The 69594-nt window shown below is 41.3% G+C and overlaps 5 protein-coding genes across 12 annotated transcripts in view; 3 read left to right on the top strand and 2 right to left on the bottom strand.

The window, feature by feature from the left end:
- ndufs7 (NADH:ubiquinone oxidoreductase core subunit S7) overlaps positions 1 to 6001 on the top strand; it is a 7187-nt gene extending 1186 nt beyond the window's left edge. Inside the window, exons 3-8 of the mRNA XM_082505201.1 lie at positions 1942 to 2013; positions 2112 to 2232; positions 3248 to 3427; positions 3741 to 3787; positions 4854 to 4942; positions 5616 to 6001. Coding sequence (XP_082361327.1) covers positions 1942 to 2013; positions 2112 to 2232; positions 3248 to 3427; positions 3741 to 3787; positions 4854 to 4942; positions 5616 to 5713 — 607 coding nt within the window. The 3' untranslated portion in view covers positions 5714 to 6001. The remainder of the gene's footprint in view (positions 1 to 1941; positions 2014 to 2111; positions 2233 to 3247; positions 3428 to 3740; positions 3788 to 4853; positions 4943 to 5615) is intronic.
- Positions 6002 to 11063: 5062 nt separating this feature from the next.
- On the bottom strand, positions 11064 to 15422 carry gamt (guanidinoacetate N-methyltransferase). Its single transcript, XM_082505013.1, has 6 exons — positions 13789 to 15422; positions 12387 to 12532; positions 12219 to 12282; positions 12028 to 12095; positions 11685 to 11795; positions 11064 to 11219 (listed from the first exon to the last, which is right to left on the bottom strand). Exons 1-6 carry the CDS (start codon positions 13964 to 13966, stop codon positions 11079 to 11081), a joined length of 708 nt encoding a protein of 235 aa, XP_082361139.1. The 5' UTR covers positions 13967 to 15422; the 3' UTR covers positions 11064 to 11078.
- A 7625-nt stretch (positions 15423 to 23047) lies between these two features.
- dazap1 (DAZ associated protein 1) lies at positions 23048 to 41118 on the top strand. 4 transcript variants are annotated; one of them, XM_082505010.1, is made up of 14 exons: positions 23048 to 23254; positions 24375 to 24415; positions 26086 to 26252; positions 26657 to 26722; positions 27866 to 27973; positions 28205 to 28253; positions 31976 to 32058; positions 34861 to 35008; positions 35195 to 35227; positions 35762 to 35911; positions 36395 to 36559; positions 38702 to 38794; positions 39247 to 39294; positions 40225 to 41118. In XM_082505010.1, exons 1-14 carry the CDS (start codon positions 23223 to 23225, stop codon positions 40395 to 40397), a joined length of 1356 nt encoding a protein of 451 aa, XP_082361136.1. In that variant the 5' UTR covers positions 23048 to 23222; the 3' UTR covers positions 40398 to 41118. The 4 variants fall into 4 exon arrangements, with proteins under 4 accessions (XP_082361136.1, XP_082361137.1, XP_082361138.1 ...); XM_082505011.1 differs by lacking the exon at positions 39247 to 39294 and having other exon boundaries at positions 23186 to 23254; XM_082505009.1 differs by lacking the exon at positions 23048 to 23254 and having other exon boundaries at positions 24340 to 24415; positions 27869 to 27973.
- A 321-nt stretch (positions 41119 to 41439) lies between these two features.
- Positions 41440 to 56203, top strand: LOC309688923 (dipeptidyl peptidase 9-like). 4 transcript variants are annotated; one of them, XM_082505005.1, is made up of 21 exons: positions 41440 to 41612; positions 43866 to 43956; positions 44990 to 45234; positions 46809 to 46921; positions 48087 to 48260; positions 48865 to 49033; positions 49399 to 49509; positions 49698 to 49826; positions 49979 to 50040; positions 50133 to 50233; positions 50343 to 50520; positions 50697 to 50856; positions 51058 to 51137; positions 52182 to 52352; positions 52705 to 52840; positions 52994 to 53139; positions 53417 to 53563; positions 53721 to 53873; positions 54315 to 54457; positions 54704 to 54815; positions 54936 to 56203. In XM_082505005.1, exons 2-21 carry the CDS (start codon positions 43901 to 43903, stop codon positions 55026 to 55028), a joined length of 2679 nt encoding a protein of 892 aa, XP_082361131.1. In that variant the 5' UTR covers positions 41440 to 41612; positions 43866 to 43900; the 3' UTR covers positions 55029 to 56203. The 4 variants fall into 4 exon arrangements, with proteins under 4 accessions (XP_082361131.1, XP_082361132.1, XP_082361133.1 ...); XM_082505006.1 differs by lacking the exon at positions 41440 to 41612 and adding an exon at positions 41632 to 41767; XM_082505007.1 differs by lacking the exon at positions 41440 to 41612 and having other exon boundaries at positions 43866 to 43951.
- Positions 56204 to 58194: 1991 nt separating this feature from the next.
- LOC309689373 (angiopoietin-related protein 4-like) lies at positions 58195 to 62150 on the bottom strand. Of its 2 annotated transcripts, XM_082505745.1 has the most exons (5): positions 61443 to 62150; positions 59620 to 60157; positions 59279 to 59386; positions 59098 to 59185; positions 58195 to 58702 (listed from the first exon to the last, which is right to left on the bottom strand). In XM_082505745.1, exons 2-5 carry the CDS (start codon positions 60058 to 60060, stop codon positions 58524 to 58526), a joined length of 816 nt encoding a protein of 271 aa, XP_082361871.1. In that variant the 5' UTR covers positions 60061 to 60157; positions 61443 to 62150; the 3' UTR covers positions 58195 to 58523. The 2 variants fall into 2 exon arrangements, with proteins under 2 accessions (XP_082361871.1, XP_082361872.1); XM_082505746.1 differs by lacking the exon at positions 61443 to 62150 and having other exon boundaries at positions 59620 to 60218.
- Between the last annotated feature and the right edge of the window lie 7444 nt (positions 62151 to 69594).

The following is a 69594-nucleotide window of genomic DNA, read 5'->3' as shown; positions in this document are numbered from 1 at the left end:
GGCAGGGCTGTGTTGATCTGAGACTGTAGACATTAAAAAGTCCATAGGAGAGATGGTAGCTGATTAAACAAGTGTCATGAGATAATAACAAAATGCAAAGATTGGTGACAGCACTTGGAACCATAAGGCAACAAAAAAACTGTGAGAAATAATTTAGGCTCTGCCTGTGAATCACTCTTTGCTTCTCTTCTTCCTTCCATCCCATCATTTCATATATCACTCTCCACTTGCTGTCTATCTGAGAACAAGGCACAACTTGCTATTGCAATAAACTATAATTTAATTATCCACACCTAACAACTCTTGCACTTAATCTATAATAAAATGATGACAGAAAAATGTTATAGCCCTGCCTTTAGTAGCCTCACACAGCTCCTGCTGTTTCCTCCTCATGTCCTTACCAGGCATGTCTGGACAATGTTATATCATGAGTAATAATTTAAAATAATCCATATACATAAAACACACACATGCACGCACACACAGTGACATTTTAGACCTTCTTCAGAATACTGTATATACTATGGGCATCACGGTGCTGATCCAGAATCCTTACATTATTATTTATTACTAGAGCTACAATAATAAAGCAATGAGGAGGGGGAAGTAATAAATATGAAGTAATGTATTTATGACGATTCCATTTGTTTCACTATCCACTCTGTGCAGGGGCAAAGCTTATTACATTTTTAAACTGTAAAGATACAATAATTTTACTGCTGTAAAATCCAAATTTTGTCTTATTTAAAATATAAATCTAATTTAATCTGCTTCTTAATGTATGTTTTTTAAAATACAGCGTGTGTTTTTTAATATATTATAATTATAATAATGCATAATTATGTGGACATGCATATTAGATCGTTTTTTAGTGAAATATAATCCCTCCAGAAAGGCAGGAAAAGCCCGGAAACTTACTTTAAAACTAAATATGTTCCCTAAAACGGTGACAGAGCTACAGACCCATGACAGCCTTACACAGGTAGCCAGCAGCTATGACCAGCACTACTTGTGCAGTTAATAAAAGGACAGGTAATGTTTGTCGCGCTGTTGCACACACAGCACGCTCGTTTGTTTCAGTTCGTCAGTTGCAACAAGACAGCTTACCAACGTGTACGTAATAAGCTGATACTCCTGGGTGCTACACACTACAGTGTACGCTGTACACCTACTTACTGGTTTTGTTGCATCAGTCTGTGTCTCTGAGTAAACTTGTGTTTCTCCTACAGCTCCGGACAACAAAAAATGCGCGTGTTCTTTATGAGCTCGTTCCCGGCTCATAACCAGCGCGTTCTGCCGTCAAGGGCGATCATTGGTTAAATGTGATCATGTGACTGATGCAAGCCAGATCCTTTTACGTATTTAGCAAAACTGTGATTAATAGTTAAATATTATTGTTGAGGGGCACAGACAGGAGTCCGCACGCACACACACATTAAAAATAAATAAATAAAATTTTAGTTGCCTCAACAAAAGGGCACTTTGGGCACCCATCAGGAAAGGGGCGGGTGCTCAAGCCCCTCTAGCCCCCCCCCCCCCCCCCTCTGCGCGTGCCTGGAGTAGACCCGATTTTACTTCTCAACGTTCTGAATTTGTTATTGGAGAAAATAACAAGATGAAGCAACCTCCAGAAAAAAACAAAGACTGAAACATTTGCTGTTAGGTTTTATTCCTCCACACTGGCAAGCAGCAGCAGCCAGCCTGCGAGTTAATCCTTTAAAGCACCACCAGGTTTTGAAGGCTCAGGCAAAATTGCCATCGCATCGCCCTCAAAGAAATCCCCCCCATCTGTCCGTCACCCGGTACCATCAAATGATGATAGCATTTCAAATGTTGTCTTTTTGTGAAGCTGAGAGCTTTTGTGGTGCATTATTTTATTGTTAGGAGTGGCTTTAACATTTAACATCCCGCTATGTCTAACTGTTACTTCTGTCCCCGCAGGCCCATTTCAGTTTTTGCTCTTCAGCACAAGAGCCTGCACAGCACTGCTAAAAATGATAACAACAGCACAAGGTGAGTTTATGAGAGAGATTCTGTGGTAACAGATACATTCAAACTAATGCGCATGGTAAAACTCTACTCTCTCTCATTCCCTCCTCCTGCTGCTGCAGCGTGGTGCCGGCTAGAGAGAAAAGCACGGCGGTGGCTGCAGCCAAACCGACGTCTGCAGCCAGCAGCAAGGGCGAGTATGTGATCACCAAGCTGGACGACCTGGTTAACTGGGCTCGCAGGGTGAGTAGATGAGAAACCGTGAGCTGTGTTAACATGCTCATGAGTATGTGCGCTGTGTTTTCATTACATGCCAAATGGAGAACAAAGCAGTCTGATATAAAGTACACATCTAGAAATAAAACCAAGTTCTCTGTCAGCATGTGATGTGACCCCACCATCAGCTGAAGAACGTTGTAAATGTGACACTGTAACTGGGGTATTATGGATCTTAACCCCCTGGGGTCGACTACTTCTGATTTTCTGTTTATATTTCACCTTTAAAAACTATTGAGCTTGTCTTGTTTGATATCATTCGTCTCAGTACAACCTCGGTTTTCTCTGTTCAGTTATTTTCTTATTTTCAGTGACCTTATTGTTTTGCCACACAAAATCAAACAAATGACTAGAATACTACACACTAACCATTCACTCCAAACACACTCAAAACTCACTATCAATATTGCTCTTGCTTTCTGCCGTCACTCCCCAAACTTTCCCCTCTTTCTAAGCAACCGAATGCCACGTGTTGTCATATAATTTAGTTTGGTTGATGTGGTGCATTTTCCCACCAATAGGAAAGGGGGTGTCCTTTTTTTTTTTTCTTTTGTCTTTGTTCGAGGGCTGTCCTTTTTTCTTGATGCAACATCTGTTACAACAGTATTCAGGAGAAAGTATGGTGCAAGTTGTTTATCATAACTCTGTTGTTTTTTTTCTGGCTTATCAACAGAGTTTAAAAACTAGTATACAGTTTGAAGTCCAGGCTTTCAAAACGAGTTGAAACAGAGACTCAGCGAGGCTGCATCTTGCTGCTATTTCATCTTAAATCAGTTACGTGATTTAGACACTACAGCGTGACTATGGGGGTTAAAGGGCCAAAAGTAACTTGCAGACTTGTTGCTGTCACGTTAACATAATGCACATACAGAGCTAAGTACAGATTGAGACAGTAAACGTCCTCAAAAACTTGATAACCCTGTGAACGTTGCGGCCTATTGCCCAGAAACTGCACAAACGATAACTGCTGTTTCCTCCTCAGAGCTCTCTGTGGCCCATGACCTTTGGCCTGGCTTGCTGTGCGGTGGAAATGATGCACATGGCGGCTCCCCGTTACGACATGGACCGTTTTGGAGTCGTATTCAGAGCCAGTCCCCGGCAGGCAGATGTCATGATCGTGGCAGGAACGTTGACCAATAAGATGGCTCCAGCCCTGCGCAAGGTGAGAAAAGGGCCTCCACTAATCATCATCATCATCACTTTCACCTAACTGCAGTTTAACTGTTTAGCTGAAGTGTGAGGTTTGACTTGGGTTTGGGAATTGAAGGAGAAACAAAAAATGTGTTTTCACTCACAGCTTGTAGACATAGTCAGTGCTGTCTGTCTGCAGGATAGCTGAGCAAACGCTGGCTGGATTATGAGCAGCCTGCCGGTGGATTGAGTGACTGGCATGAAGCCGCCTCCAGCTGAATCTACAGATTAGACTTAGTTAGACATTATATAAGAGTGTCTGAACCGCTTCTTCTTCCCAACAGGTGTATGACCAGATGCCTGAGCCCAGATATGTCATTTCCATGGGAAGGTAAGTCCTGAAGAGATCTCCTCTAATCTTTTTATTCCAACCACTGATCAAGTCGTTCCTTTTTTTTTTTTTTTTTTTTTTTTTTGGTGGGGGGTGGGGGGGGGCAGTTAAAGAAATATTAGGCTTCTGTGATAAAGAGACAGGATCAAAGTGCTGAAGCTGCTCGTTCCAACCTATGAAATTTTGAGTTGCAATTTATTCACTTTTGATTTAACGATAAACGATGTTTAGAAGCTGGTGTGTGCACCCATCTTTTCAGTCTTACAAAGACAAATAATCTGGCACGTTTGTAATTTTTACTCTTGCACACTCTTAAATTGTGATGTCGTAGAGTCAGACCCTCACTGCAACACTAGCAGGCTGAGGTGGGTGGGGGGAAAAAAGATTTGAGGATCCCGACATCTTCGGATCATCACAATGAGCTTTTTAATGATCAGCTCTGCTAGGAATGAGAGAAGAAGCATAAAAGCAGCTGTCTTTGCAGAGGTTTTATTTTAATTGCAAAGAAAGAGGCAAAAAAGTTGCAGCAAAATCAGAGTAAAGGAAGTCAAAAGACTAATAAAGCACTAAAGAACTGAAGAAGTGATTGAAAAGAAATAAAATTAACCACCTAACAACACTTTGTCAACCAGGTAAAACTAAGCCTGTCCCAGGTAGTGAAATGAGTACTTCGTGTAAGTACAAACACTAATTACAACAACAGGATTATCGCTATAATCAAAGGAGAGAGATGATTTATGTAAATAAAGCAAACATGAGTATGGTGGAAAAGCTGGAGTGGGCTTGTCTCCACTCAGTGTTCAGACAGCAGCTGGGAAGCAGACTGAGCTGCATTCTGAGGCTCAGCCAATCACACAATCAGAGATTGCAGAGGAAAAGGTCGAGCACAATCAAAGCAACGCTGGGTTTTAGGACACAACACATCTGTGTCATTAGGAACCCATAATTTGGCTGAACGTGAAACTCGGCAGTGTCTTTATTACTGCTGTGACGTTGACGTGAAATGTTGCTGCTGTGGTGTAACGTTTAAAGAGAGCTGATTGGATTTTTTTCTTTTCTTTTCCAGCTGTGCTAACGGAGGAGGCTACTACCACTATTCTTACGCTGTCGTCAGAGGCTGTGACCGAATTGTACCGGTGGACATTTATGTTCCAGGTAGAGTTTATTACAGAGAAAGGATAAAATTTGCACATTTTCTTATTAATGAAAGTGGAAAATGTAGTCTAGACACCCAGTTAGTGGAGAGATATTTGTGGATTGCCATTTCTGTAGTCTGGTTATTAAGAATTACCAAATTAAGGGTTTCTGCTACCATATTGCAAGCCTCTTCAATCTGTGACCTTTTCCATCTTCATATATTTTCTGCTGGAGTGGAGCTGAACTGGCAATCAGTTAGATTTGAGCCAATAAACCAAGTCAACCTTTATGAAAACGCCTGTAGGCCTCCAGTGGCTGACCTCACTCGTGCTTCTGCTGCTGAATGATAGATTAAGATTTTGCAAAGAGATGTTGTTCTCACATTTGTTGGTGTGTTCAGTCTGTGGTCTTGTGTTCCCCATCCACACTAGTCCAGATCAACATCTTTTTCATAGTAATAATTTATAAACACGGCAGCCTGGAGTCTGCTGGCTGGGGAAGGGGAGAGAAGCACTCGTACTTGATCTGTAGCTGCAGTATGAAAACTAGTAATTGTGTCATCAGCAGTAATCAAATATAGATGTTTGATTGTTTTAAATAGGAGATGACTGCGCAGTGCTAATGTCATTGTGCAGTAATGTGGCCTCGTGTTTCTGTTGAAATATGCATTATCAGTACCTTTGCCTTGCAGGTTGCCCGCCCACTGCAGAGGCTCTTCTCTACGGGACTTTACAGCTGCAGAAGAAAATCAAGCGTGAGAAGAAATTAAAGATCTGGTACAGGAAGTGAACAATCTGTATATGTGTGTGCGTCTGTTTGTAAACACTGTATTCTGGTTGCATTTGGAGCGCTGCTCCTCCTCAATGTAGAGCTGCAGGAACGAACTTCATTAAAGTCTTTGTTGTAATTTACAGACGGCACACGCTGTGTATTTAAATTACAGCTTTAAATTGAATTCATGTCTTCAAGTAGCCATCAGAAAAACTATATATCTCATCAGTCATTCATGAAAATAGAATATGAGTGGCATATTTCAGAATCTTAAGTGTTATTTTCAATAAACTGAGCTTACGTGAAGTCCCATGCCAGCTGTTGTCATTTCTGATGCTGTGAACGCCAGAGCCGAGTCTCGGCCACCAGGGGGCTCCTGTGATCGCCAGCCCTGACCTTCACTGGTGTTTGTGGACGTTCTGCAGTGGTTGGAATCAAAATGCACTTTTATTGTGTGCTGATTGTTTCGCTCTGAGTTTGGTCTTTTAAAACACACACAAAGGAGTAAAAAGGTTAGTGTATGTTTGCATGTACTGCTAAAATGGAATAGGCTGACATTAACGCTAGAGCACTAATTTGCAGTTTTGTAACACTATCACTAATATCAGGTATATTTGAACCCTTATAACCCTTTTAACCCTTATGTGCATTAAATATTTTAATGTATATATTAAAATACATGTCTAGCTGAATTACTCTTATTTTATTTTGCCTCTACAACATCTCATAAACTGAAGAAAGGTAACCTATAAAATGGCTCTAAAGCTAAAACAAAGAGAATTACGTGGGTGAAAATCGCCTATCATAGGTGTCCTAAAATTTTTCCTAAAAATTCAAACATGAATTCACTTTATGGTTATCTACCGTGCAGCCATGACAGCCAAGTGTGAGTCACAATATAACCTGAAATGCATGTTTTTAAACTCTGGGAGGAAACCCAACAACCTGGTTGTTGAGACCGCTCTACCACTGTGCAATCAAAACACAAGTATGCAGACATTCTTTACTGTGACTTCAGGATCTTTGTTTTATGTTCTTCTGTTAATCTGATTGTTTCAATTCCACAAAAGTAAAATAAAACAGGTTACATGTTTATGAGCAGTGTTTTTTTTGTTTTTTTTTGTGTGTGTATCTATATAACGTATACCAAAATAATGAAGCTCAATAAAAGGCAGCAGGATGCTCAACCATTTAAAAACATTTCTGCAGGTTGTGTTGTTTAGTCTCACTGAGCTGAAACACGTTGTAGTCCACGGGTTCATCTGATATTTAGTTATTAAGTCATCAACAGTTACAGCAGCACAAAACAAAACTAAAATTTCAGGAAGCTCTGAAATAAATATCCTCAACAGTTGAATTGCTATACTAGCCTTGATATATTACAGGGGGTGATCATGTGTAAAGCTCTTGAGCAGGTTACTTATTTTGCTGCCAGGGAGCCAGACTTTTTGTCATTTTTAAAGTGGTCTTGAGCAATAGCTCTCCAAAGGTTTCCAAAGGTCTTTTAAAGATTTTCTTTGGACTTTGGCTTTTTTATTCATCTCCAGTTCAGTCCTTGTAGACAACTCTTTTGAGGAATGTTTTTTGTTATCGATTAAGCCTCTTAACACTGACCTATGAATCATTCAAACATAAAAAAGGCACCTAACTCGAGGGATGAACCCACATTGTGTCTAAACAAAACAGCAAAGAAATGATTTTAAATTAAATTGTGTTTTTGTAAGGTGACCTTGAGGGTCTGAAAGGCGCCTATAAATAAAATGTATTATTATTATTATTAAATCTTGAAACACCTATCCTACAGATTTTGCAAAAATGCATAGACTCCATTAGATGTTGGATGGCTGGAAACTTTCATCAACTAAATGAGGAGAAGACTGAAGTTCTTGTTTGTGCTCCTAAAAATGTTGTTATGGAAAACTTGGGTCCACTTGCTATATTTGCAAAACTGTCTATCAGGAGCCTTGGTGTTAGTATTGACTCAGCTCTGACTTTGGCTGCCCATGTAAAATCTCTGGTTCGCTCCTGTTTTTATCACTTGAGAAACATTGCTAAGCTGAGTCCCATTGTATCGCGCTCCGAATTACAAATTGTCATTCATGCATTTGCTTCATCTCGTCTGGACTATTGTAATTCTTTGTTTACTTGTTTATGTAAAGCCTCTTTGGAGAGTCTGCAAGTTGTTCAGAACGCTGCTGCAAAGCTTCTGACCAAGTCCTCCAAGTTTTCCCATGTCACACCCCTGCTGATTCAGCTGCACTGGCTCCCCGTTAAATTCAGAATCCAGTTTAAGGTTTTGACCTTGACTTTCAGGGCTCTGCATGGACAAGCACCAACATATATAAGTGAACTTTTACATCCATACATTCCCAGCAGGTCCCTGAGGTCATGTGACCAGGGCTTGCTTGCTGTCCAACACACGAGGCTGAAAACAAAAGGCGACAAAGCTTTTGTAACTGTGGCCCCCAGATTGTGGAACTCTCTCCCCTTGAGCCTGAGATCTGTGGACTCAGTGGTCGCTTTTAAAAAAACAGCTAAAAACTCATCTTTTTAAACTTGCTTTTGGTTGATTTTGATTTTTAGGTTTTAGCTTCTGTGAAGCACTTTGTGATTTTTATCTTGAAAGGTGCTATATAAATAAAGTTTTACTTACTTACTTGAATATTTTGAGGAAACTGGACGAGTGGAAAATGAAAGAAGTGACGGGCCGAAAAAACTGCATCTGAAAGTCATCTTCTTAAGAAATGGGGTAAAAAATCCAGAAAAGACCTGACACAAGAGCTGAGGGATGCATCTGGACCTTCAGTTGATCCAGCTACTGTTCGATCAAGTCTCTTCAGAAATGGTCTCAGTGGGAGGGTGGCTGTCAGGAAGCTGTTTTTAAGGAAGGGAAAAGGGAGAAAAGGCTGAGACCTGCCGAGTTACACAAGAGTGAAGATCAGTGTCAACACGGCTGATGGAGTGATTAATGTACATTTCAAATATCTGGTTCAATTCCTTCTCACTGCGAGAGGTTAGTTTGGACAGGGTTTTAACCATTTTTATTTTGAATGCAATACCATCTGAAAAGTATCTGATTAGCTACAGCTTCAGTTTTCAACATGCCAAAGATCCCAAACACACTGCCAATGCAATAAAAGCATGCCTGGATAGAAAAATGCACGAAGAACCCAATCAGTCATGGATTGGCTTAAACCTAACCCTGGCCTGGACCTCATCATTACTGAAGCATACTTGGATCATCTTGACAGAGAACAGAACTACGAGCCGCTAACATCCAGAGAAGAGCTTTGAATGTCCTTTGGACTATGGCACATATTTCCCATTTTCCAAACAAAATATAAAGAAAGAAGAGGTGGCTCGAGACTTTTGCACAGCATTGTACCACAAATGCATGCATGTAACTAGCATTTGTTTGCTCCCCTTTAACTACTGGCAACTATAATAAGCAGATTTACTTTAGTGCATGTGCACTGATTCATTTCTTATATATCACTTAAGTTTCAGTCCTCATGTGTAGTTTGTGCCCTCTTGGGTGTAAGGTCTGGTTTTTTTGCTTCTTCATTTTGCACACGAGCACACTTGCAAAAATACAAGTCCTGATTCAGATCTGCCAGCTGCTGTAGTTTCCCACCTGACTGCCGCTTGGTGTTGCATCATCACATCCGTCTAATGATTAATGAGTCTGCGCCAGGTGGTAACTTATTTCCACATGTTCAGATAACGTGCACAGTTATCTGAGACCATAAATGAAAACATAGTGTGCAGTGTACTCTGTGGTAACCTCGATGAACTTTTTGACAGCTGATACCTTGTTTTAAACAATTGTCTTTCATTATGTAGACGGATGTTAACACGTGCAGTTACTAGAAATATGTCACTTTTAAGCAGGTGATTTTTATGGGATTGTCGTTGTTTCAGTCTTTTTGCCTTTTCTTGTGAACATGCATGATATTCAACAACGGGTCGTTTTATTGCTTACATGTTGTTAGTGTCTGGTTGGACTCCTTGCAGAACTGCTTTTATTCTTCGTGGCATAGATTAAACAAGGTCCTGGAAACATCCCTCAGAGATTCTGGTCCATAATGACAAACCAGCATCGCACGGGTGCTGCAGGTGAATCTCCTGTTCTACCACATCCCAAAGGTGCTCTGTTTATTGAGATCTGGTGACTGTGGAAGCCACTTGATTACAGTGAACTTATGTTCAAGAAAGCAGTTTGAGATGATCTGAGTTTGTGACACGGTGTGTTATCTTACTGCAAGCAGCCATCAGACGATTAGTACACTGTGCTGACACAGTCAGCAACAATACTCAGGCAGGCTGTGTTTAAACAATGCTAAGTTGGTACTATGGTGCCCAAAGCGTGCCAAGAACATATCCCCCTCACACCAAAACACCACCAGCAGGCTGAACTGTGGATACGAGGCAAGATGGATTCATGGTTTCATGGACCGTTTACGCCAGGGTCTCACCCTACCATCCAAAAGTCTCAGAGGTGGTCTTGCATATCTTAGTTTGTAACTCATGGTTACTTGATTTACTGTTGTCTTCCTATCAGCTCAAAGCAGTCTGACCTTTCTCCTTTGAGCGCTCACTTCAACAAGGCAACCATAGAGATGGCTGCGTGGGGAAAATCTCAGCAGTTCCTGAAACACTCTGAAACGTTCAGTCACCTTTCTCCCTCATTCTGATGCTCAGTTTGAACTTCAGCATGTTGTCTTGACCATGTCTATATGTCTAAGTGCACCAGAGCAGCTGCCATGTCAGTAGTGATTAGATATCAGCATTTAACGAGCAAGTGACCAGGTGTTCCTAACAAAGTGGCCAATGAGTGCATACATACAGTATAACTTCTGAAATACTACTGGAAACTTTTGCACCGATTTGGCATTATAAAGACAGATTTCACATAAATATAAGTTTACAGACTTTTCATGGTGGACACTTTTGTGAAACTCATTACAAAGCATGTCTTTGAACATGCAGTGATATATTCGCTGGTCTGAAACTGGGCTACGCATGGTGTGAGATGCTGTGTGATTAAAGACCTGAAACAGGTGAGTCTCAGTGGGGTGTAAATGTAACTCTGCCGTTGTCTCACGTTTGTTACGGAAATATATTTGTAGCTAGGTGATTGTGCAGACCCCCAAAACTGGAGCTAAAAACGACGCTGTGCTCCAGAAGTCGTTTGAAATGTTATATTAAAACCAACCAGGGAGACAAACTCATGACAAAGTAATTACAAGGATGTGTAAAGGAGTGGAGTTGGATGGAGTTTATTGAATATATATATATATATATATATATGGCAGAGGTCAGAGGAAAAGGCACGTTAGAGAAAAAAAAAAAAAAAAAAAAGCTACACTGGTGTCTTTATACTTTATTCTTTTACAACAGTGGGAGTGATCATCTTGCGGAAGGAATAGTATTTGCATTCACTGGGTGGTTCAATGTCCATGGTGGTGGTGCTAATCTTCTCCTTCTTGAAGCCTGCTTCGACCAGATGAGGCACCTGGGTCTCCTGGAAATCATTAACGGGAGGGGAGAGAGACGGTCAGCGTGAGGCGTCTCACGGCGTTATCGGCCTCTAAAGAACGCTCCTGTTTATCATTAACCTTCCAGAGATTGCCTCAACCAATCCAGGTGCTGTGCTACACTGACGAATTAATCGAGTCCTAGACTCACAGGCCTGAGACGTGTTTATGAGTGGACCAACCGGTTCAATCTTCAGCTGATGTGCATTTAAAATTAAAATCACATTTTATGAATCAATAATTTATCATTTGTAAATCGTGTTGAAATTACACGCATCTGTTTTTTTATGTGCTCGTCCTCCTTTTGCAACATAGCGCTTGCAGATACTTTGACAGCAACAACGTTCCCGGTTCTGCACTGCTCGTTTTAAGCATATAATGCATTAGAAACTGATAGGCAACGCAATTATATCTCATTAAATGTCAGTATGTCTATTAGCAACTGCACCAACCTCAAACATTTTCTCAATGTTGTCGTATTTAGTCTTGAGCAGCTCGCCCCAGGAGGTCAGGTTGCAGTAGGTGAGGACACCACCGGGTTTCAGCAGCCTGTGAGCATGACCCTATAGAAGACACACACACACACACAAAAAAAAAAAAAAAAAAAAAAAACCCTCAGCCCTTCCTTGTGTGTAAGCATACAAGGCTATATGACCAAAGGCCTCTCCACACTACAGATGAACTGATCTCTTCAAACATAGGTCATTCAAATTGTTCTACTTTCTTTACTTTATTCCTTGTGTGTAACTTACTGTAAGTATTTACAAGTACACACAGGTAGGTTCAACTACCTACCTTGATGAAATCAAACTGGTGAGTGTGCCACGTCTCCTCTGACAGAGGGTATGTGTCATACAGGATACCTGAGAGAGGAGGACAGTGTGTTAGCAGCAGGTCAATCACACTTTTTAATGCATTTTTATCCTTTAACAAAAACAAAATATAACTCTTAAATATGAAAACAGCTTAAGCTTCATCTGTCTCACCATCAAAGTGGTTATCTGGCAGAGTGGGGACAACATTTTCCCAGAGGCCCTTCAGAGGGACGACCTGCAGCAACATTAATCAGCATGTAAGGCCAGGAACAGCTAGTCCTGCATGCAGGTAGATCAGCTGATGTCTTAGTGTCCTATCGATTCATCAGACCTACTGACCTTGTGTGGCTGAGCCTTTGCCCAGTTCTCCAGGCGGCCAAAGACTCCATCGTTGCACTCGATGATCCAGTGCTCCTCAATGGGGAAAGACTCGAGTTTGGTGGCAGCGATGGCCATGCCGAAACCAATCTCCAGCACCCGACCGCCTACCAAAACATTCAAAACAGAAACAAAAGATGTTGCTAAAGATTCAGCAACTTGGCTGTCAAAGTATTTCTGCATAACTGCACAGATGTGCTGTCAAAATGTCTTTTCCAGCTAAGCTAGGTTAGGGGGAAGCCATTATCATATTACCGTTTTTCTTACATGTGGTATCTTTACAGGACACGTCTGTGATAATTCTAGTACTGAAGTTGATTTTCATGATAACACTCAGACTTGTGGCTGAACAGAAAGGCCAAAGGGTTTAATTTCCTTTCAGAGTGGAATATAAATAGATGTGGGCTGAAGCCTTTTAGTTATTGCCTGACCCTTTCATAGGAGATTTTTTTTTGTATTTTTGAAGATCTATCAGAGGAGCTGAGTGTTATTTTCACACTTTTCAATGTATTCGTTTTTGTGTAGTCCCAGAACAATGTGTGCAGATGAGGTAAAAATATCTAAAAAAATATTAATAAAACTTAGTGAAAGTGAATGAAAAGTATCTGGGCTGTGCAAAATAAGATTTTTACTTGTATTGACAGGTGAAAACATAAGAAGCGCTACTGTTCCACGTACAGGTAAAGTCATTTTGTAAAACAAGTGGTAAAGTTACAGTGTAAATGTAAAACAACCCCAGTCTAACAACGCTGTGCAATGTGCAATGGAAGTCACACTGATTAAAGCATGCATTCATTAGAAGAACAATTTGAATCACCTAAACAAATAATAACACTTTCAAGTGTGAGAAAGTTGTGCAATTTTGCAAAATTCTGCAGACTGCTGTGTGCACATGTTGTCTGTGAGGTCATGTGGATCAGTCTATTTTCACATATAGCTAAAAGCGGATGACCCCCCCCCCCCAGACTGATTTCTTGGCTCTGTCCCTGGAGTGAAGTAACAGCTGTTGTAGTACTCACCAGTACTGACCACACTGCCACATGTGCTCACAAGATCAGTAACCGTAAATGAAGAGAAAAGCTCTAATATGTGTGAAAACTCCATTCAAACTAAGTAACATGTATGTATAGTTGAAAAATAATATCAACATACATTTCCCCCTGTTTGGTTTTCTCCCACGTGATGTCATGATTTTTCATTCATCTGACCACAGTTTGTTTTCATATAGTATCCTTTGGATGGCATCTAAGTGTGTACAAATAGTACGTGTGTGCCTTCTGACTCCATTATCGGACAAACCGCATGACGCAGAGTACAGTGTCCGACAAAGGACAAGCCACTTCATACAAGTAACCGCTTTTACCTTTTGAGGCAGCAACAGTGGCCAGGGAGTGCATATACGGCGTCTCCCAGCGCTCCATTACAGGCTTTCCCATGATCTCCAGGTGCGTGTCGGCTTCATTGTAGCCCGCGCTAGCGTCGTGCCAGGTGGCCTTGCAGTCCTCTCCCTTTGAGAATATGGGCTGAGCAGAGGTGGTCATTTTGTTTTGATGCAGTTCGGCTCTGGTGAACGGTTTGACAGGCCGGGTCTCCACACAGAAGGAGGGGAAGGCGGGAGGTCGCGGTTTATATCTGGGTTAAAGTGCTGACTCGACGGGAGTTTGAGAGTTTGGAGTGCGCACACACAAGAGCTCCCAAGATCCTCTGACAACAAGATGTTTCACTCACTGGGAAATAAACCTAAGGCCTGGGGGCCAGAATCGGTCCAACAGGGACTCCCTTTGGCCACCGGCTTTGGAAACTGCAAATGAGGACATATATTTTGGACTTCTTTTTTTTCTTATAACGTTTACAGCTTTTTCTGCTGATCAAGATCCACCAAGGTAGGGGTGTCCAACTCCAGGCCTCCAGGGCCGGTGTCCTGCAGGTTTTAGATCTCACCCTGGGTCTACACCTGAATCATTACCAGGCCTCTGGAGAACTGCAAGACATGTTGAGGAGGTAATTTAGCCATTTGAATCAGCTGTGTTGGATCAAGGACGCATCTAAAAACTGCAGGACACTTGCCCTCGAGGCCTGCAGTTGGGGACACCTGCACCAGGGTATCCATACCACACCAAAGTAATTAAGTCGTAGATAAACAAATGATAGAGATATTTTTTGTTTTTCTTTATCATTTTAGAAATGCATGTTTTTCACAGTGGATCCAAAATGGAAAAAATAGCACTTTATCTTCAAATTAAGAAAACCCTTCTGTTTTACAATTACAGTCAGGACCAAGGGTGTCCAACTCGAGGGCCGGTGTCCTGCAGGTTTTAGATGTCACCCTGGGTCAACACACCTGAATCAAATGGTTAGTTTATTACCAGGCCTCTGTAGAACGCCAAGACATGTTGAGGAGGTTATTTGGCCATTTAAATCAGCTCTGTTGGATCAAGGATACATCAAAAACCTGCAGGACACCGGCCTTTGAGGCCTTGAGTTGGACATCCTGGTCTAGACAATAAGCTAGCAGAAGTTTTTCTGTAATTTGACACATGAATTTCTTAGAATTTAAGTTCAAAGAGCCATGCTGATGGATTTATTTTTTATTTACTACAGCAGCATTGTAGAAAAACTGAGACGTACTACTGAAACTCATCTTTGTTTTCTCATATTAACATGTCTATCTAAATGTGTAGTTAAACTAACCCCTAGAACCGGATTTCCTTTTCTGAAACCTCAGCATGTCTCAGTTTGAATATACAGATTTATTTACACATACTGGAAGCTTTTTGGTTTCAGTTTGTAATTCAAGTAGTACTGAGTAGTGTTTGGGGTTGAACAGGCTTTGTTTGAATGCAAGTTAACAGTCCATGCTGAGGGGAAAAGCACTTGTAGAAATACAATCTCGAAACCTTCCCCCATAATCTGGGGGTTATTTAGTTTGTAGTCACAGTTTTTTTTTCTGTACATGTAAATAATGACTAATACATGAAAGTGCAATCCCTACTCTAAACAGGTTACTATAAATTTTATAGTAATGTAAGTTACCAGAAATTACAGTACGATTGGGGTTTTTTTGTTTACAATAAAATTGACAGCAGCATTGACACGCACCATTTGAGCAAAGGAAACAGAAATAATAAATGTCATAAAACAAGGTTTTGATGCAGCGCTTTTCCACCACACTCAGCCAGGCAGATATTGTGATATTGTTATTCAGCAGCACACACTTAACATTAAATCTAATTTCCAAAAGCAGCGGTAAACCTGTGGGATCCCTTGGATCTAGAATTATCAGCAGAGTGAGAGGTGTTTGTTTTGCTCTGCTCTCTAAATGGACATGCTGAAGTTAACCATTGCCATTTGCTCTTAATCACAAATGCTGCACATTGGCTCCTGTTGCACAACATTGGAACAGTTCAGTCAAAGGGATAAGCAGATTAAAAGCCACTACTCTAAGAAGTAGTTAGGCCTTTACTCCTGCATTGCAAACAGTGTACTATTATAAATGTGAGCTTAATATTTGTTTCGCATCCTTCAAATGATCAAGTAAATACACTTCCCCAGATGTTTTGCCAGCTCTGCTCACAAACTCAAACACTGCAGGAGCTCTTTTTCAAATAGTACTCACATGTTGCCGTTGTGGGGCGATCATGGCTCAAGAGTTGGGAGTTCGCCTTGACCGTTATACATTTGATTGATTTGATTTTTATTGATTAGCATTCAAATATCTCAGTGAAAACAGAACAAAGATCTACCACAAAGCAAGAAAGCATGAGACAAGGCTAATCAAAAGGTATTGGCTGAAGCATTTGCTTATTACGCCAACCATAACACCACCAGTCAGTGCACCACCCTGAGGTGCACTGACAGAGGCGAGGCTGCCGGACACTGGTGCCACCAGGCCCTCTGACCACCACCACCAGTAGGCAACGGGTGAAGTGTCTTGCCCAAGGACACAACGACCAAGACTGTCCAAGTAGGGTCAGTGCACCCCAGGGTGGCTGTGTAGCTTGCCATCACCAGTGTGTGAATGTGTGTGTGAATGGGTGGATGACTGAATGTGTAAAGCGCTTTGGGGTCCTTAGGGACTAGTAAAGCGCTATACAAATACAGACCATTTACCATTCCACTGGAGCTTTGATGTTATGACTGACAGAATATTGTGTCCAAAACACAACTCCATATACGTTATGTATGTGTTATATACATTGTAAATTATATTATAGGAGTACGATGGTGTTATTGAGCTAACTAACAGTGACACATCATGCTGTGAAGGAGTATTACAGTAACAACAATAATAACAGTAATAACAATTTTATTGATAAATGTGGCAATTCAGCAGCTTCATGCAGTTCCTGTAATGTGAGTGTTTTCCATCTGAGTGAGTCTTAATCTTTGGATTTTGCACCTTTGGTCAAACAAAGATGTTTTTGGGGAGTGTGAAGAGCAGAGCAATCAACTGAAGATAGGTTGCAGCTGTAATAGCAATGGATTTATCATAAAACTCCTGATTAGCACAATGGGAATAACTTCAGGATCTTCATTCATTTGTTTCCCACCAAGGACTTCCATTTAACTTCAAGCTTATAAACCCTGTGTTAGCCAGCGTCACTACAGGCAGATGGTCTTCTTTTGGTCAGGCCCCTCTGCCCAGGTTGCTCATCATCCACTTCACTCCCATTAGGTGAGGCAGAGAGGGGCTGGCTCCTCGGTGAGAGTCATCACCACAGCATGTTTTCATCCACCTACCTCTCTTTCTCACACGAGGCACTTGATTTGTTCAGCCTTTGATATGTGAAACAATACAACATTACTCTTATTCTGCAGCACTAAAATGCAGTCATGTCATGGACCCACCAGAGAACTTTTCAGGAGATTTACCTCCAAAATGTCCCACTCTGGTTGGGTGGTGTAGGTACTGAATTGCAGTGAAGAGCGGATGTCAGTTAAGGTTGTTTTAAAACGTCATATTTTCACAGTCAATACAAACACGTTCATATCTTCAGATGAGAAATTTCTAACTGGTCCAGCGTTTTAAAATAGAACCTAAAGGGGAAGGTAGCTCTGATGCTAGGTCAGATTAAATCACAGCTGAAAGTTTAAAAAGCATCTCAAGAATCAGGCTGGTGTTGCTCTTTGTGTAACAAACGTTTATTAACACGTTTCTGTCTTACATCCTTTATTATTCATTAATAAAAACAGAAATCTTATGAAATCTAATCTTATAGGTCTTACTTATAAGATTAAACTTACGTTTTAAACTTTTCTATTAAATCTATTGTTGCTTTAAAAATTGTGCTATAAATTTAAAATCGACATGGAGATAAATTACAGTTTTTCCAACCAAACATATGAAAGCAAAAAGTAGAAATTAACTACAAGATAATATTATTTAAAATGATTATGTGCATTTTAATACTTTTCCAGCTGTAACAAACTGTGGAAACCGCCTCTCTAGTGGCAGTGACAGTTACTGACAGGTATTTGACTATTGGCAGCAGGACTGATCAGAATGTGCCTTATTTTAATAAATGCAAAAATGAATAAATACATTAATTAACAAAATCCTACAAGCTTTGTATTATACTGCTATAGGCTTGGTGTGCTGGGGGACTTTGCATGATGCACTGAGCGTTTCTTATAAACTCACCTGTTTTCTCTCGCCATGTTTTCCAATGTCACTACAGCGTGCCGTTGAAGTTTTTCTACTCTGTCAAGCAGTTTGTGCTTTGTTCCTGTCGAAATAGGGAGATGCTCTGTAAGTTAAAGACTCTACAATATCACAGAGAGAACCCAAACAATCAGGTGACCTCCTGTGAGCAAAATACTTGGAAACAGAGGGAAGGAGAATCTCCCTTTTAACAGGAAGAAACCTGCACCAAAACCAGGCCCAGGGAGGGGCCTGGTTTTGGCCCCCGACTGGTCCTGATCCTGCCCCTCCCTGGGCAGGATCAGGACCAGTTGGAGGTGAGGGGAAGGCGACAGGACAAAAAATAAATAAATAAATGAACATATATATATATATATATATATATATATATATATATATATATATATATATATATATATATGCTTACATCTATCATGATAGTATCTCATAAATAATATCTCCATAGCAACGCTGTAATAACTCATGGTCAACCAGTGTCCCAGTGGCAGCAGTCAAAAGCAGGTTAGAGGCACAACTTCACAGCCAGTGGTAACCAACAAAAGCATTTACCCCTTCTTGCTTTTGCAGCACACAGCAGGAATGACTGTGAATCTTTTGCTTTGTTTTGTCTTGTTTTTTATTGTGAGAAAGAGGCAACAGCAGTGCAGGGCTTTACGGTATTATGGCAACTGTCAGAAATGAATGATGCAAGACTGACTTTCATGACAGCCTTTCCACAAAGACTGCAGTGCTGCAAAGCTGGTTATAGCTACTACTACAGATCAGTATTAACAAAAATGTAGCCACACTACAGACCAGGAAATATTGGACCTTTTAGGATTGAAAGATAAGGGCTGCAGTTACACAAGAGACCACTGACTTTGCATTTTATTGGCACTGCTTTGTGTACAAATAGACTTTTAATTTGTCTAACAAAACTCGTGATGATGACATGATGTGTTGTATTATCATCATTTTCCCCATTTAAGATCCTCTTCAAATGAGAAAAAACACAAACTATTCATAAATGCACGTGCAGAATGTAGCTGAACATTGTTCAAGTCACTCTGAGATTACTGACGACTAATAATTAGTGAGTACAGAGTGAGTATGCTTTCTGCATATCACCATCTCCTGCTCCTGGTCTTTTATAACTCCCTGTTAACATAACAGTACCCATTTCAAGCGAGCCAATTTCTTCTGAGAAACATGATCAGCTGTTTCCCCCCCACATGCAAAGCAATTTGAAAGAAAAATTGGCTTCAGTCCCAGCGGAGAGTGTGTTATAAATCTTGACATGCTGATTTGTAACCTCACTTTGTCCTCCAAAAAGGAAAGAGAGAGAGAGAGAGAGAGGATCTTCCAAGGACTGAGTGAGAAGGTGAATTTCTCTGACATTCACAGTTCCCACAAGAATTTTTAGGAAAGTTCAGGGAACACAACCACATGGGGGTATCTGCACACCTCTGTGTCTCTATTTTCATTGTTAATTAGTTCTTCAATTATTGAATGTTACAAGTTACACAATTTAATGCCTTCAATGAGAGTAAAGGAGGCAGCATGTGTATAAATTATGAGATGTACATGAAGTACTTTTATGTTTTATAGTGAAAGAGCTCGAGTTTTTTCTCTCCTGACAGTTTTTCCATTTAATCCGATATGACTTGGATGCAGATTTTGTTGATCCTTCAGAGAGTGTTAGAATAAATGTGCGATGGGGAGTTATACGATATACAGTCTGGCGTTCTCATAAAGCATATTTTTCTGTAATGATGCCCAGAAAATTAATGAGGTTCAAAATAATACGTTCAACAAAAACCTGATTTGTCTGATTGGTGGTTAATGATTGTAGTGGGAAAATGGTGTTATTACAGCACTGAATAATATCACCATGTCTACATACAACGAGGATATAAATACAGAGAGTTAGTTTATTTACAACCACACACAGGAGCACATAATACATTACTGAGGGTAGAATAAGTCTAATTTGCCAGAGTACTATTGGCAGCATAAGCACACTCTGTTCAGAACACAGAAGACTTCAATCATTAAAAAAAAAAAATTAATGGGCATTGTGCATGTAAAGTGTTATGTAATCACACATCACCCCTGACACTTGGATTTGCATTCCATGTTTAAACTGTCACTGCTGTCACTTGTGTGTGGTTTTATTTAAAGAGCCGTTGTCACGTCACCATCTGGTTATCAGGCACAAATATTGAAGTAAGGTCTGAATTTGCATAAAATTTGTTGTCTGCAAGGAGGAAAGTTGATTTTGGGCCTCTTCTTTGCTGTAACATTGCTGGAGGCTGAGCTTACAGTTTTTAAAAACTAAAGCACTGTATGTACAGTGGGGCAAAAAAGTATTTAGTCAGCCACCGATTGTGCAAGTTCCCCCACCTAAAATGATGACAGAGGTCAGTAATTTGCACCAGAGGTACACTTCAACTGTGAGAGACAGAATGTGAAAAAAAAATCCATGAATCCACATGGTAGGATTTGTAAAGAATTTATTCGTAAATCAGGGTGGAAAATAAGGATTTGGTCAATAACAAAAATACAACTCAATACTTTGTAACATAACCTTTGTTGGCAATAACAGAGGTCAAACGTTTACTATAGGTCTTTACCAGGTTTGCACACACAGTAGCTGGTATTTTGGCCCATTCCTCCATGCAGATCTTCTCGAGAGCAGTGATGTTTTGGGGCTGTCGCCGAGCAACACGGACTTTCAACTCCCGCCACAGATTTTCTATGGGGTCGAGGTCTGGAGACTGGCTAGGCCACTCCAGGACTTTCAAATGCTTCTTACGGAGCCACTCCTTTGTTGCCCGGGCGGTGTGTTTTGGATCATTGTCATGTTGGAAGACCCAGCCTCGTTTCATCTTCAAAGTTCTCACTGATGGAAGGAGGTTTTGGCTCAAAATCTCACGATACATGGCCCCATTCATTCTGTCCTTAACACGGATCAGTCGTCCTGTCCCCTTGGCAGAAAAACAGCCCCATAGCATGATGTTTCCACCCCCATGCTTCACAGTAGGTATGGTGTTCTTGGGATGCAACTCAGTATTCTTCTTCCTCCAAACACGACGAGTTGAGTTTATACCAAAAAGTTCTACTTTGGTTCCATCTGACCACATGACATTCTCCCAATCCTCTGCTGTATCATCCATGTGCTCTCTGGCAAACTTCAGACGGGCCTGGACATGCACTGGCTTCAGCAGCGGAACACGTCTGGCACTGCGGGATTTGATTCCCTGCCGTTGTAGTGTGTTACTGATGGTGACCTTTGTTACTTTGGTCCCAGCTCTCTGCAGGTCATTCACCAGGTCCCCCCGTGTGGTTCTGGGATCTTTGCTCACCGTTCTCATGATCATTTTGACCCCACGGGATGAGATCTTGCGTGGAGCCCCAGATCGTGGGAGATTATCAGTGGTCTTGTATGTCTTCCATTTTCTGATGATTGCTCCCACAGTTGATTTTTTCACACCAAGCTGCTTGCCTATTGTAGATTCACTCTTCCCAGTCTGGTGCAGGTCTACAATACTTTTCCTGGTGTCCTTCGAAAGCTCTTTGGTCTTGGCCATGGCGGAGTTTGGAGTCTGACTGTTTGAGGCTGTGGACAGGTGTCTTTTATACAGATGATGAGTTCAAACAGGTGCCATTCATACAGGTAACGAGTGGGGGACAGAAAAGCTTCTTACAGAAGACGTTACAGGTCTGTGAGAGCCAGAGATTTTCCTTGTTTGAGGTGACCAAATACTTATTTTCCACCCTAATTTACGAATAAATTCTTTACAAATCCTACCATGTGAATTCATGGATTTTTTTTTCACATTCTGTCTCTCACAGTTGAAGTGTACCTCTGGTGCAAATTACTGACCTCTGTCATCATTTTAAGTGGGAGAAATTGCACAATCGGTGGCTGACTAAATACTTTTTTGCCCCACTGTAAATGTCTCGAGCCAACTTCCAAGGAGTCAGACTTTAATGTGGTCATAAGTAATAGGATTTCTGAGGGTTCGAAGTTTTTCTTTGGACATTGGTCACTTTATCACTTATTTCAGTCCAGTTCTCATATCTGACCATTTTTTGAACCACTCAACACTGTTCTATGGATCATTGAAGTGTAATGGGCACTTAACTCAGAGAACTGGTGTTGTGTCTACACATAATAGACAACTATCTTTAGGCACTTGTAATTAGCAACCTATCATAAAAACACAATTTGTTTCAATTGCTTTAGTTAAATCTAGCAAAAAAAAAAAAAAATACATACAGTTTGATGGGCATAAATTTTTTTTGTCTGAGGCTAAGATAATGATTAAAGAACTGGATTGAAAATCAGTAACAACAAGTCTTACGTTTTTGTGTAGGCAGGAGTTCAGGAGGTGATTGTCTATAGCTATCTATAAAACATGGTGGATGCTCTCATGGCTTGAACTGCATTTCAGCCAGTGATGTTGGTGATTTTGTCAAAAGTGATGAAATAATGACGGCATCAGATTTTGATCCAATATGCAATAACATCTGTCTGATTGGCAAATGCTCAATTTTTCAGCATGACAATAGTCACAAACAGACTGCCAATGCCGTAAAAGCATACCTCGATAGAAAAACACTGTCATTCATGGATATTATTATTATTATTATTGTTATTATTATTATTATTATTATTATTATTATTGTTATTGTTATTATTATTATTATTATTACATACGGATCTTTTGGTGGAGCTTTTACATTTGAATGAGCATAAATAAATAAATAAATAAATAAATAAATAAATAAAAGAAAAAACATGGGGTATCAATCGTAAAGTTGACTTTCTGTTTGATTATCATTCGGTGCTGTGTCTTGCTAATGTTGCCCTTATCAGAGCATTTTAAGGCTGAGTAAACTAACTGTGAAATAAGAATCGTTGTTTAAAGCGTTTAGCTGCCCCCTCGGGGCTCATTAGAATTGACGGGTGAGTGGGTGCTGCTGGGTGTAATGTTCCTTTAAAGAGCGCTGCCCCCCGCAGCGTCGTCATTGCGCAGAGCAGTTTGAACCAAAAAGCGGAGTGACCTTCCTCCGCTCTCAGTCTGAGAGGGGCAGCACTGAAGCAATAAGCCGGTCACAGCTCCCGCGGTCCCCCCGCTTTAGCTTCAGAAATGAACAACAACTTAGTCGGAGATGAAGTCGGGTAAGATCGGTTTAACAGAGCCGTGCACGGCATCCATGCGGAACCGTGAATCTGTTTGTGACTTTCTGTTAGAGCGCTGTGTTGTCAAGCTGTCAGTTGACAGCTAACGTTAGCTAGCAGGCTAAGCTAGCCTGAGTAACTTAGCGAAGTCGCTAGCCTGAGGAAAGGCGGCCAAAAAAGTGAAAGTAGTCTTCAGAGTAGCTCAGCCTTTGGTGCCACAGCTCATGGAGAAATTTACCATGTTTGTGTGAAGTGCTACCACTTGTCAGACGAGTACACGGAATTGTAGTTAGTTATTTCTGTGTTGTTTTCGGTTAGCTCCAAGCAACTGAGCTAGTTGAGCTAACGCTTGCCAGCGAAGCGAAAGTCTCCGTTCCTGACTTCGTCGGTGCGAGGACATTTAGCGGGCACTGCTGGAGGATGGAGCATCCTCGTGTGTAGCCAGTCTTCACTTTTCCCACGGTCGTTACAATTGTCATTTGTGTGTTTCAGCAGTGATCCGAGGCACACATTAACGAACTCGCTAGCGCATTTGACAGAAGTACCGTTTGAACTGCCGCTAAACTTCCAGTTATGCAGGCATCATCCGAGTTCACTGGTCCGCATGCGGAGAGCCGAGCAACCGCTCGTTGCTCCGCTCATAGATGGAAATACGGATCTCAGCGTTGAAAGGTGATAGACACGGGCTGTCGTGGTTTCGGAACTCAGTTTGTGTTAGCCTGCTAGACGCCAGGGCTCTGTCCCGGGTAACTTACGTGGCAGGAGGTTTATAAAAAGCCCTTTATTGTCGAGGCCATTGCCTTGAATGTTAGAAGACCAAAGTGACATCCATAGCAAGGACTAGACCTCAACATGAGTCACACTAAACACGGACATTTTAACTGTAGCTGTACTGTGGATATAACCAGATGCTGCATTGGTAGCAGGCTTGCCTGATGTTGTGTAATAGCTGTGTTCCTGGCTGTTTAATCAGCTGTGCTTTCAGCCTGTGCAGGAGAGCTTTCATTTTTTTTAAATCATGCCTTTCATATGTGACTCTGTCCTGACGATTTCCAGATTATCATTTAGTCTGGCTCAAAGTGATGATCAGTGCTCACTTAATGGTCACATCTCCTTTCAGGAAACTTTTTGTGGGTGGATTGGACTGGAGTACCACACAAGGTATGTCACACGGTTTCACCCATGAAGGCTTATTTATATAATTCAACCCTTTCTGCATTGCACTGTTCACGCTGCCTGGTTGTATATCAGAAATTAGTTGTGAATGTAGCATATAGATCAGGTCAGGTCAAGTCAGTAGCAATACAGAGATGATTTCCAGAGATAATAATGAAATAAAATCTTGCTTTAATATCAGTATTATGATGATATACTGACAGTGACTAATGGGGCTTGCATTTAATTGATAACCTGTCACTGAGTCATGTGAAGACCTGTAGAGAAGTAGTTTCTCTTGAGGTTTCAGTAAATTTATCCTTATGATTGCTAAGAGCATGTAGTTAATATTAATTACACATTTTTGACCCTTTAATGTCAAACCCTTCAAAACTCAATATCATGTAATTTTTATCTAATGAGCACCTGAAAGCGAGGTTTTGTAAAACATAACCTGCCAAGGTGGAATTGCTCATTCCTGTTTGTTATTATGAGCACTGTTTTGTTGTGTACCAAAGCATGTGTATCATTTTAATTAGTCCTTAGCCTTGAGTATCTAGAAGCAGACTATGTAACACTCACAGTAACCGTAATTACAGATAATAACAAGTTTTGCATGATATTATTGGTGTAGTGACTTTGTAATATGCATAGACTTGACAGCATACTAGGAACGTATAGTTAGTAGCAGCATTTATTAGATATTAAATCATGTCATTGAAATCTCCGTGGTCATTAATGTGCTTTGTCTGTTATAAAGAACAGGAATATAAAAAGTAGGCATAGTAACGCCTCACGCTTTACTATGATTTCATTCAAACTGTCATTTATGAGCCTTTAATTTTCATATTTCCAAGCAGATAGTGTAAGTGTCCCTGATGGTTTGCTTGTAGCAAGTGTCTCTCGGTATTATTGAATTTTTTGATATGCTGTAGTGACTTTTGATGTGCTTTTCACATCGCAATATAACTGATATATCCACGTGTGTATATATATATGAACGTCTCTGTTGGGTGTGTGTTTACACTGTCCTCTCATTCAGTCTGAGCCGGAGATTGTCTTGCTTGTTGAAAGCCCTGCACTGTCTCATGCTAGATTGGCCATTGTGTAACATTGCACGGGTGCTTGTCTGTGCTACCAGCACTGAACCACAGGGCTACGTAACTCTGAGCTTGTTTCTACGGTGATGCCTCAGGGCTTCTCAGCAATGAGAAAAAGCAATTACGGTAATGCTCTCCAATGTGACTCCTCATTTGTTCAAACTTGCACGCCTTGCTTGTCCTGCCTCCGTGGGCGTGTGCGGGCCTTACATTTGTTGGTTGTATATTTAGTGCAATGCAAGATGACAGTGGGTCAATGCTTCATTTGCTCTTGAGGAGTTTTAGTGTGTCACTTACTGTAACATTATGTTTTCGCATGGATAGCACAATACCAGATATTCTTCCATAACAATAAAGGTTCCTTAATACCTTTTGGTGTTGCCAGTATAATCCACAGAAAAATAATTTTTTCTCTCAGGTTTTGGTCCAAGTTGGAGTGTCACAGATATTTTTATGGTGTCCTTCAGCATAAAGAAGTCATCTAGTATTTAAACAATGACTGCACTTCCTTCTCTTCATGAGGAAAATTGCTGTGGCTCAATGCTTTTGCTTTGTTATCTTCTCTTCTCTTCTCAGAGACACTGAGAAACTACTTCTCACAGTATGGGGAAGTAGTAGATTGTGTCATCATGAAGGACAAAACTACAAATCAGTCGCGAGGCTTCGGCTTTGTTAAGTTCAAAGACCCCAATTGTGTACGGACAGTGCTGGAGACAAAGCCACATAATCTCGATGGAAGAAATGTAAGTATTTTAACAACAGAAGAGCAGATGGTTGAATCAAACGCAGTAATCTGCCGGCGCTTTCTGTGAGAAAACTGAGAAAAAAACCTTCATATTGTATTTCATCATCCACCAGTTAGAAGTTATTTAAGGGAGAGGAAAGGTTTTCTTTAGGCCATACATGCCTGGAACCATTAGTACAGATGATGCACTTTGGAAAGACTGACATTAGTTTGCCCGACAAGATTTACCTGTTTAAATGAGTGAAATTGAAATAGGGATGGGTTTCTCCCACGTGCATCAAATCAGTTTCATTCACGTGAGATTTTTCTTGGTTTGCTGTGCTGATAGAAACAGTGCGGGGGGTGAGGAACATTTGAAGGTGCCTTTATTTTAGGCTAATGGAAAACTCTCTCTGTTGTTAGATTGACCCGAAGCCATGTACTCCCAGAGGAATGCAGCCTGAAAAGTCTCGAACCAAGGAGGGCTGGGTAAGAGGAATCTGATTTCTTCTGGGGATGCTAGGCTAGCTGTTTCTACTGGAATAAACCTGGAATAGACCCCAGCCTCTCCGTCCCCTCCTCTTCTGGAGGTTAGGCTATAGCTTGTTTTAATGAGGCGACCTTGAGCTTTTAAGTGTAAATTATATATTTTTTTTTCTTTAAAGTATAATAATTTTCTTTTTTCCCCCCATCGTGACAAAAACACAGCCTTTATTACTTTGAGGTCTGGATAACTCACAGAAACATTAAACAATCTGTGACTTCTGTCAGCTTCGATCTCTTACTGCAGGGACTGCAGCAATATCAGCCACTCTCTGGTACAGCTTCCACTTATTTGAAATTGAAGTATAGAATTGTGACATTTTAAAATGTTCCTGTATAACGACACTAAATTAAAATACAGCTGCATGATTGCATTAACTTTTTTTTTTTCTAGCCGTCTTATCTGAAATGTGATGTTCTTGTAATTGCCCTCACACATCGAGGTATTATTAAGGAGGGTTTGAACATGAGTTGGCTAATGTGGTGCATCGCTCTCAGCAACAAATTTTCTGAAAGGCAGAAATCTCCGCTCTTGCTCGGATAATTTGTGGGTCGATCAACGATGCTTATCAAACCCCTGCAGACCTATTATAGCCATTTTGTCCCTTTGGGCAGCGGGGACTTTAGTTTTGCTGTCAATATAACGTTTTCATAAGTTGCTTATTTGGCTGTAAGCAGACTGTATGTCAGAAGCTTTTAGAAATGCGGCTCTTTGCTTGCTGCTGCTGCTGCTGGAGCCCCTTTCACTGGCTTTAAGTCATACAGCTGGTACTGAATGTTTTACTAAGTAAACACAAGATGTAATTGTTAGAAATCATTGTTGTAAACAGCCTCTAGCCCTTACGGCATGAGTGCAGTGTACAGCAATGGCGAAACGCTTAGTGGTTGAGAATAAGTGGAAGAAGCCGTGTTCTCTGATCTGTGGAGACTAGTCTTTGCATTGACATGACATGTTAAGAATTATACCCCAGGGCAAGAGGAGAACCTAATTTCTTCTGCACTGTCTGAATAGATGATGGCTAACTGGCCCCTTCCCAGAGTGATCCTGTAAGAGACATTGAAATCCATACACTCCCTGTTTTTTTTCAGAAGGGCAGCAAAGCTGATAGCAATAAATCAAAGAAGATATTTGTAGGTGGAATCCCCCATAACTGCGGCGAGCCTGAACTCAGGGACTATTTCAATAGATTCGGAGTGGTGAGTATTGCCAAGTGCATAATACAAGTCAGTTCATTATTGTCATTAAGAGTGCTTGAATGGATGTGACATTGAACAGGGTCAGTACTACAGCATAAAAATATATGGGGCGAGATGCGATAGGACGATTCATTATTTTTCCAAACTGAGCAAGAGTATTTAACTGGAATAAGAACGGACCCTTACCAGATTTCTAAAGCTGAGCCACTGTTTCCCTTTGTCCCATTCAAGGTCACAGAGGTGGTAATGATCTATGATGCGGAGAAGCAGAGGCCCCGAGGTAAAAGCTGATCCTGTCCTTTCCCTCCCCTCTCCATACCTTACCATATTAAATCTAATGACAAACTATTCTGCCCCCCCCCTCCCCAAAAAAAAAAAAAAAAAAAAATCCCATTCAGCCCCAGCGATCTCGTTTAGTTAATGCACTGGAACGGGAATTTTGTTCATGGTAAATACAAGCATTAACTGGAACCCATACTAGGTTACTACAGTCAATATCAACCAGTTTTTATTATTGCTGTGGAAAAAAACACTGCCCGCTGAGGCTGCATTAAATTCCTCAAGATAAATGAAGGCAATAATTGTGCATTCGTATATGTATTTTTATAACATAATAACGCAAAACTTTAGCTCAACCTGTGTTGTACATTATCACAGTGGGAATATGTGAATTTTGCATAGGTTGTCTAGCAAACTGGTGTCATAAGAGCAAATTAACTGGCTATCATGAGCGTAACTAGTTCATTAGCATTTAGTGTAAGTGATGGCTTCACTTTTTCAAGTATGTAAACAATAGTTGGGTAAAATGAAGAAGTAAAATTAGGAAACTACTTTTTGGTGTAATTTTTCCTCTTGCTCGTATTCACTTCACTTTCAGTGTGAGAGATGGAAGCAAAGTCCACAGTCCTTGTTTATTTGGAGCTAACTTGAGTCTAAAAAAGTCAAACAAAGTTGGTATCTTTCAAAATCTGACACTGCAGTGACCTTTAAACTGGAACCGCTTAAGCAGAGATCTCTTCATAGTGAGTGTAACTAGGAGGACTAAAGACACTTAAGAACTGCTGAATATTTCAGTTTTTAAAAAAGAAAAACAAATACACCTTAAAACAAATATTGACACTAGATTTTTACGTATCAAACGTTTTGTTTGTTTTGTGGCTGTCGCTGTCCATAACCAATCAAATGTAACGTGATATTTAATTACCAGTTAACCTCCCCAGCATTATTTGGCCTTCAAAATGACATTGAAAAAATATGTTGTGCAGTTTTAATACAGCTTAGTCAAAATATTCCATTCCTAGTGCATTTTGTCATTTTCTTTACAAATAGCTGAAATAAAAGGTATAAAAACATATTCTTAAAAAAAGAAGAAGAAAACAACGCATACTAAGGATGCAAATTTGTCTTGAAAACCACAATTAATCACCATGAAGTAAAATGACTTATTTTATCTTTTTTATTTACTAAAACTGTTTCCACTAGTTATTAAAAATGATCTCGGAAACAAGCTAAGACTAACTAACTGAAAAAGAGACATTTTGCAGGAAAAATAGGTGCTCAAAAAAACACAGTACTTAATCACACTGTGCAACTGGCGTATTGAGAACACTTTGAGCGTGTGAAGGGGGGGTTTGTCCTTCAAAGAGGCTGGTTGCAGCCTGTTGTCTGGAGAACAATGGAATCATTTTAAACCCTTTTATTTCCCTTGGACTCCTCAAAACTTTCAGAGACCTAATTTTGAACTTCAGAAAGGACCTTTTATGTTTACCCACTTAAGTCATAAATGTATCATGAGTGTGTGACATGTGTCGACACTTTTAGCACGGATGGCCTCGCTGGGAATCAGACCCGTGCCACCGGACGCGATGGTGTCAGGCCCTGCCCACCGAGTTACAGTCACAGCTGCTTCATCTGCATTTGTCCTACATAGAAACGATGAAGCGGTCACTGATCCACAACACGCACCCCGCCTCTCCCTTCAGAACCCACTCTCTGTTCACTCTCTGTTGGGGAAAAACCCAGAATAGTTTGCCATTGGATTTTAACATGATCTATTGCACAAGTAACAACCATTACATAATCTTTAATAGTGTAAACCTTCTTTTACTAAAACCGTTAGATGCTGATCATTGGAATAAGTTTTCTTTACCTTTATTTAGAAGTAACTGATACTTGTATCTTAAATGGCATAGTATGTGTTTTCCCATACGTAGAAAGTTAAGTATTTTTGTAAGTAAGCCCTTTCTATTTTTTCTTTCTTCTGTCCCCCTTCTTCTTGTGAATGGTTTGAATGTGATTAACGGTGTCTCTTAAGATTTGTCTTTTCTCCTTTAGGTTACTGTGTATTGATGGGTAGCACAGAGGTACAGGCCAAACGTAAATGCAGCCAATTTATTTTATTTTATCCGTTTGTTTTATTTTTTTTCTTTTTAACTTGGTAAAAAATGAGGTGTACACAAAGCTGCATCTATGCTTGCCTGGACTTGACTGATGATTTCACTCTATTAAGCTTAAGAGCAATTTAAGGAAAGTCCTGTCGCAACAGTGTCTCACGGTTGTGATCACATGATGCTGCAGCATAATTATTATAAATAATAACCTTTTTCCCTACATATAATGAATTTTAGATGTAAAGATTTATATATATATAAGATGTAACACAGACTCTGTGTGGACCAATCTTGCTTAATTGTGACCCCAAAAGGTCAATATTGCCTTGGGAAAAAAGTCTAACTAATTACAACTTCAGTAATAATTTATCATTAAATATTTTCAATAATACAAATTTGTAATATAAAGTTTACTCTGATAAAAAATACTTGATTTCAGTAAATTTGTGTCATTTCTGCATTAAAAATACTTAAACTGTCACTTGAATATAACAAATCTTGGTAATTAGTAAGCCAATAATTTGAAAATGTCAAATTATGTTCTAGTTCTCCATCCAGATGGTCTGTAGTTTGTTAGCTGATATTTTAGGCTGGGTAAAATCCTTACCAATGACACCATATGTCAAAATCTTTAATGGGCCAACTTGGTTTTACATTTAGGTTGGGGAACGGGTCATCGACAGATGTTAATAATAGCAGTAGATCACGAGTCTTGGGAATGTTTGGCAGGGTACTAGAGGTCTCTGAAAATCTCAGTTGTCTTGTAGGACATTTAATTGGATTCAGGTTAGGTCCCCAAGTAGAGATGCACACCCAACCCAATTCTGCCACAGCGGAAAGTTAATCAGATTGAAAGTAGATCACTGCAGCACGCAGCAGCTTGTTGGCTCTGCAGGGTTTTGCCTCAGATCATCAGATGAAATAATTTCCCGAACAGCCGGCGTGGTCAAAAAGTTGTCGAACTTGTTGATGCACTTTGTGTATTCCCTTGATGAAACAAAACACACCCTGCTCATCAGTGCGGACGATCAGTTGTGGCCTATATCTTTGTGTTACCGTTGTGAGCAATATTTTAATTGTCCATTTTAGGCTTATCCTGGCTGACTCAAAAGTAAAATACTGAATTTGGGAAAGCTTGGAGAAAGCTTTAGGCATTCTACAGTTTGTGTTTCTCCATATTTTTTGTGATGCATTAACAATGGCTGTTGCGAGTGTGTGCTCCACAGCAATATACCACGGGACAGATCAAGGTGGGGTTTGGATGAAACAGCATGAAGTAATTAATTGTAATATTGGCTCAATTGGAATTCATCAGCTACACGTTTGACCTTTTTATGTGACATTTCACTTTAAATCAAACCTGTCACCCTTCATGTTTAACATTTAAGCACTCCATTATTAATCTTCACCAAAAGTTTCTCTGCACAGTAAAGTTTCCTTTAATTCCCCAGGCGTTAGTCTTGGATTTGTATTGTCTGCGACGTCATCCGAACCCCAGGAGCCTCTTGCTCAGTCTTGACGGATCCTCACTCTGCTGAAGCCCAATACTGTTCTTCATCTTGTGTTGTCACAACCCCCCTGCTACCTTGATTCACTCTTGGTCGTTGGCTAGGTTTTGGATTTATTACTTTCGAGGCCGAACAATCAGTGGACCAGGCTGTCAACATGCATTTTCACGACATCATGGGCAAAAAAGTGTGTAGTTGTAGTTTTATTTTACCCTTAAGATCAAACTGAGGCTTGGGCGACAGAGCAGGAACTGTACTGTGATGCTGCTTTATTGCTCAGAGCTAATTTTCTAGTGGCTTCCTATTTGTGAACGCAGCATCATACGGCTCAAAATTAAGTGTCTAATATCTTAAATTGATGTACGTAATATTTTTTTCATCACATTACATGCCTATCTCCCACTTATGCTTTCATAGTTTCTAAAAGCCCTCATCCTTCTCTTGCTGCTATTACAGTTTAAATTGTCGCCCAAGGCTTTGTTTAAACTGACCACTCCTTTAGGATGTCTAAACAAGTTAAATTGTATTCTACGAATTTCAATTACAGTAATTTTCTGGCTCTTGATGTGCTAAAATGGAAACCAAATGAATGAAATGCAAGGCTTTAAATCCAGCAGTCTTCTTGAGATTTTAACTCACCTAAAGGATTGGTCGAGTCACTTCTATTTTTGTTTCTTTGTTTCTTTTTTTCTTTGTTGTTTTCTTTTCTAATGTTTTGTTGGCAGGTCACTTACACGTCAACATGTTTTATTTTCTTTGTTTTTCTTTTTGAAAAGTTAAAGAAAAGCTCAACTCAGTGACCTCAGTTGAAGAATCTCCATACTGTGTCTGTCAATTCTTTAAATCTACCAAATGAAAGTCTGCCACTTCACAGTGTTTGCTTTAACTCGGCGCGTGAAGCAGATGGATGAGGTTTAGTGTACAGAGTCAGTTCAGATAGTGTCAGGTAGGCCGTCCGTCCGGTAAAGTAACAGTAAGTCTACTGTGTTGTAATATTTAAGCACAGCTCTTAACCCGCTGCCACACCTCTGATTGTACCATTGTACGGACAATCCAGCTGACACCTCACCTGAGTTACAACCAAACAAAAAGACATTGACTTGGGTTAAAATGGGACTTTATCCGCTCCCTAGGAAAACCACCCCGGAGAGGCAGTAAATGAAGACAGCCTCCTCCTTGCCCTCCATGCAAATAGTAATGAGTTGTGGGCATGAGAAAATGATCGCAGTACAGTTACATCCACTTATGCATATCCTGTTACTGCACATGTGGTTTTAGTGTTTCAAGGTCAGTCCATAGTAGCTGACACGTTGAAGATCTTTCGTAACGTATGTTAAAATGATTTTGGAGAGACACACCTCTCTGTGTCTCCCTTCTTAGATGTTTTTCTCTGTCAAACTTGACTTGGAATAAGTACTCGAGGGAGAACGAACAGTGACAAGATGGCTGTAAAACGAACCGATCGCCACTCTGAATTGGATGTGACATTCAATAAAGACCTCAACTGGAGTCCTCAGTCCAAACCACAAATTAAATGATATTATTAACTACCAGTTAATTTTCTCCAGAAAATACCTAAGGCCAGGAAATTTGAAAGCTTCCCTGAAATGGATTTTATTATTTGCCAATTTAGAACGGCAACAGATTTTCATTCAGATGTCACTGATTATTACATGAAAAAGATGAGCTGAATCCAATTTTGCCAGCCCGACCTGTATACTCTCTGCTGGTACCCGCTCCCCTTGACTTTGCCCTCATTTCTTGTAGGATTGGGGGCTCAACTTAATCCATTGTTCTTGACTTGACATTACCTTACGCTGGGACTTGAGGGAGGCTGGGAGATATGAGTTACAAAATTAGAAATTGGAGCACATCAAACTGTGGAACAAATCCCAATTCTGCTGTTGGGGACTGTACAGAAGTCACGGTATCCATCACTCGTAGCTGAGATGCCCAAGGGAGAAAGTGCTCAGGTAACCGGCGGCGGCGAGGCCACTCCCGGAAACATGTGCATGTAATTAGGTCGACAGAGAAGGAAGAGGGGAGGCTGGGGAAGGTGGTAACACCTTAAAGCAGGGAGGAATTTGCAATTCGTTTTCCTCCCGCAAGGTGACCCCAATAACTCAACCTCTCAGTCTATTTATGGTTGGCTCCCCCTTAGTCTCAGCCTGTTTCTTTGCTCTGGTTAAGTGCTGGCAGCTTTGCCTAGTTATAGACAGCGAAGTTTTGTTATTGGGTCAACACATTCATACTTGACTCAAGGTCACCCAATTTTTTTTATATATATTTATATATAATTAAAATTAAATCAAATGTGGCATTTAATTAACATCGTCTTTATCAAAAATGAAGAAACAACTTGTCAAATTTATGGACAATTGTTGGGATCCAGTTTGAAAACTGTTTTCTCACTTTTGACACAGTATGAAGATTCAGATTTAGATTGAATAAAAAAAAAAAAGACTGTTCATTTGTAGTTTCTGCATGTTTACCTTATATTCTGTTAGAGCTGAGATACCGATCTACATCCATTCCCCCTTAAAACTTATACCAAAACAAAATACAAATGAAATTCTCTGTAAGCGTTAGCTGGAGAAAGGTAAGTCATGACCTTCCATTAGATGTCTTTATCTTTTATATAGGGTAGTTAATGACAAAGAAAAAGACAGACATCTATGTTTCTCAGGTACCTTTCAGATCTTGGATCATTGATTGGCTCTTTGATTTTCTTTTTTTTTCCTGGCCAGTGAAATTCCCGATTAACACAGAGTACCTGAGACACATAGCCATACAGCCCTTCTGGCTACACAGTAATATTAATTTATATATAGCTGGCCCACATAAATTAAATAAACATAAAGTAAAATATTTCAAACTGGCCCAAATTGCTGAGATTAAGTATCAGAGCTAGGACAGGTCTGTCTAGGTGAGGGGCTTCATGGACTTTTTACTGGTGTTGCCAAATGTGCCCTCCTTGTCCTTTGTCCAGGTGGAAGTAAAGAAGGCCGAACCTCGTGACAGCAAAGCTCCTGGCCAGCTTGGCCCTGGCCAGTGGGCGCCCAGGGGCATCTTGAGTGCAGCTAATGGTTGGACAGCACAGCCTGCTCAGGGCTGGCAACAGCCTTATGGGCCACAGGGTGAGTGGGAACAAGTCCCAGAGCAGAGCAAGAGAAGCTCACTGTTCAGAGGAAAATCCAATGTTTAATCCTCTGCTTAAACATTAGGTTTGTATGTATGTGTGACAGTTTGAATACTTAACTGTTATGTGAACATTTTATGTTTTCAGTCTAATCTTTTTTTTTTTTTCCTTCTCCTTCCTAAAGGAGTGTGGGTGTCAACTACCGGCCAGCCCATAGGTAGGTGTTAGTCCTCCACTTGACAACACAAAAACTGTCTTCTTTTTGTTATTTTTGTGGCTTTCTTGCATGTTGTGTAACTGTTAGACTGCAGATACATGTGTTTTTGCCATGTGATCATGTGCTTATCTCAAAACGCTTGTGTGACAGCACAGGGCTCGCACACGGTGTGGCCCATGGACCGATGACAGTTAACAGTACATGTTATCACTGATTCATTAAGGCTGAGGCTGCTGATAATTTGCTGCTCGAGACAGATGGCAGCATTGAATGGATTCCGGGCCTCCCTCTGCTATTGGTCAGGCTCGGCTTCATATCACCACCTCCGGGTCAACCTGCAGCGCTCGCTGCAGTGTCGACTCTGTGCTCGCTCGCAAGATCCTTCAGTTTCAGATAGTTGTCTGCTTCAGTCTTTAAACAACTTCTCTGTGCACACTTTTAATCAGAGAATCTGTTTGATGCAGTTCATATGTATCCTATTATTGTCAACTGTGCTCAAGTCTCATTAGTCTTTGTTATTCTGTGTTGGGGTAGGCGGGTATGGACCTCCGTTGCCAACAGGCCGGGGAACCCCCGCCCAGCCTCCGTCGCCTTTCAACGCATTCCTGGTCACGACCCCGGCAGGTGGCTTTGCTGCACCTCAGGGCTACCCTCAGCAGGGCTACAGCACCGCACCTCAGTTTGGTCAGTCGTACTAACTCAGTCACATTTTACTACTGTTGATTGGTAATGCTGTGTATATAAATAAGTTAATAGTTTGGAGGCCAGTAGACGGTGACTTTTATTTATTTTTAAAGCATTTGAAAAAAAACATGTTTAGTGCAGCGTCACTGAAGAAAAGAGAAGAAAATTTGAAACAATGATTTAAGTCATTTTTGTAACAATCACAGTTTATATTTATGAAAGACATGTATTGGCCACACAGAGCTTTGGTTCTTATACCCCTTATGTGGTCTAGGTTTAGACTGTTAGACAGTGATATTAGGTGAATAAATGGTAGTTAGTGCCTTGACTAGAAGTGTTTTTTGTGAGGTGGTAATGGTGTCAGAAATCATCCACTTTTTTTCTCCTTTTTTGCACACAAATGGTATAAAATGCTAAAGCAACGCTAGAAAACGTTCTTTGGGGTGAAAAACAAATACAAATCATGATATGTCTTTCCAACAGGTTACAGTTTCGGCACACCACAAGCAGACCAGTATGCTCCACAGGTTCCTCCTCCACCCACGACTCCAGGAACTGCACCGCTGGGCTTTGCACCAGCCACCACACCGACTCAGGATTTGAGCAAAGCTCCCACCGGGCAGCCTGACTTCACTTATAGCCAGTATGGTAAGACGGGCTTTGTGCATAAAGAATGCCACCTCTTTTCTCTCCCAGTTGATTTTTCTTCACCTCTCGGTCCTGCCCGTCTCCCTGGTTATTTTACTGGGTGCAGCTACAGCCTTTTTAGGTTCATGAGTATTCCCCTTAGACGAGCAGGAGCTTGCTGATGGTACCATTTAGCTTGAACGGCTACACATGCATACATGCTTTCTGCATAAATGAACCCCTCTGGCTCTGCCAAGAAGATCACTGCTGAAGTTTCGCCATACCCAGGAGTCCTCAGCAGTCATTTCAGTTGAGTGTTTCCGGCGGGCCCTGGATTGATAAAAGATTGGTAGGTCTTGGTAGGTTTGAATTAGATCATCCTGCCTTGCGATGTTTGTTTTTCCTGTTTTGTTTTGTTTTTATTTTAAAAGGATTCCAAACTTGGCCTGAACGTGCAAACCATTTGATTTGATTTGGTTCAGGCACTCCTGCTTTTCAGTTAATCCCTTCGACCCTTCCTCCTCTTCCATGTTGATGACTTTGCTGGCTTCTTTTCCCAGACTTGGCACGATTCCCATAGAAGAGCACCAGCATGACAATATTATCTTATGAAACACTGTTTCTGGAATATGCCGTGTCCAATCTGCCAAGCCACCTATCAGATTTTTTTCACCATGTTCATCATTGTTATTGCACTGGAGCTTTGCATGCTTGTCTGCAGAATGTGACCTTTTTCCACTCTGTGTTGTAAATGCATAGAGATATTGGAGTACTGGATTAGTCATTTTTGACTAATGTGTCTGTAGGTTGTACTTTGTGGTTTCTGTCTTTGTGGTCTTTGAACAGTGCTGTCGACCAGTCTAACAAAACCTTTAGATCGTGTCGGACCACAATAAATATTCGTCCTGGATCTCGACTGAGCTCTGAAACTGCTGCCACATTTCAGTCAGCATTCAGTGCCTTGAAAATGAGACAGTTCGCCAATCCACTTTAGTAGAAAACAATGATTTGTAGTTTGTATGATTTTAAGACTGTTAGGGGCCTGAATCACATGTTGTAAATGCACGATGGAGAACCGGCGATCACGCTGAGAGCACAAATGGAGGCCGGAAGTTTTCAGATGTGAAACAAAAGGCCGAGATAAAAACTAACCAGCATCCATGGAAAAGGAGCAGTCTTTGTCTTTGTTCAACACCGAGCCATTCACTTACATAACCACACAGGCAGATAACAGTCAGATGCTCATTCATAGCTTCCATCCAGTTTCTTGGCTGACTGGTGTTATTTTATTTTTTTATTATCATTATTATTATTCTGACTTGGCTTCCAGCTGCTTCCAACTGCTTAATCCCACATCTACAGCAGTCCTGCGATTGCTGCCAGTCATGACAGGTGCCCATCTTGTTCAGTGTTTTGTGCCTGTGCTTATCCTCCATCCAGCTTTTTTGCTTTTACTGTTCAGGCACTTTGTCTGCTTATCAGTTGGTAGAAACAGCAGAGCCTTGCGAAGGTTTTGTGAAATGAGCATAAAACACGGAGCTCAAAAGTGACGCAAGATTTAGATACTGGATAAGTTTGTGTGTAAAACTAGCAAATGGTTAGTTTGGCTTTTATTAAAGTGATGCTTGTCTTAAAAGCAGCAGTTGTCGAAATGCCCTTGAGTGCACTGCCAAGGTGCATTCGATTTCTAAGAGAACTGGGGTTATTCAAGTAACCAAACAAAGAGATGAAAAGTGCACACAGCAGTGACACAAAGACTCCAAGTGGCGTGTTGAAAGATGGGAAACAAGCCTAGAAATGTGTATCATGGTAGACCAATGGTTCTCTTTCTTGTTTCTAGCTGCTTCCTACCCGTATTTTCAGGCTTCTTACTTGTTTTGGTGGGTTTTTTTTGTTGTTGTTTTTTTTAGAACAATGCACATTTCACAAAATTTTGCGAGACCAGGCTGGCATGATAAAGTCAGGTGTGCTAGCAGCTAGCTCACACATGTGTTTTGACTTGTAGGCGAAGCTGAAAAGAAATGCATCGCGGAGCATAGTGCAGACCCATTAAATAAGTATAAATGTACAGCTCTGTTAGCTCAGTAAGAGGGGGAACTATGTAAAGTAGTCGGCCAGCCGTATGTGGGTTCAGTCAACCTGGTCTCCTCATCTCCCTGATAGGCTTGGGTAACTACCCTCAGGACCCCTCTGCCTACGGACCAACGCGTCCTTCTCACAGTTATGGTCAGGATGAGCAGGGAGGATATAGTTCAGGTAGGTGCCAGCATCGTCTTCTCCAACCACAAAAGCAGCATTTGTTCAGTAATACAGTATTTAGAGCTGCAACTTGGTTCTGTGCCTCTTTTCTTTTGCTCTGTGTTGAGTATTTTGCATGTACATTTTGCATGTACATACAAATTACTATTTGTATTCTTGTATAGTAAAATCAAGCTATTGCAAGCCCCAAAGCTGAGTGGATTTGAAAGAAATTTAAATTTGGCAAGCTTAGCCGTAGGCCTGCCGTTTCCCTCAGCAGCTGTAGCTTTACTATACCAAGACTGACCACATCCTCCTTTTTTGTTCACTTTCTCAGTCTGCATTGCTTTGCTGGTTGTTAAAGGATGATCTAATTGTCAGAAAATGTGTTCATGGTTCAGTTATCTCTATGCATCAGCAGTCCATTCAACCATTGTTTCTTTTCCCCATGTACTGTCTCCACATTTTAGCTAAAGGGGTGAGAAAGGAAAGAAGATTTAAAGAAGGCCACGAAACCAGTAAATTTCAATTTCTCTCAGATTGTTCTGTCTCACGGTCCTGTTGGGATCACTCCTCGTTTTAGTTCTTTTCCTATGAAATTTTGTTGTATTTTCCAATTTTCACCATTTTCTTTCTCTCTTTTCAATTCAGTTATTCAGAACTATCTCTGAAATGCTTTGTTTTCTGTTTGTTTGTTTGTTTTTTGGTGACACATTGATACCTTCACTCTTTTGTTGACTGGCTTTTACCAGGGTTGGAAAATAATCAGTCGCCATGAGCAGGTTTCAGCAGTGTGAGCAGTGCTTCTGTTTTTTGATAAGATTGGTTTCCTTCCCTGGGAGTCACTGTGGTTCCCTCGTGTGTTTGCAGGGAGATGGTGCCACCGCGTGCGTGTGCGTACGCGAGAGTGTGTGTGTAGGAGAACATCCTAAGTGTCTCAAACAATGTTTTCCTCAATGAAGCCATTTAAAAATGTCCCTTAAATTCAACTGAAATTTTCCTTTTACTGTTTGTTTGAACGCACACAGGTTTTGACATAAAAAGGCTCATTGAAGGATTACACAACTAGTTGGAAAAATCCACCATGAAACACTGAGAAAACTTAAATTTACTGTCAAGCAGTGCTTACTCTGTTTCTAAACCCCTGTTGTTGCTTGGTTAGAGCTGCACAAAACTGCTTCAAAGCTGCAAATGTAGCACCTGCACCAAGCAACACGCACAGCAGTGTGTCCTGTAATATTTGGAATATGGGAGCAGTGTGAGTACAATAAGAAGCAGTTGGTGTTAGATTTTTCCTTAAAGTACAAACTGTGAATATTTTACATTAAATTTATTCAGTAAAAGGATTTAAGGCATTAGCCTTCTATCGAAACACCATCCGGTGAACCTGACATTAACGTCACCCCCTCTGTCCTGTCTGCACCTGTCCTGTGTGTTGTTCACCTCAGGGTACGGTCAGGACCTGACAGCCTTCGGCCACAGCTTCGCAGACCCCAGCCAGCCGACAGCCTCGTATGGTGCACCGACAGCACAGCCCGCCGCTGCTCCCCAGCCTGCCGCCAGCGCATTCGGCAGAGGGCAGAACCACAACGTACAGGGCTTCCACCCGTATCGACGCTGACCACCACCACCATCACCCCTTCCCAGGCAGGACCGCTGTGTAAAGTTCAAAAATAAACAAAAAATAAGAAGTCAGGGAAATCTGTGTTCTTGCTAAAATGCAAAACTGGAGTTCTGGATGTTCTTTAGGAATGTTGAATGCACACAGTTTGTGAAACAGGAATTCCAGTAAATTTAAAAGGGTATTTTTTGTCTTTTTTTAAAATTATTTTATTTTATTTTTTCGTTTTGCATAAATTAAAAAAAACATTCAGCAGAAAGAAGCTTTTATTCCCCACCCCCAACCCATGTTTTATAGTAGAAATAAACTACTTTGCAATAATTTTGTCTGGTCAAACACTAGCACAGAGACTATATGTAAAGAGACTTGCCTATGAATATGTATATTTATGGTGGACACAAATGAAAACAGGGTCTCAAGTTTCCTCAGCTTTAAATTATAGGGAAAATGTTTTTATTTTTCATTTGGTGAATTTTGTTTACTTTCTGAGCCTTTAAAGTTTGTTTAAAATGGAGATTATGAATATATATATTATACACAAACTGTGCAATTTTTTAAAAAGGAAAAAAAATTTTGTACTATAAATGTACACTTTGCTTGTTTTTTTATTTAAAGATGTAGACTTCCCTCAGGTGGCTGTTTTGGGTGCATTTTTGCACTTATGCAAAAAGTAAAGATGAAAAATTATTACAAAAATAAACGTTTTAAGGATAAAATCATTCTCGCTGATCTCAGTTGTGTTTCTATCTGGTGTTTTGTTTTGTGTTTTTTTTTTTTTTTTTTTTTTTTAAAGGAGGAGGAGGAGGTGGTGGTGGGGGGGTAAAACAATTGAAAAAGGACTGATGTAAGTATCTTTTGATTGTTTTTAAATGAAGGGGTCACATTTGGCTATTGTCACATTGACAAGGAAGCAAATCATTTTGGGTTCTTCGAAATTAAAATAGCAGGTTCAAGTTTGAAATATTGCCCAGTAAAAAAGGAAAAATACACGCTGAAAGACACGAAAAACAAACGGATCGAGTATATCCGGGTTAAAGGTAGTAATTTTCTAACGTTGCTCGGGTTTGATTCACAGTCTATTTCCGCGTTGCTATCGTTTTAGCATCAAGCTACCTGGTCTCTGAAAAGTAGTTAACTCTAATTAATCACGACTTTTCAACACAGACGTCTATTCGACAAAAGGAGATACAGCTTCAAGGTCTCCGGGCAGAAAGTGTAAGATGGAAGCGAGTGGTTACATTTTGTTTTGCTTTGTTTCTTACGTTTTCTGTTTTGTGCTCTTCTGGTTTACCCAATAGCTAGCTTGCTCGTTTCTGTTCTGTTTAATGGGTGGCTAACATGTTAGCTCCCAGCAGCGCATCACAGCCACAGTGAGTTTTGTTATTGGATATAATATATATGCATATAATTATTGGATGGTTAGGCTTTGCAAAGTTTGGCGCTTAGGACACACTCTGCCAGAAGTTTTCTGTTAGCCTGTTATTAGCTTAGACCTTTTAAGTTTACTAGCATAAGTGTCAGCCTGGGCAGAAATAGTGAAACTGAGTCGCTGTTTCTAACGCGAATCTGCGTTTTTATGGTGTCAGTGAAACATAAAAATGTACAGATGTAGAGGACACGGATGTCAAAAATGAAACGCGAGGTTCTCACGGTGTCTTTTGTGGAGTCAAATGAGTCTAATCTACATTTAAGCTAGCAGTCAGAAGTTAAATACAGTGACACAACACTTTCTTGATGCCCTGACAGGTGTTGGGGAATATTCAGTAACATTTTAGCCTGAGGACTGTAAACGTGTAATTGGTATTTTAAGCACCTCATTGTCTCCATTTATCAGGCACTAAAGTTTTTTGGTTTTTTTTTTTTAACCATATGTAATACATGTTTACATCATCAAGCTATGTTATTTTTTCTTGACTTGTATACTCTCACTGGACATTTATTTAGGTACACCGGGCTAGTTGGACTCCCTTTTGCCTTCAAGACTACCTAAAATCTTTATGGTATAGACTCAACAAGGTGTTGGAAATACTTCTCAGATATTATTGGTCCATATTGACATGACTGAAATTGTCAGCTGCACATCCATGATGCAAGTCTTTCACCACATCCCAAAAGCACTCTATTGGAGATCTGTGACTGTGGAGGCCATTTGAGTACAGTGAACTCATGTTCAAGAAACCAATATGAGATAATTAGAAGTTTGTGACACAGTGCATTATCCTGGTAGAGCAGGTACACTGATGGACATGCTCAGCGACAGCACTGAGGTAGGCTGTGGTGTTTAAACAATGGTCAAATAGTACCAAATTGGCCCTAAATGTGCCAAGGAAAAATCTGCCACACCATTAGGCTACCACCAGCAAGAGGCATTGCTACAAGGCATGAAGGATCGATGCTTTCTTCCACAGTCAAGAATCATCGGACCAGGCAATGTTTTTCCAATATTATGTTGTGCAATTTTGTTGCGCTCATTTAAATTCAAGCCTCAGTTTCCTATTCTTAGCTGACAGGAGTGGTAAATGTGTGGTCTTCTACTGCTGTAGTCCTTCTGCTTCAAGGGGTTGTGAATCCAGAAATGCTCTACTGCACTATAACCTTTGTTTGTTTTTGTTTGTTTGTTTTTTGAGTTCCCGTTGCCTTCGTTTATGAAACAGTCTGGTCCTTCTCCTCTGACCTCTGACACAGAGAATTGCTGCTCATTGGATATCTTCTCTTTTTTTAGATCATTCTCTGGTAACCCCCAGTTGAGGTTGTGTGGGGATTTTCCACACAGGAGGAAAATCCCAGTAGATCACCAATATCTGAAATCGTCACACCAGCCTGTTTGACACCAGTAACCATGCTATGTTCAGAGTCACTTAAATCCCCTTTCTTCCACATTCTGATGGTCTGAGTTGCTGCCATGTTATTGGCTGATTAGTGTCAACAAGCAGTTTAACAAGTGTACCTGAAAAGGTGTCCAGTGACTGTATATCATTCTTACTATTCCCAGTGTGGCAAAATCCCTGAAGTTGGCTAACTTCTGGAAAAATACTGCCGTGTGTGCTGTACACTATGTTAAGGATCCAGGCAGCAGAACAGCCTACAGTGCTGCAGTAAAATGCGGAGTTGCAGTGTGAAATTTGCCACACTTATGACACAGACGCTGTAGTGTTCGAGTCATGCAGCTGAGTCACACTCGGTGAGGCTTCACATGAGAAATGCTCAGCTGGAATATGGCAAGCTGAAGAACAGCAGCTTCTCCATGAAGAAGTGCAGAGATGTGGGAGAAGAGCGGGGCCTCAACCCCAGTAACAGTTTCACTGTTCATAGCCTGTGAGCTTAGCTTAGCTTAGCTTATGGATTGCTGTCGTTTCTGTTTGCTTCTGTTATTAGACCGAGTTAGACGAGCTGTCGCCATGCTGTTGAATTTCTGTGATCTGGAAAGAAAGTTTCCCAGTTTTTATTCGGTTGCCTGGTGTTTTACAGGGTGTCAGGTCTGGTTCAGTCTGGTTGAACAGTTAATGCACAGAGTAAAGAGGCCGAAAATTGAAGACAAAACAGAAGACGGCGAGGTAAGGTAGGTGAAGCTATCTGACTGTCATTTGGTTTGAATTTTCAGCTCAGTCAAATCATTTTGTAACCATTTTCACAGGTTTAATGAACAAAAAGTTTAAAATAGCTTAAAACTAGTATTAAGATTAACATGTTCATCATTAGAATAGAAGTATTTTCTGACTAATTTAATTAGCTTTGTAGATATTTGATCACAGACTGAATTATCTCACAAGCTAAAATACTGACCTGCTGGTGGGGTAAATGGACCAGTAAACACCAAAGTCTTTAACATCGGTGCTGAATTTCATGCCAATTAATAGCAGCATTTGTTGACTTTAAAAGATCTCTTAGAGGATTTATTTCAACTGCTTAAACCATGGGTGTCAAACATAAGGCCTGGGGGCTAAAATCAGCCTGGCAAAGCGATCCAGTCCAGCCCCCTGGTTAGCTTTGGAAGACGTGAAGCAGTCCGTAGTTGTTTAACTTTACTGTAGGTTTTGCAGCTGATTAGGATTTTCATTCATGTAATCATTATCACCCAAGTATCACACAGGCTGCTTGGACTTATGTAATTTGGGCTGTAAAATTACAAAATTATTCAAATCATTCAGGAGAAGTTGGGAAGCATACATGATAAAATCTAGGAGGAGCCAAATTTTCTGTCTGTGTTCAGGCAGCAGTGCCTTGTGAATGTTTTACTCCACCATGATTTCCCAAATAACCCGATACTCTCTTCTTCTCCTGAATTTTGTCTCTAGTACAAGCGGTAGCAGAGTTATGGTCGTTTAAAGAACGGGCCCGTAGAAATTACATTTATTTTTCTTACATTGAGATTATTCAGGGATTAAATGCTTAGTTTAATATCTTTAGAAAGGGGAGTTTTAGTGATCTGGCCCACTTACAATCAAAGGGGTCTGTGTAGGGCCCATGATGTAAGGTGAATTTCACATCTGTGGTTTAGAGTGTTTCATATATTTAGGAGCCTAATGGTTTTGTTTTATTTGTGGGCTGAGCGTAGGCAGATCACACTAATCGTTATAAATGTCTGTCGACAGTGTGAGAGCAGCACTGGCAGGCATGACCGGGGTGGACGAGCTCTCAGACAGCACAGAGGTGGTGGAGATGGAGGACGTGAATTCCACCCAGTTCCAGGTGGAGAAACATACGTGGGACGGCCTGCGGAAGATCATCCACAACAGCCGCAAAAACACCGGCGTGGTTATCAACAAGGCACCGCACGACTTCCAGTTCATCCAGAAAGACGAGAGCAGCCCGCACTCTCACCGCATCTACTACCTTGGTGAGCGGCGGTTACTGAAACCTGAGGTCTGACACATGAATGGCTGAAATAACATGTCATTTTCTACAAGCGCTGTAAGAAGCCCGAGCTCACAGAGGCATTTTTTAGCGGCCGTGACTTGTTGGCTTGCAGATTCAGTGGCTTCCGTTCAGTCTCTTTGAAAGGTAGCACACGTCTGTGAAAAATCTGTGGATGCAGCTGGTGAGTCAGAGCTGCCAGCCTGCACCTGTTTTCGAGCTCATTTGATTTCCACAGAGCTGCACTGGCTTTAGTGTGTGCTGGAAAAAAATGTGGAACAACATTTTGCATTGTGGACATATTTCTGCTTTTTCCCCCCCCCTCGTCTTGCAGCTGTAGCACACAGGATTCTTGTAAAATGGCTGCTAGTTTTTGTTGCTCTGAGTTTTACATTTTGATACCTGGCTATAGTAAGCTGTGTAATGTTGACTAATTTAGTCAGCTATAACTGCTAACCATAGCTGATGGTTTGGTTATTTTGTCCGTTATAACCAGTCAGACCTTAACAGTTACCGCCTGGTCTGAATGCTCTTTTTATATTTAGACCTTCACTGTGACCAGAAGTGTGTGGTACATGTTGATCTCATGCCTGTTTTTTATCTTCGTGGTGTATTTATGCTGCATTGGCCATCATCCTTTAATTGCTGTTTGCCTCCCCTGACTGTCATTTAGCTGAAGTTACATAGTTTTGCTGTAGAGCCTTCCCAAACTGATTTAATAGATTTGTTGTTCAGTCTCAAATATAGCTAGCCGCACAAAAAACAAACCAAAAACACCTATCTCATGCTTTTAAAATAGCTTCTTACCCATGTTTTATTCCTTCCTTTCTGTGAACTGCATAGTTGGATTATTAGAACATTTTATAGCACACAAATGTGTTGTCTTTGTCAAGCATCTGTGATGGCAAACATCAGCTGCCATTTTTCTTTTTTTTTATGCAGCCACAAGACAGCTGCACACAAAAAGCAAACTGTGCACTTACATGGACAAACCTTTTTGAAGAGTGATCATGTAAGACAAGACAGTAAGGGTCTTGTCTTGTTATTATTATCCTGTCTCCCTCCCCTCACCTCCAACCGGTCGCAGCAGATGGCGGACCCTCCCTTAGCCTTCACTGTGGGTGTTTTTCCTCCCCACTGTCACCAAGTGCTTGCTTAAAGGGGTCATCTGATTGTTGGGGTGTTCTCTGTATTGTTGTAGGGTCTTTACCTTACAATATAAAACACTTTGAGGTGACTGTTGTTGTGATTTGGTGCTATATAAATAAAACTGAATTGAATTCAGTCTTAAACCTGTCTCTGTTTAAGACCTTACTGCAGGCACAGGGGAAGACGTGCTGTGAATTGCCTCAGGGCGGAATTGAACCTGGGCCTTTGCATTAGCCCTATGGCCCAAGGGTTGCCTGCTCATCTTGGCACTCTGTGCGGTATGTTCCTCAGTAAGAAGCTTGTGTAAGCCAACACTACTGCTGCGAATGCCGGCCGAACCAGAGCGCCTACAAAAAGACCAGCTCGCCTTGCTTCGTCTGATGCCTTCTGTGGTATGTTTCCTGACAGGAATGCCTTACGCCAGCAGGGAAAATGCGTTACTCTACTCAGACATTCCCAAGAAGATCCGCAAAGATGCCCTGTTGGTTTTGTCTTGGAAACCAATGCTGGATCACTTTCAGGTGAGGAAGAATTTTTAGTCCTCATCTTGCTGTCCAATCGGATGTTTTGACATTCGTTTCAGACGTGTTTTTGTGCACCGTCATTTGAACAGTGCATTTATTTAATAACATTGGCATTCTTTAACAAAATATAAAACACTGTTGAGCAGAATGAAGTAGAAGGTGCAAAAGAGCCAAAAGGTAATGTCCCCAAATGAGGATGCAGGGTCGCAGGAGGTTAAAGGGACTTACTGATTTTTTTGCCTTTTATTTACAGTGATGATTTTAAAGTTTGTACTTGGTAAAACGTTTAAGAATTACAGGTGAATTTATATAAAAATATTTCTTAAAAGTTGAGAGCAAAGACTGTCTGACCTCATAAACACCATTAACTTGCATAAAACTTTACAGTGTGAATGCATGGAAGCTTCATGTCGGGCTCAAGTCAAGCACCAACCAGGTGAATCCACTGATCCGCTGGGTTTGACCGTGCACCTTCTCAGTTAGCAGCAAGTGCAGCCAGAAAGCAGAGGGATGGTCACTGGTGTCACAGGGCCAGCTACAACTGAGGGAATGTGCAGCTGAATTTACATTTGATTAAAAAACGGTCATAATATAATGAATGAGTCTGACTACAGCTGTATGTTGCTGTTGTCAGCTGAGGGAATGCTGGATGAAACGGACTCTTTATCAGACGGCGTCTGGTCTGAGAGGCTGTGTAAAGGACCTGTGAAATATTAATGTGATGTGTTTTTTAATTTCCCCTGAATAAAACTATAGACCTGGAAATGTGTTTGATATTTCCCCTTTAGGACCATTTAATTATTTAGAGGTTTATTGTGAGCCATTTCCTAAATAATTGCACTTCTCCTTATGGAGCTTAAAACTGCTGTTGTAAATCTTCTCCTGAAGACAAATTAACTCGAACACTCAGGTCACATGAGACCACATGATTGATGTTAATTGCTATCCAGCTGGTCTGCACTGATTTCACAAACAAAGCGTGTTCCTGCTGAAGCGAGAGAACAGCTTTTATTTCCTGGTCCTCAGAGATGCTCTCTGTAATTTAGAAATTTGGTCATGTTTTGTTTGTATGTTTTTGTTTTTCCACGGCGTGAACGACTTTCTTTGACCTTGACTTTGGTCACTGTCACGTTGTGTGTTCTCTTGTCACTCCTGACCTCAGGCCAGCCCTCACCACGGAGGCTTCTCTCGGGAAGAAGAGCTGCTGCGAGAGAGGAAGCGTTTGGGGGTGTCTGGCATCACCTCCTATGACTACCACCGACCCAGCGGCCTCTTCCTGTTCCAGGCCAACAGCAGCCTGTACTACTGCCGTGATGGTGGGAACAGCAGCTTCATTGTGAGTTAAAGGCCAGTTAAGTAGGACTCTCACTGCTGCAGAGCACAGGCTGAAAATTACAGACCCGATGAGGCTAGTTGGGAAAGACATCTGATTTTTGTGCATCACTAAATATAAAAAGTTGAAGTCTCCCTTCACTCCATGTATCTTGAAGTTTTCTCCATCCCCCTCAACCCTGCAAAGCATCAGCAGGGATCAAATAAATCCATGATAATAGACAGATCGATACTTTACTTTTCCCCAAGCGGAAATTCAAATATCCAGCATCTTTATTTAAAAAAAACCAAAAAACATCCCTCTGGCCAAAAATACAAAATCATCTAATTAAATAATGTTAGTAATAGTGATAAAAATACAATATAAACAGGAAAAAAGTCCTATTCCAGTGGGGACAAGTTGAGATGTGCCCTTCTCCACCACAGTCTTAAGTCCAACCTCCGGCTTTACCCCCGACACACAGCAGCATAAAAGAAAGCACTGGCCACCACAGTGTGATTAAAATATATGCAGCATCTCCTCACACACACACCAAAAGACCTCAGCTGCCACAGGAAGAAGAGGTGGCTCTGCATCTTATAATTAATGTTTTCTTTTTCTTCCCCAGACTTCTCCGATGAATCCCACAGAGATTACGAGCCAGAATTCAGGCACACGTATGGACCCCAAGATCTGCCCCGGTGACCCCAGCTTCATCGGGTTCATCAACAACAATGACATTTGGGTGACTAGTATTGAGACGGGGGAAGAGAAGAGACTCACCTTCTGCCACAAAGGTGTGAACTGTGACATTTATCAAGTTCCCTTCAACTTTTTCCTTTCTTGTAGTTGAAATGGTTCCCTTAAACCAACTAAATAGACTCAAAAGCATCTTTAATTCATCCTTTTCTCTCTTTCTTTGTTTATGGTATGTTTGGGACTGTGAGACAGTCGTTTATATTAGTTATTAAATAAGTCGTTGTTAGTTGTGGTGCATGAAGCCAGTGATGGCACCAGATATTTACAGAAGCATAACAGCGGCTGTTCAAGTCAGCCACAGCACCGTAAACTTAAATTGGAGGTCAAACCCTGGTAGGGATGGCACAGGTTGCCTAATGTAAGCTCACTCTCGTGTTTTGTCTCTCGGGTGTTTTTATTGTAGGTATCGATAACCCCAAAGAGGATCCTAAATCTGCCGGCGTAGCCACTTTTGTCACCCAGGAAGAGTTTGATCGCTTCACTGGATACTGGTGGTGTCCGGCTGCTCAACAAGGTGAGTACATTGATTTCGTAGTTATCATTCATTAGAAAATGACTCACAATATTTATTAATACAGTTTTTGTGAGCCCGGTCGCTTCGTCGTGAAATTATTTCTACAAGCTTTCATGTTCAGTTTCTTCCAAAGACCTTTAAATAATCCTCACAGCTGCTTACTTTTCTGGCTGTTCTCATTGGTTTAGAGGCAGACGGCGGGAAAACTCTACAGATTCTCTACGAGGAGGTGGATGAGTCTGAGGTAGAGATCATCCACGTTCCGTCTCCGGCTTTGGAAGAGCGCAAGACAGATGTGTACAGATACCCACACGCAGGTATCAAATCAGCAGAAACTTACACAAAAGTTCTACATATACTTCTACATGGCTTAACTCCTAATGCTGGGTGTAGCCTGTGTTTATACATGTGCTCCTGTAAAATGTTTGCTTATATTTTGGTACATAAATCAGCTTACTTTCTTTTTCAGGCAGCAAAAATCCTGATATCACCCTCAAAATAGCAGAAATACGAACAGACAGTCAAGGCAAAGTGAGTGCTCATTCAGAGTTCAGTGGGTTTCCCCCCCACAGTGAACGCAGCACTGATGTGAGCTGGTCTGATTGGTGTTTTTCTCTCTTCAGATTGTCAGCACACAGGAAAAGGAGCTACCTGTTCCCTTCACCAGCCTGTTCCCACGTGCAGAGTACATTACCAGAGCCGGATGGACTAAAGACGGGCGATTGTAAGCCAGAAAATAATAAATAGTTAAAAACAGGAAGCCCAGAAGTAAACTTGTCAGTAGAGGGCACATGTTCTCGTTGCATCACAGCTCTCCTGTGTTTGTGTGTCAGCGCGTGGGCGGTGATGATGGACCGACGGCAGCAGAATCTCCAGCTGGTCCTGCTGCCTCCTGAACTCTTCATCCCAGCGCATCAGGACGAAGCCAAAAGACAGGAGAGCCTGGAGGCCCTCGGAGACTCGGTCCACCCTTTCATCGTTTACCAAGAGACCAGCGACATCTGGATCAATGTGAGCACCAGCAGCACGTCTTTAGCGAGCCTGGTTGTTTCTCAGATTAGTTTCCCCTCATGTTTCAATCAGCCCGAGTGGCACAGAGGCAGATGTTTGCTGTGAAGTTTACAATATACAATATAATCCTACTCTGGACTTGGATCAAAAACATTTTGTTTGCCTTTCCTACACAGGTCCATGACATCTTCCATCCTTTCATCCAAACCACTGAGGACGAGATCACATTCATCACAGTAAACGAGTCCAAAACTGGCTTCTGCCACCTGTATAAGATCACCTCAGTGTTACAGCGGGGCAGCCATCACTGGGCCAAAGGCTACACGCACTCTGAAGGTAGCACCACGTGCAGACACACACTAACTCATCTGTACTGTTCATGCAGAACATCTTTGACATGGTTTTAAGTGAGATTTATTTATTTTATGAACAATTCTGTATTCCTGGGATGTTTCTGGGTTTGTAACATAGTTTTACTGTTGTTCTTACCGTGCCACTCACACGACCTATGTGACACATTTGCTCCTCTGTCATCAGATGATTTCAAGTGTCCAGTCAAAGAGGAGGTGATGGTGACCAGCGGGGAGTGGGAGGTGCTGGCCAATCATGGCGCAAAGGTAAAGCCCTGTACATGGGTTCCCACATTCACAGCAGCCACTTAAAACTATAGTTTTATACAAAATAACTTCTGCTGAGTACATAGAGTAGAGGTAGGCAATGTAGTGTCACTATTATATATTAATGTGATATATAATCAATGATATAGAATAAAAATACTGAAGGTTTTATAAGTGCAAGTAAATGAAGGGCATTTTCCTTCTTTTACAATGAGCTGCTGTCATTGACGACACACAGCCTAATTTGAAACAAGGTACCAGCAGCATTAATGTAACAGTAGTGACACAGCATACGTCACATGTAAGCACATAAGTAGTCGGTTAATTAAGCGCTGTGAGCAGAGTTGGTCGTCTTTATGTTTTTTTGCTCCTGTAACTGTTATGTCGCATCTTCTTCTACTGCTGCTCTCTGCTCTGTTTCGGGGTCGCCAGAGTGGATCATCTTCCTCCATCTCATCCTATCCCTAGCATTCTCCTCCATCGCACCAATGATACACCAAACCTCTGTCTGTCTGTTCTTCCTCTTTTCCTCCAGCCTGGCAGCTCCATATTCAGCATCTTCTGTCTAATTGATCCACTCTCTCTGCACACACACAAAGCCATCCCAGCCTCGCCTCTCATACTTGTCTCCAAAATCACCCCCTGATCGAGCTCAGCCGATTTACTCATTTCTAATCTTGTCCATCCTGGTCACTCCGAACACAAATCCTCTTGTCGTCTTGTCAGCCGCACCGTCTCCAAACCTCGTAAACCTTCCCTTTCACTCTTGCTCTCCCTTCTGTCACCTCGACACTCGGGCCTGCTCCACCCTGCCTGTGCTCTCTTCCTCACCTCTCTTGTACTGTTGCATCAGCATGTATCTGAATATGAGAGTAATATTTCTACATTTTGCTTAAAAAAGACTAATAACACACAGACTCTCATGCAGATTAGAACAACCTAATAAAGGAGATACTTACTTACTGTTTGGTGTCATAGCTCAGCTGTCTTTTTGTTTGTGTGTAAACAAAATGTTCCAACAGTGTTTTTTTCTTGTTTGTGCAGCGTTCATCCAGCCCTCAGATTTGGGTGGATGAGGCAGCCAAGCTGGTTTACTTTCAGGGAACCAAAGACTCTCCTCTGGAGCATCACCTCTACGTGGTGAGCTACGACTCGCCGGGTGAAATCGTCCGACTCACCAAACCTGGCTTCTCCCACAGCTGCTCTGTGAGCCAGGTACCTGAATACACACTCGTGTTCCTCGCCAAATCTCCTCTGACCTTTCTACACCTGTCAACTGATTTTACTTTTTTAAAATCTAAGAGTACAAGCAGTTACTGTCTCATCGTTCCTTTTTTGCTGTTTCCTGTAGAAATGTTCACAAATTATGTATCGCCTGCTTTTTCCTGTTTTATCATTTGAATAGCTCTCTTAAGTGAGCAAGGCTTTAACAGTATTCAATAGTTTAATGCACATCAGAGAGCATGACCCAATGCAGTAAACTTCACATTCAGATATGTGTATGAAGTGTTTGTGTACACCTTGGCGATGCTTTCTAACTCTGCCTCATCTGTTTTCTTTCACACAGACCTTTGACATGTTTATCAGCCATTACAGCAGCCTGACCACTGCACCGTGTGTCCACATTTACAAGCTGAATGGCTCAGACAGCGACCCTCTGCACAAAGAGCCCCAGTTTTGGGCGAGCATGATGGAATCTTCTGGTACTGAATTCCCCTTAAAATCAAACAGATTTTTACACTTTTATCAGATGGTTTGACACCCTTGCCTCCCTGTTTGTTTAGTTTTCCTGTTCTGCTCATTAAAGATGGACAACAACTTAAAGATTTTGTTTTGGGGTTTTTTGTCGTCTCCAGCTTTCCCACTTGACGGCACACCTCCAGAGATCTTTAGCTTCACGGGCAAGTCGGGTTTCGAGCTGTACGGCATGCTGTACAAACCGGAGAAGCTAGTCCCCGGGAGGAAGCACCCCACCGTCGTCTTTGTCTATGGTGGTCCTCAGGTTTGCCCTCCAACTCCCACCCCATTCATAGGGCCAGATTTACTAAACGAGTCAAAATGGTGTGTGAGTGCAGTTAGCAATAAACTGCCTGTTGCAGATGCTAGTAAATCAGTTTGCACGCTTCATTTATATGACCTGATCCTTAATTTCTTTTCAACGTTAACAAAGGAACTCCACAAAAATGCTCACAACTTATCCAGAAAGTATTCACAGCACTTCATTTGTTCCACATTTTGTCATGTCACAGTGACATAAACACAAGTTTATTTTCTTCCAGGTGCAATTAGTGAACAATTCCTATAAAGGGGTGAAGTACCTGCGGCTGAGCACGCTGGCCTCTTTGGGCTACGTTGTGCTTGTTATCGATGGGCGGGGCTCCTGCCAGCGAGGCCTCAAGTTTGAAGGAGCTGTGAAGGACAGAATGGTAAATGTCTCGAGACAAACGTGTACGGGTTAAAGATGAAGATGCTCCCTCCAAACTCTCCTAGGTTTCCTAAAATTCAGGAACACATTAGCCTCTTTTCTTAGTTTTCTTCTGTAGAAACAAAACAGCCAAGTTCAATCTTTTCTCCTCTGTCCAGGGTCAGGTGGAGATTGAAGACCAGGTGGAGGGTTTGCACTACATCGCAGACAAGTACAAGTTTGTAGACCTGAGTCGCGTCGCCATCCACGGCTGGTCGTACGGCGGCTTCCTGTCCCTCATGGGCCTCATCCACAGACCCGACATCTTTAAGGTGAAAAAACATTTACTGTCAGATTTAGATCAGCCAACAAGCCGAAAACTAGAAGTTTGATGTGTCAGTTCAGTTTTTCCTCTTTGCTCCAGGAAACCGAAATACCCATTAAAAAATGTAAACACACATTTGTAAAACTCTCTCTTTGTTGTTTAATTAAAAAAATAGGTCTCCATCACCTGATAAATAACTCTTTAAAGCCCTAAGAGTAAATTATTTGTTCCATCAGATACATTTACCGTATCTTTTCTAAGGATGTGAGCGTTACAAAAATAAAAAAGCTGTATGGATGTTGATAATCCTGGTGCTTTAGGCAGTTTCTATAATTACATTTCATGCAGAGTGATTGCCGCCTCTGTTAGAGAACAGACCTGGAACTTCACTTTCAGTGAAAGGCAGAAATGATGACGCCGTCTCCCGTGTGATCTCTTTGTTGGTTAGGTTGCTATCGCGGGCGCTCCGGTGACGTTGTGGATGGCCTATGACACCGGCTACACGGAGCGATATTTGGACACCCCCGAAAAAAACCAGAGGGGATACGAAGCTTGTTCTGTCGCTCTGCACGTCGACAAGCTTCCCAATGAGTGAGAAACAGTTACTGCTTTAGTGCATGTATGACACATTATTATTCAGTTATTGTATGTTGCTGCATCCATCAGGCAGCTGAGACTATAATGCACTATTACCTCTGGCAGTACCATATTATACTTTGAGTTATTCATAAAATTCTGTATGAAGCAGCACAGGAAGAGACTCGCTATTCGGTGTTTGATTTCTCCGAGTGGTGCAACACATCAGTGTTTTATATGCCCTCTCTGTGATTAATACAGGCCCAACAGGTTGCTGATCCTGCATGGATTCTTAGACGAGAACGTGCACTTTTTCCACACTAACTTCCTCGTGTCTCAACTCATCCGAGCAGGGAAACCGTACAGCCTGCAGGTATGGCCGCTGACTGATGTCTCGCGGGGTTCAAACCTGCGCACTGTTTAACGATGAGACCGGCACGTTTGAAGAAGCGGCAGCTTTGAAACGCTTGTTTGTTGTTTCTGTTTTTTCCAGGTTTACCCCAACGAACGACACAGCATCAGATGTCCAGAGTCTGGAGAGCATTATGAGATTACACTGCTGCACTTCCTCCAGCAGAACCTCTGATAAAGCCTTTTGACGCAGCAACCTTCCCTCCTCGCTTCCTGTCCTTCCTCCCCTTTTCTCCTCTTTCACATTCCTCCATTTGTCCACCTCCGCGTCGCCTCCTAGATTTTTATAATCTGTTGAATGCAAGCTATGCCAAATCTCATCACACCTTGACAGATATCTGTCTTAAAGGCACTTCAGCATTTTAGCATCAATAAATCATTACAGGGATCATATGCAGATGTCAGTACGATGGGCAGGTACTGCCCGGCACTGAGGAGACCTCTTGTAGCCTTCAGGCTGACGGAGGCTTTGGGGAGAGAACGATCGGTTGCTTTGAGCCACAAAACAAGCAGGGGGCGCTATTCGCCAGAAAGAAATGTAGCTTTGGGGTTTGTAGTCACAGTGGAGTGAGAGAGTGTCACAGTAATGATGATTGATGCTGAACATGCTGCACCAACACAATCAATTCATCAGCAATGCAAAAAGTGCATAAATGGACCTGCAGTGCCCAGTTTTTGAACCTGGTTTGTCGATTTTTTTTCTTTTTGGTGCCTTTTTTTTTTTTTTTTTAAAGTTCTGCTTTTCTGGGTATCAACTGACAGAGATATCACTTTCCCCCCATGTGAATAAACACTGATGTGAAGCTAGTAAATGTAAAGCTCTGAAAGAGCAAACAAAACAGCGCTTAACCCTCCTTGTCACACACTTTGTAGTCTTTTTGTGCTTTGAGATTTCTTTCTCATGTGCTGTCAGAGATGATTTTTGTGTGGCATGCCAAGCCAAATGCCACATTTTTATTGTGTATTAATAAAATTTATACTTTTATTGTTATCTAATCATTCATAATGGGAATGCGTAGCGACCCTTCACTGCTTCCCTCAGTCACGTGCTTTAACTTTTCTCTGGAGCTTCTTTTTCTTCTGCTGCTGAGGACTTTTGCACAGTACATGTTTGCCTTGGTGCCGACAAGCTGACCTGCATGATGTCTGGCAGAGCCGTTGGCAATCTGAGGTGCCTTGCAAGAGTTTAAGAGCGCCCGCTCACATCACCCATATCAGGGAACCTGTTAGAGTACCTCAAGTGTCTGATGAACATCTGTAAGATGAGCTGCCATGACATGGTATCTGTACATGGTTAAATGTACTCTCAGATATTGAAGAAATAAACAGAAGTGAACAATCTTTTCCAAACTCTTCTCACCGGATTAAATGTGTTTTTAAAGGAGTTTCGTTGATCGTTTAGTGCAAAATTGAATTTATAGAATATACTCGTATAAAAATTTGTTAAAAACAGCTCCAGCACTCGCCACTTAAAGTGCTGCTGAAATAATTTTTGCTGACTGAGTGATTACGAGATCTGCCCAGCTTTCATCAGATAGACAGGCAGAACCTCAACACTCCCACAGTTACACACACAGGAGCTGCCTCAGTCATCCTATTATACTGTGATCAGTGTGGCTAACAGCTGTCAACTCATATCCACACCTACGTTAGGACTGTTGCTTTCAACCAGAGCACCACCTTGGCACTCCATAGCACCATTTTAACTATATTGTATTAAAAAAAGTCATCACACAAAGCAGAGTGAATATTATTTAAGGCAGTTCATTATTAAACTTAGGATGCAATTATTAAAATGGACTAAAAACACTTAACACAGTAACTTAAACAGTGCATTGGGTATTTTTAAGTAAACTGAATTTAAATGTGTTCATGAAGACCTAATGCAGGACAGCTTCATTATTACAGAGCTGCAGAGTGATTTAGCTTACTTTCCAATTCTGTAATAATTAGATAATACTCTGATAAGAAAAATAAACCTTTAAAAGGTCATTGTTCAGTCTCCCAGGTGACAGGATTGTCAATATTAACTCTCTGGCCACTTTATTAGGGACACCTATTACTGCAAATATCTAACCAGCCAATCACATGGCCTAATCCATTTAGGCATGTAGGCATGGTCAAGGCAACCCAGTGATGTTCGAAGTGAGCATGAGAACGGTGACTTTAAGTGATTTTGCACATGGTTGTTGGTGCTTGGTCTGAGTATTACTCGACCTTCTCTGGGGTTTACAGAAAATGGCCTGAAAAGGAGCAAAATATCGAGTGAGCAGCAGTTCTCTGGGAGAAAATATCTTGTTGCTTTGATATCAGAGGTAAGAGGAGAATAGCCAGACTGCTGCGAGCTGATATGAAGGCAACAGTGACTCCAGATAACCACTTGTTACTGGGAAGGTATACAGATGAGCACCTCTGGATGCACGTGTCGGACACGTGCTGAAGCTGATGGGCTACAGGAAACTGGGGCTTTGGGTCACACCAGCTCACACAAACTGGACAACAAAGGATTGATGAAATGTTGCCCGGTCTGACATTTGGGTGGTGGTCACAGTTTGCACTAAACAGCATGAAAACATGGATCCATCCCAACTTGTATCAGCGGTTCAGGCTGCTGCTGTAATGGTGAGGGGAATATTCTTCCTTAGTATCAACTGGGCCCTGTTTAAACACCACAGCCTACCTGAGTCTTGTGTCCGATCATGTCCCTTTATGACCACACTGCTTCCAGCAGGATAACACACTGTGACACAAAGCTGAGGTCATCGCAAACTTGTTTCTTGATCATGACACTAAATACGCTGAACTCAAATAACCTCAACAGTCCCCAGATCTCATTCCAATCCCACATCTGTTGTGATGTTGCTGAACTGGAAATTTACACCATGGATGTGCAACTAACAAGCAGTAACTGTGTGATGCTGCCAGGACAACATGGACCAAATCTCTGAGGAATGGTTTCAGCAGCTTGTTGAATTTGAGCCGTTCTGAAGGAAAACTGGTGTCCAACCTGCTTCTAGCAATGTGTAAAGTGGCCAAATCTTTGCTCCCACCTCTAGGTGGCATAAAAACTTGTGTAGCTCCAATTGTTTGGCCTCAATTCAATTTGGCTTCAACTTCACTTTTATAGTCGGGTTTAAATGCAGTTTAATAGCTGCTCATTTGTGGAGCCAAGTTTCACTGCATACAGACACACACAATGACAGAAATGAATGCCTCATAAGTGAATAATTCTATTTGTTTATCACACTGAAATATAAAATAAAGAGCAAAGTCTAGACTGTCTTCCTGGAGTCATGTCATTCAGCCTCTTCAACCACAAACAAAGAGCCAGGACGTCCTGGTAAGGTAAACTTAAAAGTTTTATTTCCATCCACTTCATATAAAATATTCAAAGTTTTGTACAAATCTATAAAATAAGAAACTTCACATTATTTAAGTACAAAACAAAACAAATGGATAAATCCCTTACAAAGGGAATAAAGTTACACCCGTCAATATGACTGAACATGTCCAATGAGACAATGAGTTATAGCATGGCATAGCATCCATGTGTCTGACCCTGCAGTGAATCAGCAGAGAGCAATGATGTGCGTGTAAACACTCAGTCTGGTTTCAGTCCTTCAGTAGTTCAGCGTTTAAGTTAAAGTCATTATCTCTTTAGCGCTCTGCTTTAATGGTTTGGGGATGGCGGTGTCATTTTTAGATGACCGGCGTTCAGAGAGTTGCTCTCTCGCTCTGTGGCCGTGGAGAAGGATGCCGCCTGCTTCTTGAGCTGCTCCCTCCTGCTTCTCCTGTCTCTGCTGGCTCGCTGCCCACGTAGGAGGAGATCATCACCGTCTCCGGTCAAACCTGAGAGGAAGAGAAGAGTGATGAGTTTGAGGCTGCACTTTGCATTTCTGCTCACAGTTTGGCATTCGTTATTAATCTTTGGGAAACTTTCTCTGCCTTGGAAATAAAAGTATGTGCAGTCAACATGTTTTTAAAGCTGCTGCCCTCCTTTTCCTTGATCTTTGGACTGTGCTCGCACAGATCTGCCAACAAGTCAGCGCTATAAACTCAGGCGCAAAGGTGAACTTCTTATGTCACTTGTTATGATTCATATGTAGTTCATGCGTGTCTGCGCTCAAGGCTGCCGGTTTTGTTTAAAAGAGACTTGATGTCTGAAAGTGCTCTGAGGGTCTAAACTCTTCTGAAAGCAGCACAGACACACGCACGGCTTTAAACTTCAATAGCACAAATCTTACCTGATTCTGTGTGGATCTGCTGAGCCTCGCCCCTCAGTGCCATCTCTTCGTGTTTCCTCCTGTGCGCCTTTACTCTCTTATGCGAAATCTGCAGGACACAGAAACTTCTCGTTAAAGTTTTTTTGCTTTAACGTCTCAGGTGCTGGGGAACGGGTGAATTCGTGGATGTGGTGCGGCTCACCTTGTTCTGCAGTGCTTGTAGTTGCAGACTCTGCTTCTCCAGTTTGTCTTGCTGCAGCTTGAGTTTCTCCTCCAGCTGGTCCACGCGTTTGTCCTGAGCCAGCAGCAGCTGGATACAACAGGGAGAAACATCATCAGCTTTATGCAACGTACAACATCCACCGGTCTGCGATGGGAGGTGCTTAAATTTGGAATGAACTATTATTTAAAGAGAGAACTCTTAGTGGCTGCCGCTAAAAGGTTTAAAGGGGCTATTCAGGTCTATTAAAATGGGCGTGCACTGCTCTCATGTGTCTACCTGGTTAAAGAGCAGCTACAAAAGCCCTCTTTCCCCCTTCTCACCTGGATCACTGGGACTCCTGAGTGACCGCTGTCGTTGCTGTCCAGCATCCTTTCTGTAAGCGCTCCCTGCAGCCAGTCCATCCTGGAGTTTAAATCCGCTGTCTGCTTCTTCACCTCCTCAGCCAGCTCCGCCAGCCTCTGACTCTCCTCCGGTCCCTCACTTCTGGCCTTCAGAGCTTCATCTTGCTCCCGCTGTTTCCTCTCCAGCTCGGCCACCGTGCCGTTGAAGGTCTTCAGTTTGGTGTTGATGTCGCTCATCTGGACTTTGGCCTTGTCCACGTGCTCCTTGAGCCCCAGGCCGAGCTGGAGGAGGCCGTGGGCCACCACGTTCACATCGTCCCACGAGGCCTGTTTCTCCCGGCCCCTCCTGTCAGTGGGGAAACCAACTGCTGCGTGCACCAAAATGGTCACGAGGAGGATGAGAAGTTGAGGCATCTTCATCTTTGTAGGTCCGATCTGGTGTCAGTGCTGCGTCTGAAATCTGTCTCTGTCTGTTGTGTGTGCTGCTCACTGAGAGGCACTGAGGCTTTTTATAGCTCTGGTAGGAGAGGAGGAGGAAGAGGGGGCGGGGAAAGTCTCACAGTGAGCAACATGATGCAACGAGGGCCTGAATTTCTGGTTATACACTCACTGATGCAGAAAAATGACATGTTTACAGTTTTAGTTTTGAGGCTTAGTTTAGTCTTATGCTGATGATGTCATATTTTTGCCTCTTATTCCCACTCTGTTGGTTTCATTTGCTACAAAAACACTTTGACTCCCTGCTGTTCTCACTGCTGATTCGTTTACAAATCAACTATTTGTTTTATTATTTCTGTAACATCTGAATAAGTGCAGATAATTTCCAACAGCTCAGGGCTATAAAATGTTCCCTTGAAATGACCCACAGATGCATGTGCCATTAAAAGCAGTTATTTCTTTTTCTTTTGATGGCTGTTTTATTAAATCTTAAAAGTCCTTTAAAGTCCCTATTTTCACATCTGATTGGCTTTTAAGCCGTCCCTAAAACAGTTTCACCCAAAAACCAATGATTCCTTTTGGATTTTTTCACGTTTAAGACTAAAGCCCTGATAGCTGAGCTTAATGACCTCAGTGGGTGAAGACAGCCAGTTGCTGAATCAGGAATGCTGGTGAACAACAGAGGCTGAGGAGTCACTGTGAGAAGTAGGGGAAAGTTCAAGCCTTCGGGCCCTTTTACACACTCGTTCCCGACAACAGAAACCCCGCTCACGCAGACATGAGGAACGTGATGCTGATGTCCTGCCAGGCGCTCAGACTCACACACGCACGTGTCAGCGGCTCACGGCTCCTGTTTCACATTTAATCACACATTAGGCTCAGATACTGTACTTCTCTCAAAGCGCTAAGCAGCCATCCGAGAAATATGATGAAATGCACATGTCCAAATGTTTCTACACCCACTGTATGTTAAGGTATCACTGGATTAGAGTAAACTTGGGAGGTTTCATGCTGCGGGGAAGAGAAAGGCTGGAAAATGTAATGACAGCGAGTATTGTAGAGGGATAAGAGAGTCAGCCAACAACAAACAACTACACGTTCAACTAAAAGGTCAGTGTGGTTAATGTTTGACTGGAGTCACTAAGTAACAATATGTTGTTATGGTGGAAAATTAATACTGAAAAAAATTACTTGCATGTAAAAGTGAAAGAAACCCTCGCTCTGACTCAGAAGAGCAAACTTGCATTTCCACTGTACATTCTGTCCAATCATAAAAAAGACGCGTTTCTCCTTTAGCCTCTTTTAAACCCTTAAAATTGTTGTTTATCCACATGTGTCATTATGCAGAGGTGCACTTCTCGTACCAGCAGGATTTGAGTTTTTACATGATGAACCTCTGCAGGGAGCAGGGTACTTCCTGGATGCTGGACACCCGGTGCACGTAGGCCTCCCTCCCGCTGCAGGCTGCTGTTCTGCACGTATCCTCCGAACCCGCTGCACTCAGCTTACGTGAACCAGACCATTGTCCTCAGTCGGATGCACAGGCGGGTCTCCGTCCTTACTCAGCTCTATCCGAACACTATGTTCGCATTAAACATGAGGCTGTGCTGCTTGCATGTAGCTCATGTCCCGTGAGGAGATAAATGTGACCCTGCGTGATGCAGGGAGCTGCAGGAGGGTCAGCACAGCCAGCAGACACAGGAGGAGGACCTGCGTAAACTGGGAACCAGTTTTTCCAGTCAGTCTGTGCTTCACTTTGGAATGACTCACTCAGCGTTTTGGGAACTAAAACAGACTGTATACAAAAGAGGCCAAGCTTTCCGACTTCTGTTAGTTAGCAGGCAATCATCTGTAAAAATGAAAGTACTTGAAGCCTCGCACATTTGTATTTTGGCCACCACCACGTTAGTTTCTTGAAGCCAGAAGTTACAAGTAACGGACTAATAAGCTACTCACTCACCCAAACTCAAGAACAAGCTTCTGTACCACACAGCGACTCCTGATATCAGTCAGATAATCCATTCAAACGCTCCAGAAGGCTCCAGTAGCAGACACCTGACAGTCATCATGGTTACGCCCCTGACTTTGTTTTCCAGGTGGATGAGTTATAAAATAATAGGTATAACCACAGAGACCAAAACTGTGTTTTGTACCAGGAGGTAAATGTGCTTTTTAGTGCTGTTACATTTAATGTTTCAACACGGGAGATGACTCGCTTTGAAATGCAGTTCAAAGGCTGCACCTCGATTTAAGCCGCATGTGGTGTTCCTTTCATGTCAAACAGTTTTGTTTTTATGTTCAAAAATCACCATTCATAAGAAAAACTGTAATTACACATATAGTATCACTACTTCTCAAGTTTGATTTTTCAAAATAAAATGAAATTCTTGACTAAACTTTTTGACTTTGATTTGTTATTTATTTTTCATTTGTAGGTTTTTTTGATCTGAGCTTAAGTGTGAGTTCTAGAAATTATTGTGACCAAGAAATGATGAGATGAAACACAGCACACTGCTGATCACAGACTACTTTGGGTCAAAGTTACCAGGTTATTTGTTTTGAAGGACAATCACAATCTAGACTCAAAAACATATTTATGTGAAAAATGCTCGAATTTGATGTAATTCTTTTTAAATTTACATAAGTAGAATGTAAAATGTTAAATTTAATGGACTCTGGTGAAATTAAATTTTCTTGATTGCTTTATATTCAGTTTATACCAAACATTTTTTCCTTAATGAATAATAATTTAAATAAATAAACCTTTGATTTTTTTATATTTCACTTCTATTTAATTAAAAATGATTGCATCTTGTTTATGAACTTGTAAGTTTAGCACAGATATTTGGTTTAAATCTTACATTTTAATGCTACAATCATTACTAAATATAGCACACTTCACTTTCGTCATGTATTTAATTTGGTACTGTGGCAGAGTTCAAATCTAGAGTGTAATCGCCTCCCTGCGTATTTCTTTTTAGGCTTTTATATGACGACACCCCCATAAAAATCAATGCTGTGTAAAGATAAAAGTGTTACATGATGTGTAATTTACTGTGTCTATCTTTGAAAGGACCTCCATCATCACAGGGTTGGATAGCGCTGTCTGTCTGATTACAAAAAAACACAAACATCAGGCTCTGTTCATCTGTCGTTTTAAAATCTCAAACTTGTAGGAAGTCAAAACAGCTTCTGTTGTCTAAAATAAGCCCTGAAACCTCCTTCCTTTGTTTATTACCCACGAGGGCACGGTAACTGTGCAGATTACAGCCACACAGCATGTCCCGTCAGATCTGCACATGTACAGTGCATGAGTTTCCAGAGCGGGGGATCGCAGGAAGACGGTGTCCTCAGGCACCAGTGGGTTAGTGTGTGAAAGGTCAGGATGTTGCTACATGTCTGGTATGTTGCATCAGCCTCTAGCGGGCATGAACTATTCCCATACTATTCCCCCTGAGCTCTGTTTGAGCCCAGACATGCACAGCGGGAGACCCAGAGGAAGAGCCGGGACTCTGAACCAAAGCCTCTAAAAACAGGCAGAGGCACAGCAGCTGGATCAGCATGTAACCATTATCTTGTTTAGTAATTATCAGGAAACTCAAACAAGGAAATTCTCGAACAACCAACCTCAGCAAAGTGTTATTCATAGAACTCTGAAAGGAAGCTTTCAGACTTTAAAATAATCTGATGGTGGTGGCCAATTACAAGGGTCTTAATCCCTGGTCAGGTGTCAGGTAAGTGGCATAAAGATGAGACAAGAAGCCTAAATAAGCGCTGTCCATTTGCAGCTTGGTAAACCCAGTCCTTTATTTTCTTTATCATATTGTGCTATGGCTGCCATCATTCCACGAAGCTCAGAGATTTCAAGGTATTCTCCTCCACTCCTGGGATATGGTCTGTTTCTTCCATTTTCATGTCAAATGTGTTAAGAGCTCTTTCTTACTTGGCTGTAACCAGAAGTCCCCCCAGATTTATTATCCTTACCTTGATGCTGACCTACACAATGAATTTACTTTACTGAAATAGCTTGAAATTTGATATATATGCAGGGAGTTAAACTGATGCCAACATCCACTAGTTAAAGCCAAGCCTATACAAATAATACAAAACGCATACAGGTTTCTGTAAGAAGGCATCAGTTGCCTGCATTTTCATAGGAGTCTGCAGACATTTGAACAGGGATCACCAAGATCTTAAAGTGAAGTCTGAACTTTATGGGGAGCCAGCGCAAAAACGACAAATTAGGTGTCACCTGGGACCACTCGGAGGACTTGGTAGGTACCTTCGCAGCTGGATTTTGTAACCGATCCAACAATGAAATCCTGACGCCCAGATACAGTGAATTACAATAGTTCAACAATGAGTTGGACCAGTCAGTTTCCCAGTGTTAAGTAAAAGATAATTAGCAGCCATCCAGTTCTTAAGGATAGATATATTTAGAAAAGACATTTACAATTAGATATCATCCACTTAACGTTGATATGAAAGGTGCAGAAGATAATAAATACAGTTCAAACAGTACGGGCGCCAAACCAGAACCTTGAGGTACACCATAGGACAGAGTGGCAGATGAGGAGACGTAGATAATGCCGTTAAACCGAGACGTACAAGAACAGTCTATTCACCTGCACCTCTCTTTATTAAAACGTCAATTTGTTTCTGAAGAAGATAAATCTCCATCATAAAAATCAAGTCTGATTTCACTTTTTGTTTATTTTCATTATATTATTGATTCATGTTAGTCTGGCTCCTGTTTTTCATGTCAACTTTTGGCAGAGAAGAAAAGTGGGTGAAAGGTAATGCTCGTGCACAGCTCGTACGCAGCTCGCGCACAGCTTCATGTGTTGATGTCATGTGGGATTCATTAAAAACAGCTGTTATTCACAAATGCAAGGCTGCTGCTCCATTCGCTGACTTTCTTCCCACTGACCTTTTACCTAGTTTCCACACGCTCGCAGCATCCCTGCTTTACGACTCACTTTGGGACTGGTGGTGTTTTTTCTTTTACACTTTCTGAATGCACTTTAACCCAGAATGCAGCACCGTTTCCTCAGGGCGTCCTCCCTCTGATCAAACAGAGGAGCAGAGCCAAAGACATGTAAGTCAGAGGTTAGATTTGTGTTGACTGCAAAAACATGCTGACTTTTCGTGTTGATGTGAGTGTGTTAATTGAATTTTATGGCTGCTGTAAATGCCCGAGCATAGTAAAGTAGCACTTTGACTATTACCCAGTTTTCCTAACTCTGTGTAAAAGCATCAATGTGTAAATTTAAACACTTTCCAAGCATCCACACTCTTAGGAAGGGACAAGAGAGAAGTTTGACACTTTACTGGAACCATTATTTTATTTTTTTAAGTTAAAGCAAACAGATGTTTTTAAATAGTATTATGATTAGTTTTTATTCCTTGAATTATCAAAGTAGTACTTCATTTTTACCCCTTTCAGGATATTTAAGATCCCCCCCACTGGTTTCCAGGCGCCTCTTCAAAAGCTTCTGCTTGTATTCATGCAGATTTTGAAGTTCACTTGGATCCTTGTCCTGGTGTAAAAGCAAATATCTTCTTTAGACATTTGCATCCAGGATTTGTTGGCATTGTGTTGCAAGTATAAACCTGCATCTGTGTGCAAAACAACATTACCAACCCAAACAAACTTCCCAGTGCAGATGTTACTTTTGCATAATTGTGGATGAGATCACAGATACGATCTGAAAATGTTCTTTGATATGTTGTTTTGACTCCCACTTTGTTTTTATAAGAAAGGAAAATCGCACAATGCTGTGTCTCGACCTGCGTTGCATTCAGCAGTCCAACCAGTAAACACTAAAATGACAAGAGGGGGGAAAGGTCACATCAGATGAAGGCAAAACACAGAATAGGACCATGTGTGTAGTCCATATGCTGGTGGTGCTGGTGGTGGTGAAGGTTGTTTTGGAATAGCTGATGGAAATTTTGAAAGTCACTGGACATCCAAGAAGAGGAGGAGGAGGAGGAGGAAGTGGCACAGTGGGAAAAAATAAGTGGTTTAAAGCACTGAGCTTAAAAAAAATGTGGGCAGGAGAAGTGACGGAGAAACAAAAGGAATGAGGGACAGATGTTCTTTATCAAACATTTGTCTAAGCTTCATTTAGCATCATTTCCATGAGTTTTCAGTCAGTCTGAAAATGTCATTAATCAGCACAGGCCACGGCCCGCCTTCTAGATCCTAATGACTCATTTAAGGCTTAATGAGACTCAGTGGAGAAGTGAACGTTTTATAAGTTTGTGAAAAACATGAATAATTGACATGAGGCACACTTCAGTCATTGTTTGGTGTAGCAGTTACACCCTTTCACCTAAAACAAATGCATCTTAGGCTGTTTTCATCTGAATTTCATCACTAAAGTAATCTGCTGTGGGTGTGGTGCACAGTGTGCTTGTTGTTCTTCTGTAAGCGATAGGACCACATTCCCATTAAAAAGATTCCCTTTACCAAAACTCTGTGGGACTTTCCACTCTGATTTGTGGTTGCCAGATTACTAAAACCCACAAGTTTGAGTTCTCCACCTTGTTTAATAGTCTGATACTGATCGCACATGTTTCAGCATACTCACACTCAATAAAAAGAAGCAGGTATATTTTTGTTATTAACCAGGTATTAAGCTCTGATCATGGGTTCACTTCACCCTCCATCCGGTTACTCTGCACTCTGATTGGTCGTGACTGCTCCTGGCAGGCCATGCTGCTGTTTTTACACAGCTCACCTTTTACCCAGAAACTGGGAGGAAAGCCCTCACATGTGTGAAAATGAACAGAAAACAAATAATAAGTGTTGGTTACCGCATTTGTAGAGATTAGGGGCATGGGCAAAATCAGCCCTCTGGTGAGTGTTTGCATTTTGTCTGAATATTCAAATTTCATGGGATTCATATGATATCCTACAAAGCTCTGTTTGTGAGCAGCTCAGAAGAAATCAATAAAGTTTTTCAGTTTTTAAAAATGTAATCTTAGTGGTTTCTAATCCAGAAAAAATGACTGAAATGTTAGTAATGGATAAGTTTAGTAAAACACTAACATTAAAACTGCTAATAAAATTGATTTAATTTATGTAACTTTTATCATTTTAATTTGATTATGTAATATTTTGTGAGTGATTACTGTGAAACAACAGTTTGTTTCCTGAAACTATGAGTTAATTTGTGAGTTTGACCTCAAATACCTTAATTGTTCTAGTTTTTGTAACTGTTAATATTTCTTTTTGTAATGTTGATCCAGGAGTCATCACCAACCAGAGGATGAATTCACCTGACTTTGTTGAGGCTGTAGTTTTCCTACTTTTCCTGCAAATATTCACAAACTGCACAGTCTCGGATGTTTCTGTCTTCAGATCCAACTGTTTGAAGCATTTCTGTGAAATCTATGGATAGTAATGTTCCCATCAAGATGACTTGTACTGACTCAGGAGAGCTCCAGGCTGTTCTTGTAACACAACTATCATATCAGAGAGCTCCAGTACTTGTTTGAACAGGACTTTTTTCCATTGCAGCATCCAGAGCTGCTAAAGTGTATTTTCACAATAAAAGAGGGAATCTGTTGTGAGGCAACTTTAAATGACTCATCTTCATAAAGCAAGAGGGTGATGGAGCGTTTCCTAAATTTATTTTTAACCCCAATTTAACAAGAAAACACGTAACGAGGCCGAGAGTGACGGAAACTCTTTTGGTTATGGGAGTTCCTTTTTCTGTTAAATGTGAATTTTCTTGTCAGTAAAATGCTGAAACATTTGAAAGATAATAACTTATAAATAAAGTAGAAATCAGTCATTCTTTTAAACAGGCTCGTTCTTATGTGACACTTTTCTGCTCTGGTTTATATAACATGCCTCATTCACACACGCTTTATTCTGAGATTCAAGATTCACACGCTATTGAACACACTGCAGAGCAACTTGAGGTTCAGCATTATGCCCAGTGATCTTTTGACTGGAGCAGCCAGGGATTGAACCACCAACCTTCATATTAGCAGATGACCCATTCTGCCTCCTGAGCACCCTCAACACCTTAAGCCAGTGGCTCAGAGAGCCTCGACAGGTGAGGCATTTAATGAATCTGATGTTTTTTTTAGGGAAGATTAACAAACTTCAAGAAGCTAAAATGATGTAATTCTTGATATAAAGGTCTCCTGTGATTCCGACTCTTCTCTGATCGAGTTTTAAAGGAAAAATGGTCAATGACAAAATAATCATTACTATGATGTAGAAATAGGAATCTATAGCCACTTAAACTAGAAGACTGCATCAGTTATTTATTTGTAAGCTTGTTTTTCTTGGAAATTCTGAGCATTTATGTGCGCAGAGGCCTTGAGACCAATGTAAATGTGTTTATGACTCCTTCCTGTGTGGCCTCATTCTGACTCTACTTGAGAAAACACATTTTGCTGCCAGCCTTTTCTTGGACTTTGATGCATACTCTGAGCTGATAGACAGGTATACTCCTACCTCCATCCTGTACGTACAACTAACTGCTCAGCAGGGAAATTATTTTACAGGTTATTGTTCTGATAAAGAGCCGCTGCTGCTTGGCCTCCAGCTTTGTTTTTCCTCCCTGGCCGGTAATAGCGTACAAAGGTTTCTACAATGTTACCATGAAATGCGGCAGTGCGAGAAACAGCAGAGAGGAGTGGTACCACTGATGGTACAGAATGTGCAGCAGTTTTTATTGCAGTGTTTGTCAGCATTTTAATCATTTCTCAGTTGGGAACGATTGGAACGTGCTGTGATCTCAGGTTTGTGTTTACAGGTGGTTTCTCTGGCCCCAAGTGGCCACATTTTTTTTTTCATCCATCATCCATGAACAGATCGTTCGGGTGTTTTACTCAAAAATTACAAATAATTTCCTGATGAACTTCTGTTTTAGTAAGATCAGTGAAAATCTACCAGGAGAGTCTCCTCTGGTGTTGCACAGAGCAGGCGTGGAGCTAAAGCTCAGACTGATCCGAATGATAACTTCCTGGCTTTGTCGTGTTTAATGCACATTGCACGTTCGTTCTTGAAGACAAACCATCGCACTGATGGAAGTAATGACTCACTGAGAGAAACCTTGCCAACACACAAACAACCAGCAACCGCCCTATGTTTCTGGTGGGATGAACTGGGTGTTGACGCCATCCGTGATAACAGAAAACCTTTGATTTGTGGCAATATTAGCAAACAAAAACGTTATGATATATTACCACATGTCCTGTGAACAGCTTAAAAGCTTCAAAAGGACCTTGAGAGAGACATGGAAAGAGAGAGACTTTGCCCACTAAAATCAAAGCTCTTTCTTGGGCATAATGGAACTCCAGATTTTTTTCTCCCACACATCTGTGTTTTAAAAAAATGAAAGGTTAAAAGGTTGACTTTAGCTGATTGCAGTCTCCTCTTCTTTTAGGAGGATGAGGGTGTGTCCATCTTTTTTAGGCATGATCCAAGTCACTGTGAGGGTGACCTTCTGAACCAGAAGTCGTGCTTACCTGGAGGAAAAAGAAGCCATAAAA

This window comes from Aulonocara stuartgranti (genome assembly GCF_965226115.1).
Source record: "Aulonocara stuartgranti genome assembly, chromosome: 15".
Lineage (NCBI taxonomy): Eukaryota > Metazoa > Chordata > Actinopteri > Cichliformes > Cichlidae > Aulonocara > Aulonocara stuartgranti.
The sequence above is the reverse complement of the archived record's forward strand: the minus strand, read 5'-3'. Positions and strand labels throughout refer to the sequence as shown.

What these genes read in the sequence shown, in the direction of transcription:
- gamt (XM_082505013.1), bottom strand. Translation starts at nt 13,966, where the DNA reads ATGACCACCTCTGCTCAGCCCATATTCTCAAAGGGAGAGGACTGCAAG. An exon ending in CACTGTTGCTGCCTCAAAAG is followed by an intron (nt 12,533 to 13,788) that starts GTAAAAGCGGTT and finishes ATGTTTTGGTAG; the next exon opens with GCGGTCGGGTGCTGGAGATT. An exon ending in ACCAGTTTGATTTCATCAAG is followed by an intron (nt 11,796 to 12,027) that starts GTAGGTAGTTGA and finishes TGTCTTCTATAG; the next exon opens with GGTCATGCTCACAGGCTGCT.
- dazap1 (XM_082505010.1), top strand. Translation starts at nt 23,223, where the DNA reads ATGAACAACAACTTAGTCGGAGATGAAGTCGG. An exon ending in CTCGAACCAAGGAGGGCTGG is followed by an intron (nt 26,723 to 27,865) that starts GTAAGAGGAATC and finishes GTTTTTTTTCAG; the next exon opens with AAGGGCAGCAAAGCTGATAG. An exon ending in GCAGGGAGGATATAGTTCAG is followed by an intron (nt 38,795 to 39,246) that starts GTAGGTGCCAGC and finishes TCCACATTTTAG; the next exon opens with CTAAAGGGGTGAGAAAGGAA.
- LOC309688923 (XM_082505005.1), top strand. Translation starts at nt 43,901, where the DNA reads ATGCACAGAGTAAAGAGGCCGAAAATTGAAGACAAAACAGAAGACGGC. An exon ending in GTGTCCGGCTGCTCAACAAG is followed by an intron (nt 49,510 to 49,697) that starts GTGAGTACATTG and finishes TCATTGGTTTAG; the next exon opens with AGGCAGACGGCGGGAAAACT. An exon ending in GAGCATGATGGAATCTTCTG is followed by an intron (nt 52,841 to 52,993) that starts GTACTGAATTCC and finishes TGTCGTCTCCAG; the next exon opens with CTTTCCCACTTGACGGCACA.
- LOC309689373 (XM_082505745.1), bottom strand. Translation starts at nt 60,060, where the DNA reads ATGAAGATGCCTCAACTTCTCATCCTCCTCGTGACCATTTTGGTGCAC. An exon ending in CAGGAGTCCCAGTGATCCAG is followed by an intron (nt 59,387 to 59,619) that starts GTGAGAAGGGGG and finishes TGTTGTATCCAG; the next exon opens with CTGCTGCTGGCTCAGGACAA. An exon ending in TACAAGCACTGCAGAACAAG is followed by an intron (nt 59,186 to 59,278) that starts GTGAGCCGCACC and finishes TGTGTCCTGCAG; the next exon opens with ATTTCGCATAAGAGAGTAAA.